The sequence below is a fragment of the Salmo salar genome, chromosome 09, assembly GCF_965601325.2.
Source record: "Salmo salar chromosome 09, fSalSal1, whole genome shotgun sequence".
Taxonomy (NCBI): Eukaryota; Metazoa; Chordata; class Actinopteri; order Salmoniformes; family Salmonidae; genus Salmo; species Salmo salar.
The window spans coordinates 117,888,678-117,960,766 of record NC_138299.1 but is presented as its reverse complement, the minus strand read 5'-3'; the positions used below and the strand labels follow the sequence as shown (position 1 = coordinate 117,960,766).

General features: G+C 42.8%; 2 protein-coding genes and 1 long non-coding RNA gene across 5 annotated transcripts; 1 reads left to right on the top strand and 2 right to left on the bottom strand.

Annotated features, from left to right (window-relative positions):
• Positions 1 to 3,509: 3,509 nt before the first annotated feature.
• LOC106612425 (hepatic and glial cell adhesion molecule) lies at positions 3,510 to 9,491 on the bottom strand. Its single transcript, XM_082956151.1, has 7 exons — positions 9,292 to 9,491; positions 7,384 to 7,731; positions 6,578 to 6,859; positions 5,660 to 5,753; positions 5,124 to 5,203; positions 4,806 to 4,885; positions 3,510 to 4,695 (listed from the first exon to the last, which is right to left on the bottom strand). Exons 1-7 carry the CDS (start codon positions 9,383 to 9,385, stop codon positions 4,360 to 4,362), a joined length of 1,314 nt encoding a protein of 437 aa, XP_082812277.1. The 5' UTR covers positions 9,386 to 9,491; the 3' UTR covers positions 3,510 to 4,359.
• Positions 9,492 to 16,205: 6,714 nt separating this feature from the next.
• Positions 16,206 to 41,313, bottom strand: LOC106612466 (uncharacterized). Of its 3 annotated transcripts, none has more exons than XM_014213615.3 (7): positions 41,207 to 41,313; positions 40,753 to 40,927; positions 40,576 to 40,646; positions 35,904 to 35,959; positions 32,962 to 34,621; positions 21,832 to 21,999; positions 16,206 to 19,137 (listed from the first exon to the last, which is right to left on the bottom strand). In XM_014213615.3, exons 2-7 carry the CDS (start codon positions 40,904 to 40,906, stop codon positions 19,114 to 19,116), a joined length of 2,133 nt encoding a protein of 710 aa, XP_014069090.3. In that variant the 5' UTR covers positions 40,907 to 40,927; positions 41,207 to 41,313; the 3' UTR covers positions 16,206 to 19,113. The 3 variants fall into 3 exon arrangements, with proteins under 3 accessions (XP_014069090.3, XP_014069088.3, XP_014069089.3); XM_014213613.3 differs by having other exon boundaries at positions 21,786 to 21,999; positions 41,207 to 41,312; XM_014213614.3 differs by having other exon boundaries at positions 21,786 to 21,999; positions 40,753 to 40,930; positions 41,207 to 41,293.
• A 1,573-nt stretch (positions 41,314 to 42,886) lies between these two features.
• Positions 42,887 to 48,249, top strand: LOC123744708 (uncharacterized). The gene is made up of 2 exons (XR_006771116.2): positions 42,887 to 43,480; positions 43,584 to 48,249. It is a non-coding gene; the product is annotated as an uncharacterized LOC123744708 (long non-coding RNA).
• Positions 48,250 to 72,089: the final 23,840 nt, after the last annotated feature.

The window sequence follows — 72,089 nt, the reverse complement described above, 5'->3', positions numbered from 1 at the left end:
AGTTGTAGAGGTATGGCAGACGCTCCACCCACTTCTCCCAGACCTCTCATATGGCCACCAGTTTGTCTCTCACACGTCTTGCAGGTTTTGACTCACGGTTATCAAATCATAGCATTCTTGAGAAAGTGTGAAAGATTTTCAGTGGCATCGTGGCATGGAAAATCGCCCTTCCTCTCTCTTCATCCCAGAGACTACATGTAGACTTGCCTCGGGACCTATACACACCTGCTAAGATTAGCAGCCCTATGTAGGCACGCAGGTCAATCTCATTCATCCTTTTCAAGTTGTCTCCATATAAACGAAAACCCTCCAAATTTGTCATCCCCAGGATTATTTTTTTGATGGCTGGTGTGATGAACATGTAGAATGTTGAGGCGATGTCCTGGACATTGACAACTGCATGTCTTGTGGGCCCTGGAGTCATCCTTATGACATTTTGTGCTTCCATCCTGCCCTGGTTGTCATATGGTGACAAGGACCATGTTATTTTGCTGTTTGACAAAAAAAATTCTCTCTTTCAGCTTGGGGGATTTCTTCTTCATCTGAAGATGATGTATCGTGCTCTGGGTTGTATTCTTCATCATCTTCTTCTTCAGATACCTCCTCCTCTTCTAAATCATTGTTCTCTTGTTCCTCCTAGACATCTGAAAAAATCAGATCTATGAACTGTTGGGCACTGAAACGTGCACTCATGGCTTCAGCAAAGAGAGAATTGGGGGGACTGTCATCTGCAGCACCTTACTAGCCTCTGACTGCATCCCCCATTAGTAAACAATGCTTTCAAGAAATGTTTATTTTGTCTGAAATTGTTTTTATTCTATGAACTTGAGTCATGTGTGGGGTCGTGGGGGGGAGATGCTGCGCATGCACAAGAACGTTTTAGTTTTGTCTGAGTTCAATCAGTAGCACACAATCTCAATTTCTCATGGTGTGTGTCTGTGTGTGTGTGTCTGTGTGTATGTCTTTGTGGTTTTTGTGGTGTGTAAATGATTTTATAACTGCAGGGTCAAAAATGACCCTAAGACAATCTTTGTACCCTGGTGGTGTACAGCTTTCATGGAAATATGAACAAAGGCGATGTTTCTCTTTTTCTAGGAAAAGTCATCAAATTTCAAGTTTAAAAAATATCATTTAGGGGGTTTTCTCTGCTGTTAAACAGAGTGGCGGGTCATTTTTTACCCTTAAGACAACACAAGGGTTAACTTTTAAGTCACAATTTTTCTCTGAATTGTTATTTGCCCAGAATCTTTGTCGCTAATCAGAGGCTAGCGTAAAGAGCATAATGGGGGCATAATCAGATGGAGGGCTTCTTTAATGGTCCTTGGGCTGGGGAGACTACTGGGCACCTTTGTTATAGGTGAACTGGCCGAGAGCCTTATACAAGGCTCTGGACTGGCCTACTGTATGTCCACCAACAGAGCAATATAAAAGCTTTGGTCTTCACACAAGAAGCCTCTATGGAAGTAGCAGACCAAAGATATTTCTGAGGTTGAAACACACCTCTATGATACTGCATTTGCCTTGTGGTCCAAACTAAATATGTAGTCCAAATGTCCTCAGGTGGGGGCATCCAAATGTCTTATACCGTTGTAATGGTCTGTTCCTGGGCTTTACGGAGCCATTGACCGTGCAATTGTGCCCTGTGAAGTTCTGAAGGTTAGTCAGGGCCTCCCCCTACCAAGCGGGCAAACATTTTTACCGACTGCCCTCTTTACAGTGGAGAAAACAAAATACGTTTTAAAGTACATTTGCTGGAATTTTACCAATTTTGCCATGGGGCAGAGAGAAAATGTTGTAATTTTATAAAAAAATGGCATGCAATTCTATTGATTTTGCCATAGGGTAGAGAGATTTTTTTGCAGTTTTGAAGCAAATCTTCCGCAGTTCTACACATTTTGCCATGGAGCAGTGAGATCATTTTGCAATTTTATTTGAAATTTCATGCAATTCTACAAATTTTGCCATGTGGCAGAGATATATATTTTAAGTTTTAAAGCAAATTTTCTGCAATTCTACAAATTTTGCCATGGGTTGGAGAGAAAGTTTTTCAGTTTTAAAGCTAATTTCCTATAAATCTACACATTTTGGTATGACTTAGGCCATGTTAATGATATAGTATCTGAGGGAGAGTGAATAATAAAATCAAAGGGGTCGCCCTGCATGCCCGGTTGGTATTCGGCCATGACTACCACAAGTTTAGATAACTGGCTAGACTAACTGAGGCTAATTGAGTGACTGTCAGTGACTGACAGAACAAGAGAAAGACTGCTCGTGCACAACCAAATTTCGAAGCTTACACCTTGTGTATTCTACTATTCTAACTCTCAACAGTAAGTTGAGACCCAGACTGAGTTCCTAAAATAATATCTTATGTCGCTTATGCCTGGATGCCGGCCCTGAGGTTAGCATGCTCCACCTGTAGGTCTTTTCATCTGGGGCCTCAACCTTCATCTCAACCTCTGAAAGCACTTTAGACCACTATTCAAGCTCAATCTACCAGTTAGTGTTCTGTAGCCTTTAGTGTTGGAGAGCAGGTCTCCATTTAAAACCCAGTGATTGACCCAGGGGTCTCCTCAGTTTGATTAGAAGTATCCACCCCATAACAGTCAAGAGTGCTGGTCTATGATTAGAGATATACCGGTAGGGTAGGCCCTCTGTATAATCACAGACCTCGTCATCCCGGTCATGAACAATTTTTACTCTGGCCCAAGGCTGTGCTACAGACTATGAAATCAGATGCAAATTTGAATGGGATAGTTGGCAAAAACAACATAGGTTACTACGGTAATCACTGTGTTCTGTGTATGAAATTCCCTACTGCTTAGAAATACTACAGCTAAATGCATTTGAGAGAGCATACAGAGCAAAGCTATCTCATCTATAGAAGGTATGTGGGTGGGTGGGGGGGGGGGGGTGTATCTTGTAATATGTTAAAGCATTAAGGATTTGTGACTGTGTTTGCGTGTATTGTGTTTTTTCTTAGATGTAGTAGTTTTTCAACATTTCGTTATATTTTTTTTAATTGGAAAAATAGCCCTTTGTGGGCTGAAAGAGATCCTAATAAAATAAAATCAATCAAACCTTCCGCTGTTGCACTTCTTAGGAAAAACACAGAAGACCTTGGGCATCACCTACTGGACACAAGAAGGACTTGCAGTCTGGCATGCAGCTCATGGCCACATACTGTATGCTACTATAAATCTGTGGGGTTGTAGGTCCTGCAGTTGAAGAAGCTGGCCCAATGTGCTTTCATCATTGTATTAGATGGCAAACTTAATTATGAGACTGCATAACTTATCATGTGAAATAAAATAAATAATAAGGGGAGAGTGGAATAGCAACATGCCCACACACCACATTATGGCAGCTCTGACTGAATCTTCTACCCAGAAGCCCTTACAGGAAGAGCCCATTAGAATACAGGTATTAACGCATGTGAAAATAAAACTATTGAAAATAAATAACAGTTTTTATGGTGTTGTACGGGTAAAAGTAAAACAATTTTATGGTATTTCCAACATAGCATTTATTGTTCGATTTTTGAGGTTATAAAATGGCATACTTCATTTTGAAGCATGGAATAGAAAGACGGTTTTAGGATTAAATGTTATTTGAAAAAATGTATTTGGAGGTAAAAGGTCCCCAAAACAATTCTAAGAACATTACATACACTATTGACATATGTACATAATGAGTCCAAGGCTTAGGATGGCAGTTTCTTTGCAACCCCCTTCCCCAGTAGGTCTACTGGATGCACCAAATCAAACAAATTGCACTCCTCGCATTATCATTACCCTAACTTTCAAGTAATAACATATCCAGATCCCAGTGTAAATTGACTGTGGCCACTTACATCCCCCTTGCCCCTTACCATGTGGCAACTGCCATACATGGCTTGCCCCGCAAAAATGATTGGTGGATACTGTACTAGAAATGTGTGTGGAGATGTTCCTGGAGTTCATCAGAATAGCCACGGGGGTTAGCCTGGTCCCAGATCTGTATGTGTTCTGACTGTCATTGTCACCACAGCAGAGAGGAGTTGGCTAAAGCACAAAGTGATCTAGAGTCAGGCTACATGGAGGCCATTGGTCCAAGTTGATTCACACCAGAAACAATCTCAAAGCGGTGTCGTGCAGTATGAACGATGTTTCATGTTTTTAAACCTTGGTGGGAAAAACTGAACAACGTATCCAGGGATATAGGAAAACCATGATCAGAGCAGTTGATCCTGGTGTAACAAATATCTTTACATCAAAACCCAACTAAACAGACAAGATAATACACACATGTCCATGGATAGATGTGGATGAATTCTACTGGTGAAGCAGTGATAAGTGAGTGGGGGTGGTCATTCAGACATTAATCCTGGTCGTCGGCCTCTGGGGTGGCTGGGGGCTCCTCTGTCTGTCGATTGGTGGGGATGCCCACAGGAGGGCGAAGTTTATGCCCAGAGCTCTGGACATGTGGAGGTGAACCAGGCGGTGGAGCTGAGGGCGTGACAGGTGGCTGGCCAGGGGGCCTGAGTGGGGTGGCAGGGGGCGAAGGCACAGGGGTATGGGGATATTTGCGGACAGGCCGGGTGGGTGCCTCGGGTGAGTGGGAGGACGGTGGGAGGGGGCTGGGGTAACCGGTTGGGGCGAGGACTGAGAGGCTGATGGAGTTGGCTGAATACTCGTCCTCATCTTTGAGACTGTCCTGGAACAACAACAATGAAGGAATAGATTTAAGCAGAAAATATGAAGGGAAAACTAGCAACATTCTCGAAAATAAACAAGTCTTTGTAAATTGAAAAATCTGTGACTTACATCTTCATTGACAACGTAAAGAGCCATTGGGCTCCTACGGCCAGGTGTTCCATGGACTATTGTTTTTGGCACCACATCAACTGCAAATGAAACAATGTGTGAAACAACTGCACAAACTAAGTGTAGGACTACTCTGCAAAAAATGTGTACTGACTATAACTTTGCCATGAAATCTATCCATCTAAAAAGGTTTGCATTCAAATATCTGAAATAGGAAGAATAAATAAATTAACTAAACATTTAGCGAATGGAACAAAGAATATCACACACTCAAAAAGCACCTAACTGCCAAAAGCTCACATCCCTCTCTCCCCTTACCCTCGTGACTGATGTCACTCCTCTCTACATATACTGGAGAGCTCTGCAACATGGCTGCCATGGCAGCCCGCCGCTTCTTTCTTAACCCCAATGAGAGACAAATAGGAGATGAGTGTTTCACATGTATACTCGTGTGGTGCCCATTTACATTCAGTTTCTGTTTCCTCGAGAACATGTAAGCCCAATTGTTTTTAAAATACTGCATACAGTGTAAATCTAGCCTGGTCCCAGATCTGTTTGTGCTGTATAGCCACAACATTAACAATGACTATAGGAGTAGGCTATACAGCACAAACAGTTCTGGCACCAGGCTAGTGAGACACCATTATCATTGCATTGTAAACAACAGTGATAGAATCCATCCCACACGATACTATCAGTGTCAGAACCTTAGTGTAACATTGGACACAGAGTAGTAGAGAGCTGGGCCAGGGCATTAAGATTCTAGCCGCCTGCTCCTTGCCTAGTGCTTAGTTCTGGTTCCCGAGACATATAAAAGAAAATAGGGAGATGGAGGCACAATGTGGAGCTCTTACTTTTTGGAGGGCTTCCAGCAGGCGCACACTGTCACCAGGGTGATGAGGAGGAAAATGCCCCCGGTGGAAAGGATGATATACAGGGAACTCCGTCCTAGCAAAGGAATGAAGCATTTGATTAACAGAGTAGTCCTTTCTCAAACACCGCAAACACTTCACCACTGTACAAGCAAAGAGTCCTCTCGGACTAGACAAAGATGTCACCTCTAGGCTCTGGAAAGTAGCTACACTCTCCTCTTTCTCTACTATAGGGCTCTCTTTACACCCTCCACTTTAGAACTTTTAGTGGAGGCCACAATAACATAAAATAAAATGGAAGCATTGCAGAATGAGTTAAAATGCGAGGTTCTCCTAGCCTGGTACTGGACTAGATAGCACAAACAGATCGGGAACCAAGCTAAGGTTTTCCAGAACTAGCTGTGCCAGCCAAGTCTGTGTGTGAAAGTGGCTGCTTTGAGGCTTTGTTCAGGGCTGTATGTACGGAGAGAATATAGGACCCTCACTGGGCTAGCTGATATTACGTCACATTTTGATTACGACCGAAATGGCACCATATTCCCTATATAGTGCACAACGTTTGACCAGAGTCATATGGATCATGATCAAAAGTAGTGCACTATAAATGGAATAGGGTGCCATTTGGTACACATCCCTTGTCCCAGTAAGGGAATAATGAAGGAAGGATTAGTGTGCTCCACTGGGGCAAAACCTCAGCTCCACCGGTTTCCTTTATCTCCTGGCCCTCATAAATAACTCAAGCTTTTTACTGGTCTGGTCCGGTCCGGTCCGGTCGGTCGGTCAATTAAGTTTCTTCAGAATTAACTTGTATCTCAACCTTTCCCTGACAGGTACATGCTGAAGCAATCAAGATACATATGCTTGCTAAGGAGCAAGTACTACAACTGTGGTTCTGCTTACTGTAGACGGTGAGTTTGACAGGCACACTCCTCATGCTGCTGATTGGGTTCTCCACTGTACAGCTGTAGATGTCATCGTCTGACATCAGCACCCGGGCGATGGTCAGATACTTCATGTCATGTGACAGGAGCAAGCGTGAGTCATTGGTCAGCACCTTTCCCCCTTTCAGCCAGCCATAGGTGGGCTTGGTGCCATCGCCGTGGGAACAGTGTAAGGTGAAGAGTTCACTCAACTCCAGCACAGAGGAGGCTATCATTTGGACGAAGGGTCTGGACACAGGTACTGTGGGGACAATACACAACAACATGTCAAATAGATTATCTACAGGAGACATAACCAGTACTCCACTGTTTATATAGTATGGCATTGGCTTATACCAGTAAATTATTTGTGAAGAAATAACAAGCTACCTACTCTTTAAAGTAGGCCTTAGAAAAAACTTATAAAGGTATAAGATATACTACGATATAAGATATACTTTGTTTAAAGTGTGGCCACACTTTTTAGCTTTACACCTCAGTCAGGAATAGCATAATGTGATGTAAATTCACTAAGGTCAATAGTTGGTCAGTTGTTGGACTGTTTATTTGATGTCAGCCAAAGCAGTATTGTAAATACAATCTCAATTATTGAAATAATAACTAAATATGCCATTTAGCAGAAACTTTTATCCAAAGCGACTTACAGTCACGCGTGCCTAAATCTTTTACATACTGTATGTATGGGTGGTCCTGGGAAGATTCCCACTATTCTGGCGTTGCACGCGCCATGCTCTACCAAATGAGCTACAGAGGAACCTTTCCTACCATCTACGGTGAGGTTGATGTTGCGCTCCGCAGTGAAGGGATCGTCCGTTATGGAGATCTCCACTTCATAGGCCCCTTCGTCAGACAGCTGCAGGTTGTGGAGGAGCAAGGTGCCGTTCCCAAACACCATGATGCGGTCCCTGTACTCGGGCCGCAGGTTCCCGATGATGCTGGTGCCTATGGACTGGACTATGGTGATGGGCTGCTGCTTGTTCCTCTTCAGCTGCCACTTGATGACCGGTTGGTCAGAGCTGGTGCTGGTGTAGCTGACGGAGAGGAGGGCCTCTCCACCCAACGTGCCTCGGACCAGATGAGCCTGACTGGTGATGTTGACGCCGGCCACTCTGACTGCATGGACACAGTCCAACACATGACGTTCAGTAGAACACTGTGGCAGACTATACAGTGCAGGATATAGTGATCACATGTAAGTGGTTGATTACTGTAACCACATTCACTACAAGCAGAGTGATCTGCTCGAGTATAAGGTCCTAATAACGAGTCTAGAACATTCTGATGTTTTGTATTTTGTCTTTATATGCCGTTCACAGATATACAGTATAAAATAAAGTCAGATATGGGTCTAAAGTTTCCACTCCATTCTAAATGAGTCCAGAAGTAGACTTTTCAAATCAAGACTACTCAAAATCCAGTTAAATCTACAAGTGAAAACAGCGCCCTCAGACTTCCTCATTATTACCACAATCAATCATTCAGTGAAAATTCAATAACGGGTAAGGACCTCTCCAAACAAGCCCAACGTATTTCATCTGTTTTGATTTGTGTACCATTAATAGATCCCCCTTGAGCATACAGGAGGATGGTTTATAACATAACCTGCATATCATCCTTTAGAGTCTAGTTCTACCCTGGAAACCACACACAGTAACGCCATTATACTCACAGTGGAGTTTCCTATAAGTCACCACATCCTTGACCACATGTAGCCATAGGCTAGAGCCACTGAGGGGCGCTGTACCTAATGGATGGGTTGTTGCATGTCATGCTGGGGCAATAGAGAGAGAGCGTCTGGTACCGACCCTCCTCGGCCACAGCTCTGCTCCCTGTAGCGTGTCTGCATGGCATCACTCGATCGCCGTGGCAACAATTTTCAGCCTGAAGGAGGTTGCCGGGAGAGGCAGACAAAGGCCAGGATTGTTGGCCTGATTTCCTCCCTCCCTCCCGTGGTATAAAAAGCCACTGGGAGAGACATGCTCTTTGTGATTGTAGAAGCAGGAGACACAAGGGTTCAGTGATTCTGCTAATAGTGGATGGTCACAATGACACAACAGACAGCCACACAGCAGAAGCAGGCTGAGCCAGGCTCCTAATGCAGAGACACCACCACCACTGCCTGGGCTCCAACTCCAAGTCCGCCAAAGCCTCTTCTCGTAATATAATAATTGTTAACCTATACTTCCAACAACAGCTCAACTCACCCAGGTTCCTTTTACTACAGCTGTATGGCTGAATAGACCTGTGCCTTGGAGTGAATCTACACAGAGGGTACACCAGGACAAAACAATTCTTACTGCCTGGGCCAATGAAATATGTTGTATAGCACTTAGCCTACTTTAACATAGTATTTCATTAATTGATCAAGTACATAACGGAATAATGGTTACAACCAAATTCTGTATTATAAAACAAATACATTTTCAAATTAATTTGCTAACCAAAAAAATGTGAAACAATTTGTGAATTGAAATAAAATCGCAAATATCTACACTTTATCGCCTTATTACATATTACCTGACTACTATGTGATAAACATATTTGCCAATATAGTCACATATCTATTCATTCAAACTACTCTTACTTTAAACTTATTTCCTGACTCAGCCACTAGTTCTTTTCCACATTGTGTATCCCAAAAAAGCAAGTCATAAAGTTTGAGTGTTCACTTACCTGCCTGGAAAAGAAGGAGGAGGCCGAAGAGTGAAAATAGTGAAGGAATAGCTGTGTCTTTTTTCAAGGAAGTCTTCCTCCTCTCCTCCTTCATCTTGGGTAATGCGCTGAGTCCCTCTCCCACCCAATGAGCATGATTTGTCCACTCCAGGCACGTCCCTGAGAATGCACAAGACTGCAAAAACTGGGCTCAGTTGCCTGCCTGCTCTGAACCACAGCACTCAGGATCCCAGCATGAACAAAAGCACTGTGTGTGTGTGTGTATCCTCAGCTTTGTTAGACATAGACAGGGATAAATAAGCACCGGTTTTTAAAATTTATTATGGTGGGTGGCCAAAGAACATAGTTACATTTAATTGTTTCTCTTTTCTGCACTGCAATTGTATGGCTGTCAAAGTTGCTGTTACCAATGACGAGTTCATATATTTCAAGCATATGTATATGGTTTCAATACATTTCAAAATATAGTGCAATTGAAAACAAGTGTATTCAGTGACAGTACCTTGATTGTCATTCCTACAGTGCTGCTCAGAATTGTTTAATAAACCAAAGGCTCTATAAAAGGACCCAAATCAGAGAAACAGAATAACTGCTCTTAAAAAACAAGTAACCCCTCTCCCCAACTACTGTTTCTGATCATCTTATCATTGTAACTATACCTGCAATTCAGCTTCTTGTTGCAGTATTGTACAATGCAGTTCAGACAAATAAAAAGTTCTCTCTCTGACACTATACAGTGTTGAGCAACAACCAATTTGACAGAGCTTGAAGAATTTTGAAAATAATGAGAGTGAAAATGTCGCACAATCCAGGTGTGGACAGCTCTAAGAGATGTACCCAGAAAGAATCACAGCTGTAATCGCTGGAAAAGTTGATTCTAACATGTATTGACTCAGTGGGGTTGAATACTTATCTAATCAAGATGTATCAGCGTTTTCTTTTTCATATATATATTTTTTAAATGTTAAAGTTTGTCTTCCACTTTGATAGTGCAGATTATTTTGTGGAGATCGTTGACAAACATGTACAATCGCATCCATTATTGTTGTAGGGGCTCCCGAGAGGCGCAGCGGTCTAAGGCACTGCATCTCTGTAAGGTTCTGTATTTATTTTCTTAGTCAACCTTGTGTTCTGTTTCATTGTGTTCTTGAACATAGCCCCGTTTCTTTGTGTTCCTGAACGTAGCCCTGTCTTTTATTTTTGTTCATTGATTTCACCTGTGTTAGTTACTCACCTGGTCTCATCAGCTCCTTATTTAGTTCAGTTCATTCTGTTTGTGCCTTTAAGCGGTATTGTTCGTTTTGACTCTACTAAGCCTTTCCCTAGCTCATTTGTGAGAACCAGTTATAGCCTTCAGTCCTAGTTTTGATTCACCTGCCTGTTTGCCTACCTGTGTATGACCATTGCCTGCCTGTGACCACGATTCCTGCCTTCTGCAAAGGCGAAATAAACACCAGCCGCAATCTGAGTGTGAATCTACACCTTTTTCTCCCTGAGTATTCATTACAATCTCAGTGCTGGAAGCGTCACTACAGACCCTGGTTCGATTCCAGGCTGAGTCACAGCCGGCCGTGATTGGGAGTCCCATAGGGCGGCGCACAATTGGCCCAGCGTCGTCTGCGTTAGGGTTTGGCTGGGGTAGGCCGTAATAGTTCAAAATAATTGGTTCTTAACTGACTTGCCTAGTTAAATAAAGGTGAAAATATATATATATTATAATCACACTTTGTAACACAACAAAATGGGGAAAAATTCAAGGTGTGTGAATACTTTCTCAAGGCACTGTACATGCAAACGACGGATATCAATTTCACGGATGAGCAAAACAGTAAGGTTAAACACCTTAACATAAAGACTATCACCATCATCATGACTGTTTTCCTCCTGCCACTCAATGCTCAGTCTCACAATTTATACACCTGCAATCAGCATGTCATGGTGGATTTTCTGATACCAGACTTATACTTGTCAGATCAGACAGAGATGTGCTAGTTAACATGATATAACCTCTCAGCTTTCTACTTGTTTATCAGACAATATTGACAAAACTTCAATATCAGTTTGGGTTGATGCAGAGACCGTCAGTGATGTACATTGCACCATAAGTCAACCTTAGCAAAGCCTTACGGTTACATTCTGCCTTACTGTTTCATTCAACAAAAGCAGTGTAAAAACCTAGAAGTAGAATGTCAGAGCTAGCTAACGCAGAAGCTGTTGTCAGAACTAGGGCCGGCTCCAGGCATAAGTGATATAAGCGGACACATAGGGCCTCCGGACGTTTATTTTATAAAACATTTTTTGGAACTCAGTTGGGGTCTCAACTTGCTGTTGAGAGTTAAAATAATAGAATACACAAGGTGTAAGTTTGAAATTTGGTTTTGCATCAGCAGTTTTTCTAGATTTTTTTCCAGTCACTAAGAGTCACTCAATTATCCATGTCAGCTAAAATGTTTTGGATTGTTAAGTTAGTCTAGCTAGTTATCTAAACTTGCAATCATGGCCGAATACCGACCGAATGCCCACGTCATGGCAGAATGTGTAGAATTGCAGGAAATTAGCTTTAAAACTGCAAAAAAAAGTATCTGCTCCATGGCGAAATGAATAGAATTGCATGAAATGTGTTATAAAATTGCAAAATGTTCTCTGCGCCCACTGTCAAAATAAGTAGAACTTCAGAAAACTTGCTGTAAATCTACAAAAATGTCTCCCTGCCCCATGGTAATATAAGTAGAATTGCAGAAAATGTATTTTAAAACTTGAATTTTTCTCTCCACAGTCAAGAGGGGGGCCACTACATTTTTTGCCCGCTTCGGGGGCGGGGAGGGGGTCTTAGGACCCCCAAAAAGCTAGAGCCAGCCCTGAGTGGAACTCTCCCATGGTCCCTGTATTTAAACTTCTCTGTAGTAAGCCATCAAAGCCTGGAGCCGTGAGACACACACTCAGACTCTGTCTGTCTTGCTCTGCCCTCTGTGCCCTGGGTAAAAACACCCCTCCCTCTCCCTCTCATCTTCTAACGGCTCCTAAATCAAGGGAAACACTTGCTGTAAATATAAAACAAAGAGTATAAGGGGCCGTCTTCTGCTCATGTATGAGACACACTGTCACAATATCAGAGAGAAGACACACAGCAAGTCTCTGTCGACCAGACTGTTACTAAGTCGGAGAGACTGAATGTGGCCTTGGAATCCTTTTCCTCAAACAGGTCAATTCTGATATGTTGTCCAATTATTGGCAAAGGAGCTGATCTGTTTGGTCAAAAGACCAGTTAGTGGAAAAAGATCAGAATTAGGCTGCCTGTGTACATGCAGCCTTATAGATGCAGTGTGTATGACTCTTGTGATGACAGCAAGGAATAACTTTAGCCCAATGGTATATGTAGGCAAGGCATAACTCTCTCCTCTCTCCTCTCTCCTCTGCTCTCATCCTTCTAGACCTATCTGCTGCCTTTGATACTGTGAACCATCAGATCCTCCTCTCCACCCTCTCCGAGTTGGGTATCTCCGGCACGGCTCACTCTTGGATTGCGTCCTACCTGACAGGTCGCTCCTACCAGGTGGCGTGGCGAGAATCTGTCTCCGCACCACGTGCTCTCACCACTGGTGTCCCCCAGGGCTCAGTTCTAGGCCCTCTCCTATTCTCACTATACACCAAGTCACTTGGCTCTGTCATATCCTCACATGGTCTCGCCTATCATTGCTACGCAGACGACACACAATTAATCTTCTCCTTTCCCCCTTCTGATAACCAGGTGGCGAATCGCATCTCTGCATGTCTGGCAGACATATCAGTGTGGATGACGGATCACCACCTCAAGCTGAACCTCAGCAAGACGGAGCTGCTCTTCCTCCCGGGGAAGGACTGCCCTTTCCATGATCTCGCCATCACGGTGGACAACTCCATTGTGTCCTCCTCCCAGAGTGCTAAGAGCCTCGGCGTGACCCTGGACAACACCCTGTCGTTCTCCGCTAACATCAAGGCGGTGACCCGATCCTGTAGGTTCATGCTATACAACTTTCGCAGAGTACGACCCTGCCTTACACAGGAAGCGGCGCAGGTCCTAATCCAGGCACTTGTCATCTCCCGTCTGGATTACTGCAACTCCCTGTTGGCGGGGCTCCCTGCCTGTGCCGTTAAACCCCTACAACTCATCCAGGACGCCGCAGCCCGTCTGGTGTTCAACCTTCCCAGGTTCTCTCACGTCACCCCGCTCCTCTGCACACTCCACTGGCTTCCAGTTGAAGCTCGCATCTGCTACAAGACCATGGTGCTTGCCTACGGAGCTGTGAGGGGAACGGCCCCTCTGATCAGGCCCTACACCCAAACAAGGGCACTGCGTTCATCCACCTCTGGCCTGCTGGCCCCCCTACCTCTGCGGAAGCACAGTTCCCGCTCAGCCCAGCTGCTCTGGCACCCCAATGGTGGAACAAGCTCCCTCACGACGCCAGGACAGCGGAGTCAATCACCACCTTCCGTAGACACCTGAAACCCCACCTCTTTAAGGAATATCTGGGATAGGATATAGTAATCCTTCTAACCCCCCCCCCCCCCCAAAAAAAAAGATATAGATGTACTATTGTAAAGTGGTTGTTCCACTGGATATCATAAGGTTGAATGCACCAATTTGTAAGTCGCTCTGGATAAGAGCGTCTGCTAAATGACGTAAATGTAAATGTAAATGTAAAGGCCTATTCCTAGCTCTGATATGGCTAGCCTCCATTAGATCTAATCTTCTCAAATCTACGAATGAATGTAGCTCTTCAGTATTCATGAGCTAGTGTGCATCATGCAGTATTGTCCCTTTTCAGTATGGGCTGAGTGATCCAGTTATCAGTGAAATTCATATTGTGTTCAATCGTACCCCCAATGACCCACAGTTTGGATAACCTAGAATCTGGAGCCGTATGCCCCAAGCATTTCAGAGTAGGAGTGCTGATCTAGGATCATAATGAATAAGATTATATGGGCAGGAGAGAACAGATCCTAGTTCAGCACTCTTACTCTGAGACACTTTATAAATACGAGCCCTGTCCTTAAAGAGTGAGGTCGTAGACATGATGATGATGATGACCGTGGTGACCAATAGAACATACAAGTGTCCTCTGCTGTTGAGTTTGACTCACTTCCACCACTAATTGCTGCCCAGGGGAATACAGTAATTGCACTGACAAGCTGTGTGAGGGAACTAAGAGAGCGAATCAATCCGGATGAACATTGAAAAAAAAAAAATCTGACTTTCAAACACACAGACTCATTGAAAACCCCCACAACATTCAACAGCCCTTAAAGGACTAAACACAACCACATATCTATTTACAAAAAATTGGTTTTACATTCAAAATGACATCAAATGAATTTACAAATGACTGACATTGCATTCTATTTCAGCTAAAGAATTGTATTTCTGGAACAGTATGTTTCTACATTGAAAAACATTCATTAACTAATTGTTGTATTTGGATGCTGTTAATCTTTCCATGGTGAAATACACAACATAACTAAGATAATGTTAACTGTTTTGGACTAAGCTATCCATCAAACTCTTAATTTACAGTTCCCTGCTGCTGAAGTGCTAAGTTTGGTTTCTGGATACCTGTGGGAACACAGAGAGAAGTGGTGTGGAGCTGTGTCAAGTTGAGAAACTAGTGCTGTCTTCTGTGGCTGTGTTGCCATGGAAAACCAGTAGAATGTCTCTTTAATACCTTATCAGTCAGCAGCTGGTGACAGGACACATTCAGAGGGGGAGAGAGATTCCTTCAGTGCCTCTGTGTGGCTGGGCTGAGCTCAGATGTGTGTGGGAGTGAGCGTGGGTGAGCTGTCAGTGAGTCTTATGCTTCCTCCTTCCATATCTCAACCCTGCACTTTTCTCATATGGAGAGAAAAGGCAACAGAAAGAGCACCTAAGCCAATGAAACAACACTGACTATGACTGTAATGTTTTCGACTAAAGGAGTATCCATACAGATTCACTGTAAAGGACATCGCTGAGATTGGACATCATTGACATTGTTATGAAGAGCACTATAAAAATCTCATAATTTATTATTATTAATTATTACTATTATTTGTAAAGTGATAAGATATTTGACATCAGTGATGCACCTGTTAAGATGTGAGAAACAATGAAAATGTTTTTCAGAGAAAAATCATATGTATTATATTCAAAGCTGCAACATGAATGGAAACTGGGGAAATATTAGATTCTGTTCAAACATCACTTATCAAACCAGTATGTGCAACCGAACAAAACAAATGAATCAAGTCTACTACTGGTCATGTGATGTGAGTTATTCCTGAAGTTCCCCTACAGAGGCAGCTTTTCACGGAAGATCAGTCACCATTTGTTTCAACTTCATAGTGGTGGGAAGACTTTTCAATTAACAGCTGTGCTTATGCTGCATTACAGTTGAGTGAAAAAAAACTGGTTGAGTGGAAAAAAACTGTTCTGTCTTGAGATTGCATTCCCTACATTACTTTTGGAATCCATTTCTCTCTTTAAGGGGAAATTCAGATTACAGTTTTTAGACTACTTTCAGGGTGAGGAATCATCTAACATCAAGTTGTAAAATCCTGAACTTTCCCTTTAAAAATAGGGTTGATGCATTCTATGAAACACCATTCAATATTTGGTGATAGATCATGTTCTGTAGTCAGTGTGATCATGTTTGTAATCATATTGATAGAGCTTGAAGACGCTGCTGTTATTATTGATTCATTCCATAATCCTAGTTCAATAACCTTGGATACAGTACTTTGCAGGTTAAGTGTTAATCACTGCTTCTACATATAAATTACTAATCTTTTTGAAACACTCATCACCATATCCATTATCCATGAGTGGGAAAGGGTCAGGTTCAAGACTATTACTCATGAATTACATATGGTGCTCTGAACAGCTGAAAATGATTTCCTACACAAACATTTTATATGGATTTATTGATTCACAACTGTAATTCCTTTACAATGATTTCATTAAATCTGTTCATGAAGCATGATGATAATCAGGGGTTGGAACTGGTTCAGGGAACAAAACCGAAAACTGGAAAATAACTACATTTTTTAGAGGAATAGAATCAGAAACGGAACGAATGTGATCTATACTGTTCTGGAACAGAACCGTAATTAAAAGCATGGGAACCCTTTAATAATGTTATTTTACGTTCCAGGCATTTTCATCAGTACCACAAGTAATGCAACAAGGTGCCTATGCCCTTACTCTGTCACTCAGAAACATATTCCATTGTCTGCCTGACAGCTGAAAATCTTTGCCAGTGTGTGCATGTGTAGGCAACCGGCCCCTCTCCCTATGAAGATTAGTCTACTGTAGCCTACTGACGTTACAAGCGTGATTCAGAAATTAGGGAGATTTTTAAGAGAAGAATGGATTCATTTTTTTAATGCTAGTTACAGATGCTATAGTTATCACGTTTCACATTGGATTTATTAACTACAAAAAGGGAAGACGTGTTTTTAATTCTGGTGCCACTCTGCACACACAAGCTTGATAGATAGCTAGCTAGCTTTGGTCCAACTTTAAGCCAACTCTCGGAAGTTCAAAGACATTCAACATTCCTCCATAGAAACCTATATTAACAGGTCAAAAAGCATTAAACATTTAATGGCAATTTAGCTAGCTAGCTTGCTGTTGCTAGCTAATTTGTCCTTGGATTTAAAGATTAGGTTGTTATTTTACCTGAAATGCACAAGGTCCTCTACTCCGACAATTAATCCACAGATGAAAGAGTAAACTGAGTTTGTTTCTAGAAATCTCTCTTCCTTCAGGCTTCTTCTTCTTTGGACTTTATATGGCGGTTGGCAACCAACTTTAAGCTGCATTACCACTACCAACTGGTCTGGAGTGTGGACCTCAGTTCATCTTTCAATCACCCACGTGGGTATATGCTCCTAAAAACCAATGAGGAGATGGGAAAGGCGGGACTTGCAGCGCGTCACAAATAGAACTAAGTTCTATTTTATCGCCTGGCCACGCAGACGCTCATTGACGCGCGCAAGCTGTGTGGGTGCAATGATTGAATAACATGTGTGTACATTTATTTTGCAATGCGAACGGTGTGGTCAGCATGTCATCCACCATCTCTCTCTCTCCCGACCAGCAAAATTTCAGTCTAATCTCATGCCATACACTTGCCCGTCTATCACGCATGTAAACAACTGTAGCCTAACATGCTGACCAGACCGGCGCGCACGCGCCATTGTGCGCATGTTGATTTTGTCCACCCACACCAGACGCGATCAGGACACGCAGGTAGAAATATCAAAACAAATGCTGAACCAACTCTATTAATTTGGGGACAGGTCGAAAAACATTTACATTTTTATGGCAATTTAGCTAGCTAGCTTGCTGTTGCTATCTAATTTGTCCTGGGATATAAACAATAGGTTGTTATTTTAACTGAAATGCACAAGGTCCTCTACTCTGACAATTAATCCACAGATAAAACAGTAAACCGAGTTTGTTTCTAGTAAACTCTCCTCCTTCAGGCTTCTTCTTTTTCTTTGGACTTTATATGGCGGTTGCAAACCAACTTTAAGGTACATTATCACTACCAACTGGGCTGGAGTGTGGACCTCAGTTCATCTTTCAATCACCCACGTGGGTATATGCTGCTAAAAACCAATGAGGAGATGGGAGAGGCGGGACTTGCAGCGCATCAAGTGTAACAAATAGAACCAAGTTCTATTTTAGCGACTGGCTACGCAGATGCTCGTTGACGCTCTTGAGCAGTGTGGGTGCAATGATTGAATAACATGTATGTGTACATTTATTTTGCAACGCTCGCGCACATGACATGAGTGGTGTGGTCAGCATGTAGGCAGCAGATAGCGCCCATGCACTAGGCTAAAACAACTATGGCTTGCCCGCTCCATTGCAAGCTGCTCTATCCGCACTGATTGGTGAAGTAATTTAATGTCAAGATAATGTAAAAAAAAAAAAACGGGTACTTTTTGGGGGTAAGAACCAGTTCAGAACAAATGATTGAAATATAATTTAGGTTCCAACCCGATGGTAATACCATACACCTGATTTAGGTCAGCATTTTATATGAAACACAAATTCTGTACCCATAAACATACTGTAGTAGCAGATGATATGACTCCATTTCTCTAAGGATAAAACTGTACATGATTACTACTATCTGCAAATAAACTATAGTACACTGCACTGCATGCTGTGTTGGAAGATCTGATTTGGAGAAAATGGTAATGCTGACCAATATGTGAAAGTGATTCCATTATTCATTATGGTGCACAACACTTAAAGACTGCAAATATAGATAACAATAAATGAATCATTAACTTAAATAATATACCTTACAATAACCAATAGGGTCTCTTCCTCCCTTTTAGCAATATTGTGTACGCCAAAAATAATGAAATAGTAATTATACAAGCACTTGAAACAACGCAGAAACAAGCATTCTAGCGGTTGAAGTGTATTCATAATGCATAATTGTACACAACCTTTATATTCAACTCAAATTAGCCCTGTTTAGCATGGGAAAACACTTATTATCAGCTTCTTCTAGACTAGCACACTACCAGAAGTTTCACAAGTACATGCAGTGAGAGATGCAAATTTGGGTCAAAGACGACCCACACAAATTGGGGCTGGAAGCAGGAAAGTGTTAAAGAGTTCACAAATGAAATGATGCATCCCAAAATCTGGATTATACACAGCTATTTTGTGTTACATAGAAAGTTGCTCCTCCAGGAAAAAAAGGTACAGCCACAGCCATGCTTCTTCTTCTTCTCTTCATCGAGGTCAGAGGCTTCACTGTTCCGGCACAGATGTGTCATCTCTCTCTACTCCGTCCGATCCTCCTGATTCTAAAAACAGATGAAGAAGCAGATTTTAGCACTGCAGATGGAATGATGAATTCATGTTCCCATTACACGCTCACACTCCATAGTGATGTTGACCCCCAACAGCACAATGACACTCGCAAGATTGAGATTTCTCACGAAAGGTTGTGATAAGCATGATAGTACTGAAAACATACAGTAATGACTTGATTGGTTTTATTAATCCTGGTGAAAGACTTCCTATGAATACCCTCCTTATGATGAATGCATTGTGAATATTTGGTGTAATAAATTCATTTATAATGCATTATAAAGACTGCATTCATTGGAAGTGTTGCCAATAACCCAAATGAAAAGCAGAGGCTACTCTAGGAGGGAGAGATTTAGCGGGCTGATGCCTCTACGACAAGGAACATTAATTATTGTGTGTCTCAGAGGTATAAGGCACCTGGTGTTAAAAATAACACCGCTATATAAAAATGCTTGGCAACCAAGAACTGGGTTGGGGGTTGGTGAGGTTCAGAGAAGGCTTAAATTGGAAAGTCGTTTCTTGGTATTTCTCAAGGATGGGGCAAACCCGATTCAAGTACTGTAGAGGTGAAACAACCTGACCTGGAACATATTCTAACAAGGGATGCACAATATATCGGTAAGCATATCGTAATCGGCTGATATTAGCTAAAAATGCCAACATCAGCATCGGCCCGATGTCTAGTTTAACGCTGATGTGCAAAACCGATGTCAAAGCTGACGTGCATACCAATATAACGTAGGTAGATGACGTAATGACGCCACAAAAAATACAGAGCTGCACGTGCAACACAGCAATCCTAACCTAGCTCACAATGTCTGCTGTGTGGATTGAGCAGTCAACAAGTCGAGCAGTCATTTGAAAGAGTAATAACATTTCTTAACGCCAAGATAATGGAATTAATTGCCCTTGACAATCAGCTGTTCTCTGTCGTGGATGATGTTGGCTTTTGCCGACTGGTCGAGCACTGGTACACACTACCAAGTTGGCGCTATTTTTCAGATGTTGCCCTACTGGAGTTACACAGTATTGTTGAAACTCACATCCATCACGACTGACATTTGGACCAGCGATGTCAGCCTCATGAGCATTATGAGTCTGACAGCATAGTGGGTCGACGAGGATTTCGTAATGAGGAAAGCTGTATTGCATGCTCAAGAATGTGCTGATTCTCATACCGCTGCTGCCATTTTAATGGCATTTGAGAACATGTTTGAAACTTGGAAACATGAACACTCCTACGTAAATGCCAACAAAATAACGTTTTGGTCAGTGTGTGTGTTTCAACTATTTAACTGTACTAGAATGCTTAAAAGACCGTAAAAATGTTAAATATTAGTTATCGGTATTGTTGTTTTTTTTTGGCAAGGAAAATATTGGATATCGGCCAAAAATGTTATATTGGTGTATCCCTAATTCTAACCCCTGTCCCATTTTTTCACACACTCAACACAAGAATGAACACCAACAAATATAACTGACAATAAACACTTTAAACTCCACACAATGTCCTGTCCCATTTTTTATTAAACAAAGGACGAACCAGTGAAGTGTTGGTGGTTGCCTGTTTGCATAATATGTGCTGTTGCTGTATGATAGCAAACAAGTCAAATGCATTGTTTTTCGGATGGGTAACACACTAATGTTGTATGCTCTGCCCCTGGAATCAGAACCTGTGAAATAAGCTGCAATGTACACTTTCTGATTCCTGGAAGTATTCTTGAGGCTTCAGTCACCCACCAAAAAAACTCACATTTCAGTAGCTGATATGTTTAAACACAAACTGACAAAAAATGTACTGGAGCTCAAATATGAAAATATTGTGACAAACCACTTTCAACATTTATTTGTGCAAACTGTACAGTTTTGCCCTAAATATATTTTCACCACAAAAGGTGTTGATTAGATCGTGTTCAAATATAAAGTGAATGACATATCTAGATGTTCTGAGATAGAAAGGTAAGATTTTCCATGGTTTTGGGCACCGACACCATCTCACACGTTTGAGTTGTGATCAACATTTCTCATTCGAATGCATCCATCTATTTGACAATATAACTAATGGAGTATTCATTAATAATCACTCCATAAAGACATTAATTGTAGGTTTCAATCAGGCACTGCAGCCTTTATAGAGTAATTAAAGAACTGGATGGAGTGTGTCACATTACTCACACTGAAATAACTTAATTAGGGGCCTTTAACAGACCTAGTTAATAATGCATGGCTTTTAAATTGCTTTCAAGCAGTGTTAAAATGGTGGTCCTTCATAAGACCCTTGCATTATGCATACAATGTATGCATTTGATGTTGAAAAACAGATCAATAAATGCAGTTAATATTGTTATGGACACAAAATAGGCATCCTGTTACTTAGTTAATAGTGTGCAAAGCTGAATGTACAAGATGTAGAGGATGTTAGGGACACAAGCATCAGATCCATAATTGGTTTGTCAGCCAATGTCCAAAGTGAAAGTTACTAGCTGAAAATAGACAGCAATAATTTGTGCAGAACTGTTACTGATGACATAGGTCTACACCAGATTAGTCCTGAGGGGATATCAAGGCTAATACCAGCCTAAACCAGTTTGGGTCTACGTGTGTGTCTGTTTGGGTGTCAGGGGACACTAGAGTCACTGACCTGTCCCCCCCTGGTTGCCGTTGAGGGCCTCACCACTGCTGCTCACCTCCTCATCCTCCTCCTCCCCCTCAGGCTTGTCAGCAGGCTTAATCTTCTTCCTGGTCATGTGACCACGGAAGCCAGCCTGGATCTTGGCAGCTGCCTTGTTGGCCTCTGGGTCGTCCAGAGGTATGTCCATGATGTCCTCCTCCTCCTGGGGTTGGCTGCATTCTTCCTATAGGAGGAAAGTATATCTGAGAAATGAGGAAATTAGGAGGGGGCTTGGTTGAGGTAATGTCGCATGAGGAGGAGCCCCAGATTAACCTCTGCCTAGGGACCCAAAATGACTAAATCCACCTGAGAACAACACCAGTGGATATCAGGCTGTCTGTGGTTGTCAATGATAGTGAAATATCCCCATCAATTGCATCCTCAGGGTCCTAAAGGGTCCAAGGGCTTAAGAGTCTACAACAGAAGCTCCATCTTCCGGAGTTTTTTCTCTCACACTTATTGCCTGAACTTCTGCCATTGCTAAGCTGGAACGGGGTAACTGCTATGTAAACAATGTTTCCAAACTGCTTGACCTGACACTCAACACCATGCACAGAAAATAAATATGTCTCTCTGTTCCTCTGTGATTCCCGATTTCAAAAGTTGACAGTCAGCCAGACTGTCCATCAAGAGTGAGAAGAACATAAAGGGAATTCAACTTTAGATCTCTCAGACTCTCTCTCTGACACTCTCATGACACAAAGACAGCACCATTGCATACCATGTAGCTTATTACTGGCAGAATACAAAAAGCTGGGTTGGTGAGTGGTGGATAGGTGGGTGAGGTAGAAATCTCCTTATTCACAAGTGGTTACAGAACAGTGACATAGTTGTCAGCAATCATCCAAACACGTCCGCTGCATCCCACCAGTTGCTCATCCCCTCTTAACAATTTGGTGCATAGGCGACACAAAGAAAACCCACTGCACTGTATGGAGTGTCCTCAGTGAAACCCCTTAGTGTGGGAGTGTGACCACCCACTATTACAGATAGCATTAAAGCTAGCATTCATTAGCTTAGCTTTAACGGCTGAGTAGGATTTTTATTTATTTATTTACTTAACCTTTATTTAACTAGGCAAGTCAGTTAAGAACAAATTCTTATTTTCAATGATGGCCTACCAAAAGGCCTCCTGCGGGGACGGGGGCCTGGGATTAAAAATAAATAAAAAATATAAATATAGGACAAAACACACATCACGACAAGAGACAACATAACACTACATAAAGAGAGACCTAAGACAACAACATAGCAAGGCAGCAACACATGACAACACAGCATGGTAGCAACACAACATGGTAGCAGCACAAAACATGTTACAAACATTATTGGGCACAGACAACAGCACAAAGGGCAAGAAGGTAGAGACAACAATACATCAAGCAAAGCAGCCACAACTGTCAGTAAGAGTGTCCATGATTGAGTCTTTGAATGAAGAGATCGAGGCAAAACTCAAAAGGATGCCAACATTCGCATATCTTACAGCAGCAGAAAGACAGGAGTGTTTTTCATTCCGGCGTGAGGTTTTTCTAACTCTTCAAGGGGTTAATCTACAGTAGGCTCTAAATGTGTCATCTCAATAAGCTCAAATGACTTGCAATCAATGAACAAAAATAAACATACTCATACTTTCAACAGCCTACTCATACTTTTAACAACCTATATTCATTATGGCTATCAATATCATTATACCATAGATATTCATTAATTATCAATTTAAAGCATTTCAACTAATCCATATGCAAATAATATAGGACCAATTTGGCAGAAAGTTGCTTTATGAAGAAGCTGAAGCAGGTGCAGTGGACACCTGGTAGATCAGACAGCTCGAGTTTCCAGGGCTGATAGTCGGAGTCTTAATGAAACAAGCAAGCCAAAAGACCATAACAAGGAAACAAATTATTTTCTGAGGGTTACTAAAATATAAAGCTCTGTCAACACATATATAAATGCCTTTTAATTCATCCATTACCCAATTAGAATGATATAACTCTGTAATTCTGTTAAAAAGCTGTAACAAAGGAATAGTTTCGTATAGTTACTTGTTAGATATTAGTTCAATATCTTACAAAATACATTATTAATTTCAAGCATGTACTCACAATGTGGCAGTCCATGATGAGCAATCTGAGAGATGACAGTCTTCGGATGAACTGACCTAAAATGCCTTTTGCCTGTACTCTGTGTTGACCGAGAAAGATTTCTCGTGTATCCACTAGAGATGTCTCGTTCCCGCTAACAGACACTTTATGCTCACTAGTATACGCATGCATTGAGTGCGTGAGAAAGAGGCTGGGAGAGAGAAAGAGAGAGTGAGATACGACCTCCTGCAAGCACACAAACCATGTGGTTTATCTTTCCAGTCTCATTAAGGTTGATAACCCACTGTGCTCCCACAGACCTACTGTACCCCTCACTTCAAAGACTTACCTGACCTCAAAGTACAGTATATGACAAAGTCATCAACTAAGGGTCTCAGACATTGAAAAAATCTTTTAAGTGATAATTGTAAGTTATGACACCCTAAAGTCCACTTTAATTAACACATTGTGTCTGGCCATTTGGCACATGCCACATACTGTACCATTTGGCACATGCACATACTGTACAATTTGGCACATGCCACATACCGTACCACATACAGTACCAGTCAAAAGATTAGACACACCTACTCATTCAAGGGTTTTTCTTTATTTTTACTATTTTGTAGAATAATAGTGAAGACATCAACACTATGAAATAGCACATAGAGAATGATGTAGTTACCAAAAAAAGTGTTAAACAAATAAAAATATATTTTACATTTTAGATTCTTCAAAGTAGCCACCTTTGCCTTGATGGCAGCGTTGCACACTCTTGGCTTTCTCTCAACCAGCTTCACATGGAATGCTTTTCCAACAGTCTTGAAGGAGTTCACACAATATGCTGAGCACTTGCTGGCTGCTTTTCCTTCATTCTGAGGTCCAACTCATCCCAAACCATCTCAATTGGCTTCAGGTTGGGTGATTGTGGAGGCCAGGTCTTCTGATGCAGCACTCCATCACTCTCCTTCTTGGACAAATAGCCCTTACACAGTCTGGAGGTGTGTTGGGTCATTGTCCTGTTGAAAAACAAATGATAGTCCCACTAAGCGCAAACCAGATGGGATGGTGTATCGCTGCAGAATGCTGTGGTAGCCATGCTGGCTAAGTGTGTCTTGAATTATAAATAAATCACTGACAGTGCCACCAGCAAAGCACCCCCACACCTCATCCTCCATGGTAGGAACTACACATGCGAAGAGCATCCGTTCACCTACTCTGCATCTCACAAAGACACAGCAGTTGGAACCAAAAATCTCAAATTTGGACTCAGACCAAAAGAGAGATTTCCACCGGTCTAATGTCCATCGCTCGTGTTCCTTGGCTCAAGCAAGTCTCTTCTTCTTATTGGTGTCTTTTAGCAGTGTTTTTTTTTGTGGCAGCAATTCGACCATGAGGGTCTGATTCACGCAGTCTCCTCTGAACAGTTGATGTTGTGATGTGTCTGTTACTTGAACTCTGTGAAGTGTTTATTTGGACTGCAATTTCTGAGGCTGGTACCTCTAATGAACTTATCCTCTGCAACAGATATATCTCTGGGTCTTCCCTTCCTGTGGCGGTCCTCATGAGAGCCAGTTTCATCACAGCGCTTGATGGTTTTTGCAACTGCACTTGAAGAAAGTTTCAAAGTTCTTGAAATGTTCTGGATTGACTGACCTTCATGTCTTAAAGTAATAATGGACTGTTGTTTCTCTTTGCTTATTTGAGCTGTTCTTGCCATAATATGGACTTGGTATTTTACCAAATAGGGCTATCTTCTGTATACCACCCCTACCTTGTCACAACACAACTGATTGGCTCAAACATATTAAGAAGGAAAGAAATTCCACCAATGAATTTTTATCAAGGCACACCTGTTAATTGAAATGCATTCGAAGTGACCTCATGAAGCTGGTTGAGAGAATGCCAAGAGAGTGCAAAGCTGTCATCAAGGCAAAGGGTGGCTACTTTGGAGATCCTCAAATATAAAATATATTTTGATTTGTTTAACACTTTTTTGGTTACTAAATGATTCCATATGCGTTATTTCATAGTTTTATGTCTTCACTATAATTATACAATGTAGAAAAAAACAAATAAAAAATAAATAAAAACCCTTGAATGAGTAGGTGTGTCCAAACTTTTGACTGGTACTGTACATACTTAATTAATGTAACCTTCAAGTAAAGTGTAACTGGAAAACCCAAGAGAAACCACGCACACAATGTACAGACATGATCATGTAGTACTGGTTTATAAATTATTGCTCAGTTGTACACAATTAGAGAGAGAACTAAAAACGTTTCTATCGTTCAGATCCCAGCTGCCACCAGCGCCCCCGCTCATTGCCTCAGACAGAAAGGAGAGGGAGAAACAGCAAACACATCCATTTGTCTGTGTCCCTGTCTGACATGACTGCCTCCCCTGTTTCATCCCATTATGTCAATATATTACCTTTCAAAAACCCACCTGGTAATGCTTCGTTTCAGCTTTGAGATAAGAAAATATCTTGTTCTTATCAACATATGTATGTTAGAAATGAATCCTTCATTGTCACCTTGTTCATCTATCAAAACCCACTTAAGAATGAGTACAGTACAAAGTGACTAAACTGCACATTGCCTACAGATAGAGATCAGTCATAATGTGCCTGGGAATAAAGAAGAGCACAAAGGTGGACAAAATCACTGGACAAGACATTTGGTATAGGTCAGAGTAGATGGCCTACATTTAAAGGTGAGAAAGAGAGATGGATATGCTGCAGATAAATTTGCATTGTCTAACAAACTATCTGCTTGTAGTTCATCATGTGCACCGCCATCTTCCAGACTTTCCCTGATAAGACCCAGAGGGGAAAGGGATGGTGCACGTTTCCATGGTAACATCCCTCTAAATCCTACTCTCCCTACCTCCCAGCTTAAGAAGACATCGGCCCAAATATATAAAATGGGTTATTGGTGACAACCCACTGGGCACACATTGGTTGAATCAACGTTGTTTCCATGTCATTTCAATGAAATTACGTTGAACCAAAGTGGAATAGACGTTGAATTGACGTCTGTGCCCAGTGGGAATAGTCCAAATCATGCAATTCTCATTAGCTCAGAAATCTTGTTTAGGGCTCATTGATTGTTTAGACTGGAATTACCAAGAGCAAACAGAACTTGGCACTGAAAATTCCGATCAAATATATTAGGCTATGCACAAACACACACACTAGGTTTGGACGATGTCAAACCACCATTGGGCTATAGTAAAGAAATCACATGCTACAACTGGAGGAATCATGACAAAATATAGGCCTAATGTTGTTGAAAGCCTGGGCAGAGGCTAAGTGCAGGCAAATCTTTTCTAATATTCTTTTCTGGTGTAGCTTCAGCATGGAACAGGTTTGCGTGTGTCTGTCTGTGTTTGTGTGGCGGGCACATGACGGAGCAAAGTGACAGCTGCAACTGATGGAGAACGGGCTGTCTTGTCTTGAGAATAGTCTATGCCTAGGCGTATAGACTTCAACTTTCATTATTGTTCTTTCTGAAAGTGGCAACTTTAGGACAATACCTTCTTAGGCTATTATAATATTTGGGAAATAAGCTGCTGTTCATAACTTTAACTAGTCTTAAAGGATCTTTCCACCCCCCACACAGATAATGTATCTCTTAATAAGCTTAAACTTGATTAAACTTTTCTATAGGCTATTGATATTATTTGTTCTCTCTCATTATTAGTCGCCTGGCTACCTTACATTTAAAGGCTATTCAAAGAAATGTATGAGATGGAACTCCATTATATTCATTCATTGCTTGATCGGAAGAAAGCCATGCATGCATAAAATGATGAAAGCGTAGCCTAGCCCAAAATCATATTCAGAACCTATCGAATGGAAAGAGAAGGGAATATAGGCTGTTTTTTAAAACAGGAAGACACGAGATAGTTAAGAGCGTCCGTTATCTAAGGCGTGTCCGGGATATACACCGAGTGTAAAAAAAACATTAGGAACACCTGCTAATTAGCAAATTTTCAACTACTTCCTACTTTTTAGCCACTTTGCAACTACTTAGCTAACCCTTCCCCTAACCTTAACTCTTTAACCTAACTCCTAAACTTAACCCTAAGCCCTAGCCGAGATAACTTTAGCCAGGTAGCTAACTAGTGGTTAGAGCGTTCGGCCAGTAACCGAAAGGTTGCTGGATCGAATCCCTGAGCTGACAAGGTAAAAATATGTCGTTCTGCCCCTGAGCAAGGCAGTTAACCCACTGTTCCCCGAGCGTCGAGGACGTGGATGTCGATTATGGCAGCCCCCGCACCACCCTGATTCAGAGGGGTTGGGTTAAATGCGGAAGACTTATTTCAGTTGAATGCATTCAGTTTCCCTTTAACGTTAGCCAACTAGCTAGAATTCAAAACATATGAAACGTTTTGCAAATTCGTAACATATCATGCGAATTCTAATTCGTAACATAACATACGAAATGGGTGATGGACATCCACAAATTAATACATACCATATCAACCTAAATGGAGTTTCTCGGATTTAAGTATAGAGTAAAACTAAATGCTAAGACCAGGTTGAAGACATAGACTGACCAGGTGAATCCAGGTGAAAGCTATGATCCCTTATACTCAGTGGGTTTTGTCCAACATGTCTCCGGACCTACTCACTGCCACAGTCATACTCTGGACCTAGTTTTGTCCGATGGAATAAATGTTGTGGATCTTAATGTTTTTCCTCATAATCCTGGACTATCGGACCACCATTTTATTACGTTTTTTAATCGCAACAAATAATCTGCTCAGGCCCCAACCAAGGAGCATCAAAAGTCGTGCTATAAATTCTCAGACAACCCAAAGATTCCTTGATGCCCTTCCAGACTCCCTCTGCCTACCCAAGGACGTCAGAGGACAAAAATCAGTTAACCACCTAACTGAGGAACTCAATTTAACCTTGCACAATACCCTAGATGCAGTTGCACCCCTAAAAAAAACATTTGTGATAAGAAACTAGCTCCCTGGTATACAGAAAATACCCGAGCTCTGAAGCAAGCTTCCAGAAAATTAACGGAAATGGAGCTACACCAAACTGGAAGTCTTCCAACTAGCTTGGAAAGACACTACCGTGCAGTATCGAAGAGCCCTCACTGCTGTTCGATCATCCTATTTTTCCAACTTAATTGAGGAAAATAAGAACAATCCGAAATTTATTTTTGATACTGTCGCAAAGCTAACTAAAAAGCAACATTCCCCAAGAGAGGATGGCTTTCACTTCAGCAGTAATAAATTCATGAACTTCTTTGAGGAAAAGAACATGATCATTAGAAAGCAAATTACGGACTCCTCTTAAATCTGAGTATTCCTCCAAAGTTCAGTTTTAGTACTATATCTCTTGACACAATGATGAAAATAATCATGGCCTCTAAACCTTCAAGCTGCATACTGGACCCTATTTCAACTAAACTACTGAAAGAGCTGCTTCCTGTGCTTGGCCCTCCTATGTTGAACATAATAAACGGCTCTCTATCCACCGGATGTGTACCATACTCACTAAAAGTGGCAGTAATAAAACCTCTCTTGAAAAAGCCAAACCTTGACCCAGAAAAAAAAAAATAATATCGGCCTATATCGAATCCCATTACTCTCAAAAATTATAGAAAAAGCTGTTGCAGCAACTCACTGCCTTCCTGAAGACAAACAATGTATACGAAATGCTTCAGTCTGGTTTTAGACCCCATCGTAGCACTGAGACTGCACTTGTGAAGGTGGTAAATTACCTTTTAATGGCGTCAGACCAAGGCTCTGCATCTGTCCTCGTGCTCCTAGACCTTAGTGCTGCTTTTGATACCATCGATCACCACATTCTTTTGGAGAGATTGGAAACCCAAATTGGTCTACATGGACAAGTTCTGGCCTGGTTTAGATCTTATCTGTCGGAAAGATATCAGTTTGTCTCTGTGAATGGTTTGTCCCCTGACAAATCAACTGTAAATTTCGGTGTTCCTCAATTCCGTTTTAGGACCACCATTGTTTTCACTATATATCTTACGTCTTGGGGATGTCATTCGAAAACATAATGTTAACTTTCACTGCTATGCGGATGACACACAGCTGTACATTTCAATGAAATATGGTGAAGCCCCAAAATTGCCCTCGCTGGAAGCCTGTGTTTCAGACATAAGGAAGTGGATGGCTGCAAACTTTCTACTTTTAAACTCGGACAAAACAGAGATGCTTGTTCTAGGTCCCAAGAAACAAAGAGATCTTCTGTTGAATCTGACAATTAATCTTGATGGTTGTACAGTCGTCTCAAATAAAACTGTGAAGGACCTCGGCGTTACTCTGGACCCTGATCTCTCTTTTGACGAACATATCAAGACTGTTTCAAGGACAGCTTTTTTCCATCTATGTAACATTGCAAAAATCAGAATCTTTCTGCCCAAAAATGATGCATAAAAATGTATCCATGCTTTTGTTACGTCTAGGTTAGACTACTGCAATGCTCTACTTTCCGGCTTCCCGGATAAAGCACTAAATAAACTTCAGTTAGTGCTAAATACGGCTGCTAGAATCCTGACTAGAACCAAAAGATTTGATCATATTACTCCAGTGCTAGCCTCCCTACACTGGCTTCCTGTTAAGGCAAGGGCTGATTTCAAGGTTTTACTGCTAACCTACAAAGCATTACATGGGCTTGCTCCTACCTATCTTTCCGATTTGGTCCTGCCGTACATACCTACACGTACGCTATGGTCACAAGACGCAGGCCTCGTAATTGTCCCTAGAATTTCTAAGCAAACAGCTGGAGGCAGGGCTTTCTCCTATAGAGCTCCATTTTTATGGAATGGTCTGCCTACCCATGTGAGAGACGCAGACTCGGTCTCAACCTTTAAGTCCTTATTGAAGACTCATCTCTTCAGTAGGTCCTATGATTGAGTGTAGTCTGGCCCAGGAGTGTGAAGTTGAACGGAAAGGCACTGGAGCAACGAACCGCCCTTGCTGTCTCTGCCTTGCCGGTTCCCCTCTCTCCACTGGGATTCTCTGCCTCTAACCCTATTACAGGGGCTGAGTCACTGGCTTACTGATGCTCTTCCATGCCGTCCCTAGGAGGGGTGCGTCACTTGATCGGGTTGAGTAACTGACGTGGTCTTTCTGTTTGGATTGGCACCCCCCCCCCCCCACCACCCCCTTGGGTTGTCCCGTGGCGGAGATCTTTGTGGGCTATACTCGGCCTTGTCTCAGGATGGTAAGTTGGTGGTTGAAGATATCCCTCTAGTGGTGTGCGGACTGTGCTTTGGTAAAGTGGGTGGGGTTATATTCTGCCTGGTTGGTCCAGTCCGGGGGTATCATCAGATGGGGCCACAGTGTCTCCTGACCCCTCCTGTCTCAGCCTCCAGTATTTATGCTGCAGTAGTTTATGTTTCGGGGGGCTAGGGTCAGTCTGTTATATCTGGAGTATTTTTCCTGTCTTATCCGGTGTCCTGTGTGAATTTAAGTATGCTCTCTCTAATTCTCTCTCTCTTTCTTTCTCTCTCTCGGAGGACCTGAGCCCTAGGACCATGCCTCTGGACTACCTGGCATGATGACTCCTTGTTGTCCCCAGTCCACCTGGCCGTGCTGCTGCTCCAGTCTCAACTGTTCTTCCTGCGGCTATGGAACCCTGACCTGTTCACTGTGATTACTATTATTTGACCATGCTGGTCATTTATGAACATTTGAACATCTTGGCCATGTTCTGTTATAATCTCCACCCGGCACAGCCAGAAGAGGACTGGCCAGCCCTCATAGCCTGGTTCCTCTCTAGGTTTCTTCCTAGGTTTTGGCCTTTCTAGGGAGTTTTTCCTAGCCACCGTGCTTCTACACCGGCATTGCTTGCTGTTTGGGGTTTTAGGCTGGATTTCTGTACACCACTTTGATATATCAGCTGATGTAAGGGCTATATAAATACATTTGATTTGAAATAAATTTGATTATAGATGTCACTGTTCAATCCACTTCAATCAGTGTAGATGAAGGGGAGCAGACAGGATAAAGAAGGATTTTTAAGCCTTGAGACAATTGAGACATGGATTGTTTATGTGTGCCATTCAAAGGGGTGAATGGGCAAGACAAAAGACTTAAGTGCCTTTCAACGGGGTATGGAAGTAGGTGCCAGACGCACCGGTTTGAGTGTGTCAATAACTACAACACTGCTGGGTTTTTCACAGTTTCCAATGTGTATCAAGAATGATCCACCACCCAAAGGACATCCAGCCAACTTGACACAACCGAGGGAAGCGTTGGAGTCAACATGGGCCAGCATCCCTGTGAAACGTTGTAGAGTCCATTCCCTGACAAATTGAGCCTGTTCTGAGGGCAAAAGGGGGTGCAACTCAATATTAGGAAAGTGTTCCTAATGTTTGTAGACTCAGTGTATATGTAATCATTGTTGATAGACAATACTGTCAGTATATCGCCCAACCATAATACGCACAGATTTGTGTCTGAAAAGATTGCTACTTGAAATATGTCGGCTTAAGACGGATGGTAGATAGTGTATCTCAGGATGACATTCCAAGTCCCTACACGTCATCATGAGGAAGCTGAACTATTTTGGGGACATTTTCAATCACCTCTCTCTGGAGACCCGGAGTGGAGAGGTACAGAGCGATGTTGTTGATCAGAGATGTCCTTGAAGGGTTTATTTTTAATACAGGGACAGTAATGGGAGCAAAGGACACATTTCTTTAGAGTTAATCTCTGAACCAGGTGAATAGTCTGCATAAGCTGCTACTACTAGCATACTGCCTATACTCTCTGTTAGGGAAGATGTTTACATAAAAAATGTGGTTAAACTGTATGCCAAACTTATACGTACACTGTATTACCAAAGTGCTATATTTTACAATAATTAAATTCCTGCTTGCTACATGGATTTGCCCAACAACAATCAGATGTAGTTGACACACAGCTTTTCTAGCCGTTATGACCTCTGCAAACTGACCTGTGTCACTATATAAAATCTGCAGTGGATAAATTAAATACTGCGTGATGGTTGGTAAATGACTGTACTGTACATAAATGTTTCTGAAAAAAATCATAAAAACATTTAACTTTACCTTGTCATAAGTCTTGTCCACACGGTCCTTTATTTCTCCCTCTGGCATGTGCTCTGGGTTGTCATCAGTTTGGTCTGTGTCCTGAGACGGGGTCATTGTGTCCTCTTTTCCAAGTCCTTTTAGTTCAGTTTCCCTGTACTCCACTGCGTCTATATCCTCCTGTTGCTCAGCTGTGTCCCCTGTCTTTTTCTCAGCGTCCTCTTGCTGCAGCTCTGCAAGTCTAACCTCGTTCGAAGGACCTTGTTGATATGCGTTTGAAATGTATTTTTCCCCCATTTCCGTGTCATCATCACTGATGTAAGGATTATCATTCTCTTGCGTATTTTCCATCTTAGTAGAATCCTCCGGAGAGATGTCTTCACCCATTTCCTTCTTATTTAGATCTTTGTTCTCATGATCAGTTTCATCCTCTTGTTTCTGCTCTATTTGAGAGGCCTGCTGGTTAGGAGTGCGGACATTCACCTTACTCAGTTTCTTCCCATCTTCGTCACTTGAATCACTGGAATCAGATTTGTAATCTTGTTCCACTTCTATATCAGCAGCCTCATGCTCCATTGCCTTTATCTGAGCTTCAGTCTCAGCAGTGACTGCCTCCGCTTCCCCTTCGATGTTAGTGTTCGGTTCAACAGAGTCTTGAGTATCATGTCCAACAAGGCCCGTTTCTTCCTCAGCATCCTCCGACACAGCATCTGGTCGTTCTGCCTCAGTTTGTGAAGCCTCAACCGAACCTTCCTCCTCTGGCTGCTGTTCATACATTTTGACCTTAAGGGTTTTAGGTACCTCCTCAGTGCTGATCTGAACAAGACTTTCCTCATTTTGTTCTTCATCATCACCTAAAAAACTTTCGTTATCTGACAAGATTCTGGAGGCATCATCAATGGAGGATGCAACTTCATGCGTTTGCCCAGTATATGTTGTGGAAACAATTAGATTTTCTATTCCTTCCTCTTCTGGAACACACACTGAATTGTCAGTTGTTTCCTGTAGAATAGGTTCAGGAGATTCAGTTTGGGGTGGTGATAATCGTCCACTAATTTCATACATGAGTGATATTGAACTCTCCTGAGCATCAGCAAGATCTTGATCTTTGAAGCCTTCACTGAGGCCATCCTGAGTGCCTTGTTCCTCTCTCTCTTTTGTCCCTCTTAGTTCTTCAGCACATACATCTATATTGAAAAGTCCAGTGAATGAGACTTCCTGAGTAAGTTCAAATTCACTACTGCGGTTCATTTCGTTTAAGCTTCCAAGAATGGCATCATCACCAGTGCTGATTTCCTGAGAAGTGTGTTCTTCTCCCTCTTCAGTCTTCCTCAGTTCTTCAGCACATACATCCACATTTGAAAGTCCACCGAGTGAGATGTCCTCACTGGGCTCAAATTCAGACAGGCATACCACTTTGTCAGCTCTTTCATTCATATCTTTGCCTGTCATGCTAACATCCATATCTGTGAGTCTATTGTCTGATACCTCTGAGGGATATATTTGCATTGAAATCACATCTTTATCTGTGATATTGACCATTTCATCCTTTCCTTGACTTTCAGTTCCCTGCACATCTTCACAGACATCAAGGTTTGAGTTTGTGGGAGATGGAATCCCAACTGGCTCAATATTACCAGTTTCCTCTTCTGTTTGAGATTCAGTCAGATCATCCTTTTTCCTGAGAATTAATAAATAATTATATAAATTATGGGTATTATAAAATAAGTATTAAAATGTACTGAATGTCAATGTTTTCTCTAATAATCTACCTTTCTGTCCTTATACATCCTGACTCCTTTGACAATGGTCTCCTCATCATCTTCTGACTCAAACTGGTGTCTTTCTGAGGTTGTGAACACTGTGGCTCCCTTACTCATTTCGTAGAATATCAGGGTGCTTGCCTGCTTCATAAAAACCCAGACCTTTTCCAGACTTTTCCCATAGCTGACGTATGTACCTCAACCTTTCTCATTTGTAGAAAATACTGTGGGGAGATGACTATTCTTGGGAGTGATGATTTAATGTCAGTATTTTCCTTTCAGGAATTGAGAGGGCTATTTTAAGCCTATGATATTGGGGTCGTTCCACCAATTTGGTGCCTTTTGGTCTTTTTTTTGTTGTTGATTTCACCAAAATGTAAAATTCTGTCATAAAGAGCAAATTTCCAAAACATGTAGAACCAGCTCACCTGTTTTTACACTATGATTATACTAATGTTTAATGTTTCTTTTGAGAAAAATATTTTAAAAGGAATGGTTTCACCATATTAAAACGAGAGTTCAGTTCACGTAACAGGGTTGACCTTAAAAGGACAGATGTAAATTAATCATTAATCACATTAAATAAATACTAATCTTCAGAAATGACTGTCAAAGCAACACAATAACTAGGGATTTACAATTATGGTGAAAACTTTGGGGTTAAGTCGGTTAAACATTTTGGGGTTAAGTGGGTAAAACTTCCTAGAAGTGACACAGGGTTGACAGAGTTTTCAAAATGCGGAATTTAGGCACTTTAGCAAGGCTTTAGTTATATACAAAATTGGATTTATTGAATTCTCCATGTTGTCTATATTAAAGGGAACTAAATTGAATACTGTATCACAGGCTTTTAAAATTAAATATTGGTGCACAATTTCTACTTAAAATATCACGGGATGCAAAAGGCGCGCTTTTCCTTCCCTTATCTATATTTTCCACAAGGTTTGCGTGTGTGTCTTTGTTAACCAAAAGCAACGTAGCAAATTCATCATGAAAAAAAAAAATTCACTATGGCAAATACCCTTATGTTAACTGGAATAATCATTCATAATGATAAATAAAACAACACTGCAATTGAGCCAAATGTATTTTCTCCCCAAAAACGTTTTTTGTTGGTCTCTCTTAAATATGTGGTGGAAAAAAGCTGTCTGATGCTGTCCCTCTCCTTGGGTGTAGATAATGTATTGAGATGAGACTCACTTAGAAATCTTCAGAGTTGCATCAGCTGGACTGGTGTTGACTTGATTCGGTGAGTTCTGTTTTGAGCAGAATATAGAACATTTAGCATGATATACTGATAAGGCCCGCCAGTATCATATTTAAGTGTACTTGCGAAGAAAAGCACAACTCTAGATTTCTTACATACTCATATTATTATTTGATGTATTTAGCCTGTTCAAGAGCTTAAACGACTGCCTCAAGTCAGGCTGCTTGAGAAAATATGTTTGATAGCATTTACACTTTTTGAACTATAACAATATTTAAATGAGCTCCTAAATTAATTTCAATGAAGAAAAAAAGGCCCATACACTAGAAGCTAGACCTATCTCCTCCTACACATTTAAGCTATCAACACCAAACCAACGTTGAGATGTTCAGACTGGCCCAACTTAAATTGCTGGTCAAAGGATATTTGATACTATAACCATTTAAAATTTGCATACATTTAACATGGGTTTGAATGAACTAGCATAAACTAGCACAAAATAACTCACAAACTCTTGAACCGTTTAAGCTAGAGACACCAAACCAACTTCCACATGTTCAGTCTTTCCTAACGTCCAAATCTTAAAAACTTTTATCAACTAAAACTATATACATTTGCATAAAATAACTCACCAACAGTAACTCTTGAACCGTTCAAGCTAGAGACACCAAACCAACTTTTACATGTTTAGGCTATCCTTACCTCCGATTCTTAAAAACATTTATCAACTCTAACTATATAAATGTGCATACATTAGCATAAATTAATTCACTAATAGTAACTCTTGAACTGTTCAAGCTAAAGACACCAATTTAACTTTCACATGTTCAAGGTTATCCTAACTTATAATTATTTAAAATCATTATCACTATAACTATAAACATTTGCATAATTAGCATGAAATAACTCAGAAACAGTAACTCTTGAACCGTTCAAGCTAAAGGCACCAAACCAACTTTTACATGTTCAGGCTATCCTATCCAATCAATCTATCAATTAAATCAAATTTGATTTGTCACATATGCCGAATACAACAGTTGTATACCGTGAAATAATTACTTACAAGCCAACAATGCAGTTCAAGAAATAGAGTTAAGAAAATATTTAAGTAAAAAATGGTTAAAAAAGTACCACAATAAAATAACAATACCGAGGCTATATACAGGGGGTACCGGTACCAAGTCAACATGCGGGGTACACGTTAGGGTTAGTCGAGGTAATTTGTACATGTAGGTAGGGGTAAAGTGACTATGAATAGATAATAAACAGCGGTAGCAGAGAGAACAGTCTATGACTTTGGTGACTGGAGTCTTTGACAATTTTTGAGGCCTTCCTCTGACACCGCCTAGTATAGAGGTCCTGTATGGCAGGAAGCTTGGCCCCAGTGATGTACTGGGCCATACGCACTACCTTCTGTAGCACCTTACGGTCAGATGCCGAGCAGTTGCCATACCAGTCGGTGATGCAACCGGTCAGGATGCTAGCGATGGTGCAGCTGTATAACTCCTGAGGGGGAAAAGGTGTTGCCGTGCCCTCTTCACGATTGTTTTGGTGTGTTTGGACCATGATAGTTTGTTGGTACCCTTACCACCCGGGGGCGGCCCGTCAGGAAGTCCAGGATCCAGTTGCGAAGGGAGGTATTTACAGTTGAAGTCGGAAGTTTACATACACCTCAGCCAAATACATTTAAACTCTTTTTCACCACTTTTTCACAATTCCTGACATTTAATCCTAGTAAAAATTCTCTGTCTTAGGTCAGTTAGGATCACCACTTTATTATAAGAATGTGAAATGTCAGAATAATAGTAGAGAGAATGATTTATTTCAGCTTTTATTTATTTCATCACATTCCCAGTGGGTCAGAACTTTACATACACTCAATTAGTATTTGGTAGCATTGCCTTTAAATTGTTAAACTTAGGTCAAACGTTTTGGGTAGCCTTCCACAGGCTTCCCACAACAAGTTGGGTGAATTTTGGCCCATTCCTCCTGAAAGAGTTGGTGAAATTGAGTCAGGTTAGTAGGCCTCCATGCTCGCACACGCTTTTTCAGGTCTGCCCACAAATATTCTATAAGAGTGAGGTCAGGGCTTTGTGATGGCCACTCCAATACCTTGACTTGTCCTTAAGCCACTCTGGCACAACTTTGGAAGTTTGCTTGTGGTCATTGTCCATTTGGAAGACCCATTTGCGTCCAAGCTTTAACGTCCTGACTGATGCTGCTTCAATATAGCCACATAATTTTCCTTCCTCAGTCCCTCCTGCAGCAATGCACCCCCACAACATGATGCTGCCACCCCCGTGCTTCACGGTTGAGATGGTGTCCTTCGGCTTGCAAGCCTCCACCTTTTTTCTCCAAACATAACGATGGTCATTATGGCCAAACAGTTCTATTTTTGTTTCATCAGACCAGAGGACATTTCTCAAAATAGTACGATCTTTGTCCCCATGTGCAGTTTCAAACCGTAGTCTGGCTTTTTTTTATGGTGATTCTGAAGCAGTGGCTTCTTCCTTGCTGAGCAACCTTTCAGGTTATGTCGATTTAGGACTCGTTTTACTGTGGATATAGATACTTTTGTACCTGTTTCCTACAGCATCTTCACAAGGTCTTTTGCTGTTGTTCTGGGATTGATTTGCACTTTTTGCACCAAAGTACGTTCATCTCTAGGAGACAGAACACGTCTCCTTCCTGAGCGGTATGACGGCTGCGTGTTTATACTTGCGTACTATTGTTTGTACAGATGAATGTGGTACATTCAGGCGCTTGGGAATTGCTCTCAAGGATGAACCAGACTTGTGGAGGTCTACAATTTGTTTCTGAGGTCTTGGCTGATTTCTTTTGATTTTCCCATGATGTCAAGCAAAGAGGCACTGCGTTTGAAGGTAGGCCTTGAAATACATCCACAGGTACACCTCCAATTGACTGAAATTATGTAAATTAGCCTATCAGAAGCTTCTAAAGCCATGACATAATTTTCTGGAATTTTCCAAGCTGTTTAATGGCACAGTCAACTTAGTGTATGTAAACTTCTGACCCACTGGAATTGTGATACAGTGAATAATAAGTGAAATAATCTGCCTGTAAACAATTGTTGGAAAAATGACTTGTGTCATGCACAAAGTAGATGTCCTAACCGACTTGCCAAAACTCTAGTTTGTTAACAAGAAATTTGTGGAGTGGTTGAAAAATAAGTTTTAATGACTCCAACCTAAGTGTATGTAAACCTCCGACTTCAACTGTAGTACCAGGGTCCTTAGCTTAGTGATGAGCTTTGTGGGCAATATGGTGTTGAACGCTGAGCTGCAGTCAATGAACAGCATTATTTTTGTCCAGGTGGGATAGGGTAGTGGGAAAGGGCAGTGTGGAATGCGATTGAGATTGCGTCATCTGTGGATCTGTTGGTGCGGTATGCGAATTGGAGTGGGTCTAGGGTTTCCAGGATGATGGTGTTGATGTGAGTCTTGACCAGTCTTTCAAAGTACTTCATGGTTACCGACGTTAGTGTTACGGGGCGGTAGTCATTTAGGCAGGTTACCTTCGCTTTCTTGGGCACAGGGGCTATGGTGGTCTGTTTGAAACATGTAGGTATTACAGACTCGGTCAGGGACAGGTTGAAAATTTCAGTCAAGACACTTGCCAGTTGACCCGCGCATGCTCTGAGTACACGTCCTGGTAATCCGTCTGGTCCCGCGGCCTTGTGAATGTTGACCTGTTTAAAGGTCTTGCTCACATCGGCTACGAAGAGCGTGATCACACAGTCGTCCAAAACAGCTGGTGCTCTCATGCATGCTTCAGTTTTGCTTGCCGCGAAAAAAGCATAAAAGGCATTTAGTCCATCTTGTAGGCTCGCGTCACTGGGCAGCTTGTGGCTGGGTTTCACTTTGTAGTCCGTAATAGTTTGCAAGCCCTGCCCCACCCGACGAGCTTCAGAGCCGGTGTAGTAGGATTCAGTCTTAGTCCTGTATTGACGCTTTGCCTGTTTGATGGTTCATCTGAGGGCATAGCGGGATTTCTTATAAGCTTCTGGATTAGTGTCCCGCTCCTTGAAAGCGGCAGCTCTAGCCTTTAGCTCGGTGCAGATGTTGCCTGTAATCCATGGCTTCTGGTTGGGATATGTACATACGGTCACTGTGGGGATGACATCGTCGATGCACTTATTGATGAAGCCAGTGACTGAGGTGGTATACTCCTCAATGCCATTGGATGAATTCCGGAACATATTCCAGTCTGTGCTAGCAAAACAGTCCTGTAGCATAGCATCCGCGTCATCTGAACACTTCTGTATTGAGCGAGTCACTGGTACTTCCTGCTTTAGTTTTTTCCTTGTAAGCGGGAATCAGGAGGATATAATTATGGTCAGATTTTCCAAATGGAGGGCGAGGGAGAGCTTTGTATGAGTCTCTGTGTGTGGAGTAATGGTGGTCTAGTGTTATTTTCCCCTCTGGTTGCTTGTAGAAATTAGCCTAATTAGCCAATCAATCAATACATTTTTACATCTACTTACTTTTTCAATTATAACCAGTCACTACCATTATTACTACTGTCACTACCACTACTATAACTTATTTCAAAACCACAAATACTTTAAAACAAGCACACCACATTTTCTTCAGGAAATGTACTTTTCTAGTTTGATATCACTATTTATGAAGAAAGAAAGTTGACCTTGAATGCATGATTGTTGTAGAATCTGTCCTCAAGCCTGGCACACCACTCTGCGGGGTCCAAGCCACTGTCTAAAGAGAAAATGACATAGAGTCCACTAAGTTAACATCAAAGTACAGTTTCATTCTGACTCCCCATTAATTATTGGTAGAATCTTTACAAAAAATATATAGCTACCTTCTCTCTCTTTGAGAAGAGCAGTGAAGTAAAGGGCAGCGAAGGTGGGGATGTCCTTGGGCTGGTCTCGCAGGACCTCTCGAGCCAACCCCTCCAAGACATTGCCAAACCCACGTGGAACCCGAAGGTGAGTGTTTGAAAAAGGCACAGACATCGTCCTTGGTCAAACACAGGTCTGCTAACGCGTTACAGTAATTTGGATAGATAGATATTAACTGCAATACTGGCTTTTATGTTACTTTTAAAATGTATTTATTTTGACAACTTTATCATGGTAAGTACTAACTAATGTTGTGAAATTAACGTTTGTTAGCTAACTAACGTCAGCTAGCTACGTTACCTAACTTTCTTAAATGTTTTAGTTGGGTAAACTTTCTGCAGTGCAACATCGGATGTAATGCTAGCAGGAGGCTGCTGCATGGAGTAATAAAGATAGCATTGAATATTACATTACCTTTAGCTAATGTTTTTTTCTTCCTCAAACAGCTTCGCAAAACGTTTGTTTTGCATCAGCAACAGTAACTGTTGACGCCGGAGTGTTGATACTTGTTGCTAGGCAACAAGGCTCAGTCTAACTACGGTAACGAAAGAGGTTCAAACTGAGTGAGTGCGATAACAAATTTCACATGAGTGCGATAACAAAAATTACACATGAAAACCACATGACACAAAAGTATGACTTTATTGGATGACAGTTCATTTCACTTTTTATACGGTTATAGATACAACTTGCTACAGTAAAAAAAAATGCTAACAAAGCCAGGGAATATTAACATGAGTACAGTGACAGTCATGTCTCACTTGCTCTCTCTTGTTCACTCTTTTATCCTTTCTCCATCCCCACTGGTTAAGAGTAGGTGATAACAGCATACTCAGAGTTTGTGCTCATCTTCCTTGAGACTTCTCGGGGCTGGACATGCAGTCTGTCAGCTGAGCGGGAGGCCTGCAGGTGGGATCTAGCTTCAGGGCCGGTGCTGGGGCCAGGGCCTGCCTCTTCCCTCCACCTCTGCAGGGGGGACATGAAACACACAGGATTCCATTTCAGGTGAGGTTTATATAAAGTCTAAACCTGTGACTGTGGTTGCATTAGCCAATAATAGCCATTATACAACCTCCGCTGACATATTATATTGAATATAGTGAATGTCAGTAGTATGGTCACATGTGGTGACATATGGTTGTGTTGATGTAAAATAATGTAGTGAGGTGTCGATGAATATATAATAATAATAGATCATATTTTATTTGTAGAGCACTTTCTATTTCACACAGAAATCACAAAGCGATTGTTTCCAATCCTCACCTCTCTATGGTCCCCCGGAGCCAGGTAGGAGATCTGTGTGAGCTCAGGTGTGCTGGCCCCTCGCATAGTAATCATGATGTCAGCATAAGGAACCTCATGATCACTCTGGCAATCTAGGTCAAAACAGGAAATGCAATGTTTTGTACAGTAGATGCTCTTATTACACACCCAGCTTAGCAACTGAAATAAATGGTACATTCCATTAGCTTACCAGCCGGAGTTATTCGCAGTGCCACCCTCTCACAATTGGTTGAGCATGCACCTATAAGATATGAGGTAACCTATTAGAATTACAATTCACAACATTGAGTGAACTGGTTGTGATAGCAATTTTGTACAATTAAACAAATATTTACCTGATCCTTCTCTTGATGTTGTGCTGATAAAAGACCAATAAACAAATTCCACATAAGGAGTCTGCATACTAATTGCCAATGAAAAGTGTGTTAAAATGCCTTAGCAAACATACCACATTGTATGAAAAAAACATACCCTGTGCAGATAACAGCAGGTTTTCCTAAAATACACAAGAAATCACATTAATGAAACATACTGTCGATTTTTGTTAATAACAACTTTGGAAAGTATTTTATAACATTTTTGATTCAGAAATTGGGCCTTCATAATTGTTTTTACAACATCTATAAGCACCTTTGCAATATCGATTGCGGCTCATACATAAGGAGACAGACACGGCTGCCAACACCGCAGCCACAATAACTGTCACTGTTGCCAACACCTTGACGCCTGTGAATTTCTCTGTATTGAAGACAGCACAGAGACAATATTATCATTGAAACTCAATTTGCAACTCATCAGTCAATGCCTCAAACAGGGGGTTACTTTTGTTGTTTGCAATACATTTAAACATGTTTCACCTTTTCTTTTTAAGGAGTGGAATAGCAGCATTTTGTCTCACCATGATCTATTATGGAGTCCTCATGGTTACCCAACGCTGTCACCGATTCATCTAAAACACAGAAAATGGTAGACATCAGGATCAAATAAGCTAGTGAAATATGCCGGGTTTATATTATTTTGTGCCTATGTCATTTAACAGCCTCAGAGCAATTTAAATTAGACTATTACGAAAAATGAGACTTAGGTTGAGTCTCAAATGGCACCCTTATTCCTTATATAGTGAACTTATTTTGACCAGAGCCTTATAAAGTCTCAGTAAAACATTCTCCAGGGCACTAGGTCGAGCTGGCAAAAGATATACAATATAATTGAATTACTGATGTATAAATATAGTCTCTTTTTGAACATAATTAATATAATACATTTCAACACAATTTGTTTTTAGAGGTAAAATTGATAGGGTAGGTCATTTCAACCTGTTTTTGCCGACCTTGTGCTTGCAGTGATACCAGACACTCTATCTTGCGTGGGAACTGTTCGCTTTCATGATCTTCAGAAAAGCAGGTATAGTTGTACTGAAAATCTTCCCTGGACAGATGTGGAAAATACAATGGTAGAGTGCAGAGGTCACCATTCTTTGTGACATTTTTTGTTTCCCTTGGCCTAGGACAACGAAGACAGTCTGGGAGTTTGAGCCAGTGTCCACGGACAAATCCAGAGGAGCAGTTGTAGGTGCAGTTCAACACTAAAGGTTCTCCAACTGCTGCATGGATGACTTCATGCTGTTTCTGCAGGTCGGTACAGGTTACTGAATCTAATGAGAAAGGCATAAATTAAGGCAACAATTCTTCAGTCAGTAGGCCTTGGATATAAATATATAGCTTGAGGACATTTGATTATCATCTTTTTGCCAGAAACCGAAAACACATCAAGTAAAAAAGTAGAGGAATTTATTTTACCTTGGCTTCCCAAAAGAAGCAGCAATGACAAGTGGGCTAAGATTAGCATCCTGTCCAAATGTGTCCAGATCCCCTATGTTTCAACTATATGAATAGGTTAGCTCTAGGTATTTGCTTGATTAAAAAAGACACTTGCACCACTGGTGTCACAGTGGGATGTGCCATCATATTGCAGTATGTACCAGGTAGAAGGTACAGGAAGTGGTGTTCAACAGGATGCCTGATAAAAGTGTTCTTAACTTTCCATTCAAAACACCTGCTTTTGTAGATTTAGGCAATGGAAAGAGCCATAGGAAACATAAAAACTAAACAGCATTTTAATATGCAATGACATTTGTATGGTTTTTACAGTATACCCATGTTATTTTCTTCATTTTAATGGTAATTCGTTGCTAGAATAAAGTACTTCATGTAATGCTAATGTACAAATTTCACATATCCAATTACAGTTTTGTTTGGGTACTGACTGTACTGTATGTAGCCGTCAACACAAATATTAAATGTACATTACGGTTAGATATACACAAGTCTTTTTGTGGGCTTCAATACCACCTAAAATAATATGATAAATTATACAATTGTTTTTATCATTACTGTAGGCCTATAGTACTGTGACTTACAATGTCTACTTTCTGATACTAACAAACAATAGTAGGCTTTGTGTTCACTCCAGGACTGCACAACTGCAGCCAGAGATATGCACAGCAATTCACCCACTGCTGGAGGGTGAGAGAAATAGGAAACATACTACGTTCATTTTACCACCAGAAAAAGAATGCTTCATGTAACAACATTTTGAATAATTATATTTTGTCAGTCTAACATTGTTTCTTCTGACTTAATGTTTGGTACTTTGCACATAATGTAAGTTATACAGTATATACCTATGAGTGGTATTTAGGGTAGTTCTGTTGTACACAAACTCAACTCAAAACACCAATCAAAGGTACACCGGCATTATATCAGAAAGCTAAAACCGATGCATACTGTATTTTAACAGTATTTTATTGAGTGTGTCGAGGACAAAATACAAAATCTCTAGACACACAACATTTGCTGCTGCATTAGGCTGATAGTAACACTCAAAAGTCTATTAAAATGTTCAGCCCACAACTAATTCAATCCTTTCATTTAAGTGTTGCTTGGTAGGTTGTCTTTTGGCTCTCTGTTTGTACTGTTGGAATGTAGGGATAGTGAAAACAAGGCCTTTCGAAGCACCAAAACAAATGAAACATTGTGCCCATGTCTCCCGGCTTGGTGCAGCAACTATTGATAAACCTATTGCAGTTTTGTCACCGCATTTGTTCCAAAGCTTGGTGAAGAAGAGGATGATGGCATGTCTGAGTCTGACCTGCGTTAATAAACAATAATTCGTTGCTCACTTTTTTACCTCACCTTTAGACTTAAGCTTTGGTTCATTTTAGGAACATCCTGAGTGTGAAGGTTACCGGGGTGTCACGGTTGATATTCCACATTGTGACAGGTGTTGCATACAGGAAAAGAAACTGTGCATACAGAACTTTTGATTGATTATTGGCATCAACTTTCTTAAAAGGGCTTTTTAGTTTTCATATTGTGTCATCATGAATCCTTGATTCCCTCCTCAAGAATTATCAGTCTAGATAGAAAAACAGACCTTGACTGGCATAGCTTTCTAGATGCATTGCATTCACTTTGAAAGTGCAAGGTAACAGGAGAGCACATTGAATACCAAAATATGACTGAACAGGAGACCTCTTGGAATCCGGTTGCATCATGATTCACATTTCACTTTCAGTGACTGAGGTCTCAGTTTCATCCTTTGGATCAAACGGCCTCATACCCTTTGACTGCACTTGGCAAACAGAGATACAGATAAACGGGTCAATGTGTAATTTATTTGACAATTTATTTAAGAATGTATGAGTGGTATAGTGTTGTTGGGTCTCAGTGTTATGGATCAATCCTCTACTGAAACAACCTCCCCTTGCTTCAGGTATATTTTCAAATTGTTTTATATACGGTAGTACTTTACATGTAATACTTCTGTTCACTAAAAAGCTCCCTCACTTGATATACAGGGTACTGTGCAATACATTTGTTATCACTTAAAAATAATAATACAATAACAGAACTTTGTAAAGAGACAAACTTATGATGAATTATGTTTGACCTCTTTTTTTGTCCCTGACATTCATTCATTCATATAGGTCTCGCGGAAGTGAATCTTGATTTGGGCCTCAGTGTTGAGTAACACTGTAGTCCATGTCCTGAGGGAACCTACTTTTCAGCAGAAGTCTGAGATGGTTGTCCTTCTGGAAGGTTCTCCCGTCTCCACAGAGCCACTCTGGAGCTCTGTCAGTGTCCATCGGGTTCTTGGTCACCTCCCTGACGAAGGACCTTCTCCCCGAATGCTCAGTTTGGCCAGGCGGCCAGCTCTAGGAAGAGTCTTGGTGGTTCCAAACTTCCTTTTAAGAATGATGGAGACCACTGTGTTCTTGGGGACCTTCAATGTTGCAGACATTTTTTGGTACCCTTCCCCAGATCTGTGCCTCGACACAATCCTGTATCAGAGCTCAACGGAAAATTTCTTTGACCTCATGGCTTGGTTTTTGCTCTGACATGCACTGTCAACTGTGGGACCTTATATAAACAGGTGTGTTCCTTTCCAAATCATGTACAATCAATAGAATTTACCACAGGTGAACTCCAATCAAGTTGGAGAAACAGCTCAAGTATGATCAATGGAAACAGGACGCACTTGAGCTCAATTTCGAGTCTCATAGCAAAGGGTCTGAATACTTATGGGAATAAGGTATTTCTGTTTTTTATTTGTAATACATTTTCACACACACACAAAAAAAACTGTTTTTGCTTTTTCATTATGTGGTATTGTGTGTAGAAAAATGTGGAAAAGTGGAAGAGGTCTGAATACTTTCTGAATATATATATATATATATATATATATACACACACTACAAAAGTAGTGTGTATATATATATATAAAAAAGTTTGGGGTCAGTTTGGGGTCAGTTAGAAATGTCCTTGTTTTTTAAAGAACTTTTTTAAATTTTATTTTTTAAATAACATCAATTTGATCAGAAATACAGTGTAGACATTGTTAATGTTGTAAATGACTATTGTAGCTGGAAACAGCAGATTTTTTATGGAATATCTACATAGGCATACGGAAGCCCATTATCAGCAACCATCACACCTGTGTTCCAATGGCAGGTTGTGTTAGCTAATCCAAGTTTATAATTTTAAAAGGCTAATTGATCATTAGAAAACCCTTTTGCAATTATGTTAACACAGCTGAAAACTGTTGTTCTGATTAAAGAAGCAATGAAACTGGCCTTCTTTAGACTAGTTGAGTATCTGGAGCAACAGCATTTGTGTGTTCGATTACAGGCTCAAAATGGCCAGAAACAAAGACTTTGTTTTGAAACACGTCAGTCTATTCTTGTTTTGAGAAATTAAGGCTATTCCATGCGAGAACTTGCCAAGAAACTGAAGATCTCCTACAACGCTGTGTACTACTCCCTTCACAGAAGCTGGCTCTAACCAGAATAGAAAGAGGAGTGGGAGGCCCCGGTGCACAACTGAGCAAGAGGACAAGTTCATTAGAGTGTCTAGTTTATGAAACAGACGCCTCACAAGTCCTCAACTGGCAGCTTCATTAAATAGTACCCGCAAAACAACAGTATCAACATCAACAGTGAAGAGACGACTCCAGGATGCTGGCCTTCTAGGCAGAGTTGCAAAGAAAAAGCCATATCTCAGTCTGGCCAATAAAAATAAAAGATTAAGATGGGCAAAAGAACACAGACACTGGACAGAAGAACGCTGCCTAGAAGGCCAGCATCCCGGAGTTGTCTCTTCACTGTTGACGTTGAGATTGGTGTTTTTCTTCTGTATACCACTGTATAACACTTTTTTGGTACTACATGATTCCATACATGTTATTTCATAGTTTTGATGTCTTCACTATTACTCTATAATATAGAAAATAGTAAAAATAGAGAAAAACCCTTTGTCACGACTTCTACCGAAGGTGGCTCCTCTCCCTGTTCGGGCGGCGCTCGGTGGTCGTCGTCGCCGGTCTATTAGCTCCCACCGATCCTTTTTTCATTTTTGTTTGGTTATGTCAGTTTTGATTGTTCACCTGTGGCTTGTTTAGGTTTATTATTTTGGGTATTTATTCTCGCCCTACCCACTCTGATTCGTGCGGGGTTGTTGGCGTTTCCCTGTTTGTTTTGGGTGACGTTAGTTTGTTCATTTTATTTTCATTCAGGTGTTTATCACTAGTGTTTTGTCCTAGTGGATTTAAGGACTTATTTTGATTCAATACCTGTAGGTTTTGGATGAACTTTATTAAATACGCTTTTCCACGTATTTACTCCTCTCCTGCGTCTGACTTCCACACCCACCACTCGTAGAGAGTATTGACACCCTTGAATTAGTTTGTATCCAAACTTTTGACTGGTTTTGTACTGAACAAAAATATAAACTCAACATGCAACAATGTCAAAGATTTTATTGAGTTACAGTTCATAGAAGGAAATCAGTCAATTGACATAAATAAATTAACCCCTAATATATGGATTTCACATGACTGGGCATGGGCGCAGCCATGACTGGGCCTGGGAGGGCATAGGCCCAGCCACTGGGGAGCCAGGCCCAACCAATGAGAAATAGTTTTTCCCCACAAAAGGGCTTTATTACAGACAGAAATACTCCTCAGTACCCCCCACCCCCCTAGCCTCAGACGATCCCGCAGGTGAAGAAGCCGGATGTGGAGGTCCTGGGCTGGCGTTGTTATACGTGGTCTGTGGTTGTGAAGCCAGGTGAATGTACTGCCAAATTCTCTAAAATGATGTTGAATGCGGCTTATGGTAGAGAAATGAACATTCAATTCTCTGGCAACAGCACTGGTGGACATTCCTGCAGACAGCATGCCAATTGCATGCTTCCTCAAAGTTTGAGACATCTGTGGCATTGTGTTGTGTGACAAAACTCCATATTTTAGAGTGGCCGTTTATTGTCCCTAGCACAAGGTGCACCTGTGTAATGATCATGCTGATCAATAAGCTTCTTGAAATGCCACACCTGTCAGGTGGATGGATGATCTTGGCCAAGGAGAAATGCACACTAACTAACATTTTAGAGATACTGCCCAGCAGGCTTCTTCTCCACTCTGTGCAGTGTCCAGTGTCATCCGTGTCCAGCAAGTCACCAAGACTGTCCGTTATGGAAAAATAATGAAGTTGTAAGTAGAAGCACATAGTTGCTCCTGGTCAGGTCAGGAAGAACTCCTGGTCAAAAGTGTATACTGGTACAATCCTCTGCCTTTCCCTCAATTAATTGGTTTCAATTGTAACGGCTGTCTTCTGTAAAAATGGACCAAGGCGCAGCAGGTATGTGAATACTCATCTTTAATTAAAATAAAGGAGTAGAGCATCCACTGAACAATTCAAACAATATATAAGACAGGAACAGTTTTGCAGGCACACAACATGCAGTGCAAAAACAACTACCCACAAAACCAAGTGACAAACATACTCCTACATATATGACTCCCAATCAGGAACAACGATCCCCAGCTGTTCCTGATCAGGAGTCACAAGACCAACACAGAACAATCACACACACAAGACTGCCACGTCCTGACCCCAAAACTACAACAACAGCTCCATCTGCTGGTCAGGACGTGACAGTACCCCCCCCTCAAGGTGCAGACCCCGGAATGCACCTAACAACGAAAAACACCAACAAACAAAATCCCCAACAAAACCCATAAACAATAACCCCTAAACAATAAGGGAGGGAAGGGAGGGTGGCTGCCGTCAACGACGGCACTGTGCTACACCCTCCCTCCCCAACCCACCTATCCTGGAGGTGGCTCCGGTGCAGGACGTGGACCCTGCTCTACCCTCGGCGTCGCCCACTTCGGTGGAGCCGATAGCTGCGCCAGGCAGACGGACCCGTCGAGCCGGGCCGGAGGACAGGAGGGCCCCTCGGGCCGGGCCGGGGGACAGGAGGGCCCCTCGGGCCGGGCCGGGGGACAGGAGGGCCCCTCGGGCCGGGCCGGGGGGCAGGAGGGCCCCTCGGGCCGGGCCGGGGGGCAGGAGGGCCCCTCGGGCCGGGCCGGGGGGCAGGAGGGCCCCTCGGGCCGGGCCGGGGGGCAGGAGGGCCCCTCGGGCCGGGCCGGAGAGCAGGAGGGCCCCTCGGGCCGGGCCGGAGAGCATGCGGGCCCCTCGGGCCGGGCCGGAAGGCATGCGGGCCACTCGGGCCGGGCCGGAAGGCATGCGGGCCACTCGGGCCGGGCCGGAAGGCATGCGGGCCACTCGGGCCGGGCCGGAAGGCATGCGGGCCACTCGGGCCGGGCCGGAAGGCATGCGGGCCACTCGGGCTGGGCCGGAAGGCATGCGGGCCACTCGGGCTGGGCCGGAAGGCATGCGGGCCACTCGGGCTGGGCCGGAGGGCATGCGGGCCACTCGGGCTGGACCGGAGGGCAGGAGGACCACTCGGGCTGGACCGGAGGGCAGGAGGACCACTCGGGCTGGACCGGAGGGCAGGAGGACCACTCGGGCTGGACCGGAGGGCAGGAGGACCACTCGGGCTGATCCTGACAGGCCGGGCACCCTGGCAGATCAGGGCAGGCGGGCACCTCTGGCAGAACCGGGCAGTCTGGCCACTCTGGCAGAACAGGGCAGTCCGGCCACTCTGGCAGTTCAGGGCAGTCCGGCCACTCCGGCAGTTCAGGGCAGTCCGGCCACTCCGGCAGTTCAGGGCAGTCCGGCCACTCCGGCAGTTCAGGGCAGTCCGGCCACTCCGGCAGTTCAGGGCAGTCCGGCCACTCCGGCAGTTCAGGGCAGTCCGGCCACTCCGGCAGTTCAGGGCAGTCCGGCCACTCCGGCAGTTCAGGGCAGTCCGGCCACTCCGGCAGTTCAGGGCAGTCCGGCCACTCCGGCAGTTCAGGGCAGTCCGGCCACTCCGGCAGTTCAGGGCAGTCCGGCCACTCCGGCAGTTCAGGGCAGTCCGGCCACTCCGGCAGTTCAGGGCAGTCCGGCCACTCCGGCAGTTCAGGGCAGTCCGGCCACTCCGGCAGTTCAGCGCAGTCCGGCCACTCCGGCAGTTCAGCGCAGTCCGGCCACTCCGGCAGTTCAGCGCAGTCCGGCCACTCCGGCAGTTCAGCGCAGTCCGGCCACTCCGGCGACTGTTGACTGGCGGGCAGCTCCGACGACTGTTGACTGGCGGGCAGCTCCGACGACTGTTGACTGGCGGGCAGCTCCGACGACTGTTGACTGGCGGGCAGCTCCGACGACTGTTGACTGGCGGGCAGCTCCGACGACTGTTGACTGGCGGGCAGCTCTGACGACTGTTGACTGGCGGGCAACTCTGGTAACTGTTGACTGGCGGGCAGCTCTGGTGACTGTTGACTGGCGGGCAGCTCTGATGACGACTGTTGACTCCTGATGCGTGGGGCAGGTATTGGACGTACCAGCCTGTAGACACGCACCTCCATGCTAGTGTGTCTAGCGGGAAACACCGGACCGAAAGGGCGCACTGGCGGTCTTGAGCGCAGGGTTGGCATCACCCCTTCCGGCTCGATGCTTACTTCGCCCTGGCACATGCGGGGCGCTGGTACCTTGCCTACCGGCCTGAAAATCCCAGGCCTCACCACAGCCCCAACCCCAAAGCACGGGACAAGGGTACGGGGAGCTGGCCTGGGGCTGTAATCTCGCCCCGCCAAATAGCCCTTGTGCCCCCCCCTAAAAAATTCTTGGGGCTGCCTCCAACATTCCTCCCTCACTTGCCTCTGTCCTCTTCTCCGCTGCTTGGTCCTTTGGTGGTGGGTAGTTCTGTAACGGCTGTCTTCTGTAAAAATGGACCAAGGCGCAGCAGGTATGTGAATACTCATCTTTAATTAAAATAAAGGAGTAGAGCATCCACTGAACAATTCAAACAATATATAAGACAGGAACAGTTTTGCAGGCACACAACACGCAGTGCAAAAACAACTACCCACAAAACCAAGTGACAAACATACTCCTACATATATGACTCCCAATCAGGAACAACGATCCCCAGCTGTTCCTGATCAGGAGTCACAAGACCAACACAGAACAATCACACACACAAGACTGCCACGTCCTGACCCCAAAACTACAACAACAGCTCCATCTGCTGGTCAGGACGTGACATCAATACAGACATCAGTTTATAGATCCAGTTATTACCTTCTGGGCTAATTTAAAAAATATATATATAATCCAGATGTGGTGTCACGACTCCCGCCGAAGTCGACCCCTCTCCTTGTTCGGGCGGCGTTCGGCGGTCGACGTCACCGGCTTACTAGTTGCCACCGATCGATGTTTCACTGTTCGTTTGGTTTTGTCTTTATTATGTACACCTGTTTTGATTTTCCCTAATTATGTTCATTATTTAAACCTCTGCATTTCCTGTTTGTCTTGTCGGTGATTGTTTGTCTGTTTTATGTAGTTGGAGGTGTTTCTCCAAACTATGTATTTTGATGAGAAGATTGATGGATAATTTTAGTAAACACGTTTTGTTTACCTTTATCCCAGTGTCCTGCGCCTGATTCCTCCACTTCTCTAAGAAAACCATTACATGTGGTCACTCCTTTCTAAATGAAGGGGGAACAAATTCAGATGGGGTGGAACAGGATTGAGACAACATAGGCTCACTTTGATCTGGTTTACATGTTTAGAAAAACCAGCCCAGATCTTTTAGTGGAAGGATTGTTCAATGCCGCATGGCAGATTTTAAACTAGATCAACTAAAAGTAATTTCTCCCCACTCTAGGGAGCTACTGCCCATGGAAAAGGACCTCCCAGCCTTTGACCTGTCTTGCCAAACACAGTGCAAGAGCTGCAATGGGACCTCTCTATGTGGAGGCACTGTGGTACCTCGCTGGAGTAGGACAGGGGCAGAGCTAACTCAGCGGTCAAGACAGCCTGTCCCCCCCTGCCCTCCTGGGACACACAGGGACAGTGAGGAGGGAGCAGCCTGCATCTTTTGTCCTTTAGGTGACGTCATTAGATTTTCATAAAATTCTGTAATAAAATACATTACAGTTAGGCTCCACTAATACTCTTTGATTTTAATATTTTGATTGACAGTGCACGGTCTAAATGGAAATCTATGAATTGTATTCTCACAGGTCATAACTGTGTTGGAGGTGTTGCTTTGCCGTGCCCAGCAGGAACCTACGGACCCAAAGAGGCTTACAGACCATCCTTAGGTCATCTGCACAGTGGGGATTCAGTAAAGTTACAATACCAACATCAATGTATAGTCGATTAATATACAAGTTGTACCAGAGGCTGACATAAAAAACAAAATACACATGTAAAACATACACTTGAAAAATGTACGTTTCCTGCTTCTTGTTTGTTCTGCAGCGTTTGTGGTTTATTTTATCTTATGTGATGTTATGCCAGTGGTATGTTTCGTGATGTTATGTGTGCTATGCTATGTTTTGTCATGTCATCTTATGTTATCTCTATTGTCTGGAAGGGATGAGTAATTGTGACAGTTATAATAATACTCTTCATCAGGGTTTAACTGTTTGGAAGACAGCTCACGGAGACCGGGCTCCCAATACATGTGCCCATAAGGGTATTACTGTGAGGAGGGCACAGAAACGCCCCACGGGTCACCTTGCCCCGCTGCCACTGCAGGAGAACAACTGGGCCAGACAAGTAGGACAGCCTGAGATGTTCAGAGGGACGATTGCGTCCTGCAGGTAAGGCACAGTACTAACACACTGCACTTAACTACTGGAATGGAACATTAAATATATTGCAGAAATATATCTGTATCTATTTATTACAAATATATTTGAGATGTTTAAAAAAATTATTAAATGTAGTGTATTGTACATATGTCTCTGAGTTAAAAAAAAAATTAAACAGTACATAAGACTATGTTGTTGGCTGTTCTTTGAATGGTTGTTACCATCCTTTTGTTTATGTGGGAGGTTCTGTGGGAGGTTCTGCGCAGCTGGCACACTGGAGGAAGTGATATGCCCGGGGGTACCTTCACTCCTCACCAAGGGGATTTACGTAAGGCATCACTTGCTTCATGTCTTTAACTATACTAAAATAAAATATAAACGTAACATGTAAAGTGTTGGTCCCATGTTTTATGAGCTGAAATAAAAGATCCCAGAAATGTTCCATTCGCACAAAAAGCTTATTTCTCTCAAATTTTGTGAACAAATTAGTTTAAATCCCTATTAGTGAGAATTTCTCCTATGCCAAGATAATCCATCCACCTGACAGGTGTGGCAGATTAATACGATGATTAAATGGCATGATCTTTACACAGGTGCACCTTGTGCTGGGGACTATAAAAGGCCACTCTAAAATGTGCAGTTTTGTAACGCAACACAATGCTACAGATGTCTCACATTTTGAGGGAGTGTGCAATTGGCATGCTGACTGCAGGAATGTCCACCAGAGCTGTTGCCAGACAACGGAATGTTAATTTCTCTACCATAAGCCGCCTCCAACGTCATGTTACAGAATTTGGTAGTACATCCAACCAGCCTCACAACCTGAGACCACATGTAACCACACCAGCCAAGGACCTCCACATCCGGCTTATTCACCTGCGGGATCGTCTGTGATCGTCCACCCGGACAGCTGATGAAACTGTGGGTTCGCACAACCAAAGAATTTCTGCACAAACTGTCAGTACCTGTCTCATTGAAGCTCATCTGCGTGCTCGTCGTCCTCACCAGGGTTTTGACCTGACTGCCGTTTGGCATCGTAACCGACTTCAGTGGGCAAATGCTCACCTTCGATGGCCACTGGCACGCTGGAGAAGTGTGCTCTTCATGGATGAATTGTGGTTTCAACTGTACCGGGCGGATGACAGACAGCATGTATGGCATTGTGTGGGTGAGCGGTTTGCTGATGTCAATCTTGTGAACAGAGTGCCCCATGGTTGCTGTGGAGTTATGGTATGGGCAGGCACACTCTATAGACAACGAACACAATTGCATCTTATTGATTATGAATTATGAATGCACAGAGATACTGTGACAAGATCATGAGGCCCATTGCTGTGCCATTCATCCTCCATCATCACCTCATGTTTTAGCATGATAATGCACGGTCCCATGTTGCAAGGATCTGTACACAATTCCTGGAAGCTGAAAATGTCACAGTTCTTCCATGGCCTGCATACTCACCAGACATGTCACCCGTTGAGCATTTTTGGGATGCTCTGGATTGACGTGTACAACAGCGTGTTCCAGTTCCCGACAATATCCAGCAACTTCGCACAGCCATTAAAGAGGAGTGGGACAACATTTCACAGGCCCCAATCAACTGCCTGCAAAGGAGATGTGTCATGCTGCATGAGGCAAATTGTGCTCACAGCAGATACTGACTAGTTTTCTGATCTTACCTTTTTTTTAAAGGTACCTGTGACCAATAGATGCATATCTGTATTCCCAGTAATGTGAAATCCATAGATTAGGGCCTAATTTATTTATTTCAATTGACTGATTTCCTTAACTGTAACTCAGTAAAATCTTAGAAATTGTTGCATGTTGCGTTTTATATTTCTGTTCAGTGTAACTTCAACACAATTAGTCTTCAACGTCTTTAGATGTGAAGGACTGTTTAAGATGCCCAGCTGTTTCTACTGCCGAGAGGGTACCGTGACCCCATGCCCTGTTAGCCAGGCGCATTCAACCCCCTGGAAGGGCAGGATGAGGCTACTGACTGCAGGGAGAGCTACCCGGGAAAGGCCTGCACACAATTAGCCCTGAAGGCTCCGGATGTAGACTGCATGCAAGGGTAACTCCTTCTGACAGACTCTTACTGGCTGAAAAGATCATGTTGTGTAACAGCTATCCTCCTGCAGATACTGTACATTTGTTCTTACTTAGGTTGTGTTTTCTTATCTTTTTGCCATCTTGGTAGATTTGTCTTGGAATTGTGAATCCCTTGAATTGTATAGAATATGAAGGATTTTCATCATATTCGCCCAACTTACTTTTTTGTCTCTTTTAGATTATCTCTGTCCTCCTGGTTCTTCGAGACCTAGTGCTCCGACAAATGCCTGCCCGCCTGGGACCCTTAGCAACCACACTGACCTAAATGATACCCCTCTGTGCTGTGCGCGATACGCCTGTCTTTGAGGTGCCACTCTATCTGCTAGTCAATTAGCTAGCTTGTTAGCTTGCTTATTTATTTGTTCCATCTTCAAATTGTATTTGTCACATGTACCGAATACACAGGTGTAGATCTTACCGTGAAATGCTTACTTACATGCCACTGCTTACTTACAAACAATGCTACAATGATTTAAAAAAAGAAAAGTAAGTAAGAAAATATTTGTAAAAAATTAAATAACAATAACAAGGATATATACAGGGGGTACTGGTACCAAGTAAATGTGCGGGGGTACAAGTTAGTCGAGGTATTTGGGCAGTGGAGGCTCCTCAGAGGACGAAGGGGAGGACCATCCTCCTCAGTGAAATAAAATAAAAAATAGTGAAACATTAAAAGATTATCCTTTTTAGATAAAATGTATTAAATATATTCATATGTTACCAAATAATTGATTAAATAACTTTTTTTGCAGTGAAGGTCTACAGTAACTTCAACAGCACTCTCTGGGGTAGCACCATGTTGCAGGATGTCAAAAACAATTACGAATGATTTGATCGCTTCCATCATATCATCCATTAAAAGATTAAAGAGAGTTTGACGCAGCGCATTTTTTTGCTTGCGCTCAAGTAGGTTTTCCACTTTGGTTTTTATTTAGCAAAGATGATAACACATAATCACTACGGACAGACACAAGCAAAACTCTTGACATGCTGTATGGGATGAAAACGAAACTATTTTTCAGTCTGATCAACTGTAGGCTACTAATAAGAGCAGATGCATACAGCCTACTATGTGCTGTCCATTTGGTCAGGGTAAACTAATTGGTAACGTTATGTATTTATAGTCCATTTGTGTGTCAGGAGAAAATGTGAATGTGATCAAATTTAGTTTATATTCAAAATTGGGTTGGCTAGGTTGCCTATACGTTTTTAACCCATTAAAAAAAGGGGGTTAATGCAAAAAGTCCGGGTAGCCGTTTGATTAACTGTTTAGCAGTCTTATGGCATGGGGTAGAACCTCTTAAAGGAGTCTTTTGGAGATAGATTTGGCTTTCCGGTACCGCTTGCCGTGCAGTAGCAGAGAGAACAGTCTATGACTTAGGTGGCTTAAGTCTTGAACAATTTTTAGGGTCTTCCTCTGACACCGCCTGCTATAGAGGTCCTGGATGGCAGGAAGCATGGCCCCAGTGATGTACTGGGCCGTACGCACAATTCTCTGTAGCACCTTGCGGTCGGATGCCGAACAGTTGCCATACCAAGCGGTGATGCAACCAGTCAGGAGGCTCTTGATGGTGCAGCTGTAGAATTTTTTTTAAGTATCTGAGGACCCATGCCAAATCTTTTCGGTCTCCAGAGGGGGAATAGGCGTTGCCGTTAGGGCTGTTGCGGTGACCGTATTACCGCCAGGTGGTCACGAGTCATGAAGGCATTCAAATTCCACGTGACCGTTTAGTCACAGTAATTTGTTTTTTCCAAGCTCTGATAGTTTGTTAGTGATGTTGGACACCAAAGAACTTGAAGCTCTCGACCCGCTCCACCACAGCCTCGTCGATGTGAATGGGGGCGTGCTCACATTGAGGGAGAGGTTGTTGTCCTGGCCCCACACTTCCAAGTCTCTGACCTCCACCTTATAGGCTGTCTCATCTTTGTCGGTGATCAGGCCTACCACCGTTGTGTCGTCAACAAACGTAATAATGGTGTTGGAGTCGTGCGTGGCCACGCAGTCGTGGGTGAACAGAGAGTATAAAAGGGGACTAAGCACACACCACCGAGGGGCCCCCGTGTTGAGGATCAGCGTGGCAGATGTGTTGTTCATAACCTGTACATATACATTATGCTAAATACAGTAAAATGCCTAGATTTAACATTAGAAAATGTGTCACCAGCTGCATACTTTTGTATTGTCCTACACAGGTACAGGTGGTTCTCAGAGGCTTCCCGGGCATTCTTTCCCGGGAATTACTGCCAACCTGGAACCATGTTCCCTATCCAGCATAAGTACCCAGTGGGCATGTGGAGTGAGTGCAGTGGGCTGGAGGAAGAGGGTGAGTGTCGCCAATGTCCACATGGCCGGTACTGCCTGGCTGGGGTGTGGGGGCTAATGAATACATGATGGTGAAGATGAATGATTTGAAGGACAAGAAGGAAGATAATGGGGATGATGCTACAAGTCATTTAATGCTTTTTCCAGTCTCTTCTAACTCTACATTTCACCGTCTGAAGGGAGGGCATTGCCTGGAGGATTGCTCTGGGTACCCAGCAGGCTATTTTTGTCCCCTGTGTGAATTCTATGAGCCAAGGTCACAAATGTGTGTTACCATAGAGTACCTGCTGCCACCCAGACTCAACCCTGAACATGCTAAATGTATACGTTTCCCCTTTTTTCTTGTCACTCTCTTTTCTTTCTTTTATTTAGGACGAGGGCTCGTGGAGTGCTTCCCCTGTCTTCAGGTCCACTACTGCAGTAACAAGACGACCAGCGAGGAGGCCATGCTGAGTGTCATGGTCTGCCCTCCAGGCTTCCTGTGTTCCCAGGGCCTAGCCAGAGACCCCGAGATCTGCCATCCTCTGCCCCCGAGGCTTCTACTGCCATGGGGGAGGCATCGTGAGTCAGTCTCTGTCAAGTTCAGATTCAGGTTTAGAAGATCTTTATTGGCCCAATTTGGTTATAACAGAATAAATACATCTAACATAATTAAAAACAGCAAAACAGGGAAAACATAACACAACAATACAGATGAGACTAAAAGTTCTTAAGGCAAGTCAAAAGTGTGAGTCAAGTTATGTTTTGTTACAGGTAGAATAGAGGGTCATGGTCATTCAACGGTTTGTTCAGATTTTGACCTTTGACCTCTGTGTTATTGACAGACCCAGTGCCCATTCCATGTCCGAACGGAACGTGACCTCACAGAGTGCGCTGAGTGTCCCGTGGGAAAATACTGCTACACTCAGAGCCTATTATTGAGCCAGTAAGTTATTGTTATGTCCAGAGACAATTCTTCACTTATTGGCCCTCTCTCTCACAATGCCCATCTCTTGTTGATGCTCATACCAGAGCACCAATAGGAAAAAGTATGTGCCATTCTTCACTTCTTCTGTTGGGGCTTTTAACCCCTTTATGTTTTTGTATTTTTCCTGGTCTTTTTTTGACACCCTTTCATTCAACATGGTTGTGTTTTAGACAGGGAGCTACCCTAATGGAAATTACTGCCCTCTGGGTACTGCGTATCCTTACACGTCCCAATGCCAGTCTGACTTCTACAGGAACATGGGGATGAGGGGGGATGTGTGTACCATGTCCAGCCAGGTACGACTGTGCCAGTCCAGGAACATCCACACCCACTGTCTGCCCACAGGTAGAATTGCCACTCACAATATTCATCCATTTAATCTAAACACTTTTCTCCAAATAGTTTTTCTGTTGACAGAACTGTCAACATTGACACTGACACATGTATGTGTCCCATGCGAAAATGTATACTTCATTGTACAGTATGTTCTATTTCTACATTTTATATGATAAGTTACATCTACAGCAGTGGCGGTCAGTGCCTTTTATGATTTTTTTTGTTCATGAGCATGGCCTTATTTCTTCAGCCCACCATAGTCCCTGTGCCCAAGAACACTAAGGTAACATGCCTATATGACTACCGACCCATAGCACTCACGTCTGTAGCCAGGAAGTGCTTTGAATGGCTGGTCATGGCTCACATCAACACCATTATCCCAGAAACCCTAGACCCATTCCAATTTGCATACCGCCCCAACAGATACACAGATGATGCAATCTCTATTGCACTCAACACTGCCCTTTCCCACCTGGACAAAAGGAACACCTATGTGGGAATGCTGTTAATTTACTACAGCTCAGCATTCAACACCATAGTGCCCTCAAAGCTAATCACTAAGCTAAGGACCCTGTGACTAAACACCTCCCTCTGCAACTGGATCCTGGACTTCCTGACGGGCTGCCCCCAGGTGGTGAGGGTAGGTAACAACACATCTGCAACGCTGATCCTCAACACAGGGGCCCCTCAGGGGTGCGTACTCCCTGTTCACTCATGACTGCATGGCCAGGCACGACTCCAACACCATCATCAAGTTTGCAGATGATACAATAGTGGTAGGCCTGGTCACCAGTGAGGATGAGACAGCCTATAGGGAGGCGGTCAGAGACTTGGCAGTGTGGTACCAGGACAACAACCTCTCAATGTGAACAAGACAAAGGAGCTGATCAAGGCCTTTAGGAAAAGGAGGGCCGAACAGGCCCCCATTCTCATCGACGGGACAGAAGTGGAGTGGGTCGAGAGTTTCAAGTTCCTTGGTGTCCACATCACCAACAAACTATCATGGTCCAAACACACAAAGACAGTTGTGAAGAGGGCACAACAACACCTTTTCCCCCTCAGGAGACTGAAAAATTTGGCATGGGTCCCCAGATCCTCAAAAAGTTCTACAGCTGCACCCGGTTGCATCACTGCCTGGTATGGCAACTGCTCGGCATCTGACCGTAAAGGCACTACAAAGGGTACTGCGTACAGCCCTGTACATCACTGGGGCCAAACTTCCTGACATCCAGGACCTATATACGGTGTCAGAGGAAGATCCAAAATATTGCCAAAGACTCCAGTCTTTGGAGTCTTTGGCTATCGCACGTCAAGTGGTACCGGAGCGCCAAGTCTAGGACCAAAAGGTTCCTTAACAGCTTCTACCCCCAAGCCATAAGACTGCTGAACAACTAATCAAATGGCCACTCGGACTATTTACATTGAGCCCCCCTCCCCTTTGTTTTTACACTGCTGCTACCAGCTGTTTATTACCTATGCATAGTCACTTTACAAATTACCTCAACTAACGCACATTGACTCAGTACCTGTACCCCTGTATATAGCCTTGTTATTGTTATGTACATTTCTTGTTACTTTTTGATTGATTAGATTTTTTTTTTTACTTAACTCTATTTCTTGAACTGCATTGTTGGTTAAGGGCTTGTACAAGTAAGCATTTCACAGTATTCACTGTATTTATGGGATTCGACGCATGTAATAAATACGATTTGATTTGTTTTAAAAATGTTTTCCGTCATTAACGTGGCTTTGCTGGACTTACATGTAACTTGTCCTACTGTAAAGACAAGTGTTTGATCTGGCTAGGATCTAAACATGAAGAAATCCTAATAAAAAAATTACATTCTGAAAATGTCCTTTACTAGAAATGATGCATTTTGAAGATGTAAGTTAAATTATCTTCTGTGTCTTGCTGTGTTTTCTGTCTTCCACAGACCCCAACTGATGGACCAATTGGAGGCTTGTGTCCAGCAGGAAGTTACTGCCCCTCTGGCTCTCCCTATGTCTCCCCCTGCCACGAAGGCAATTTTAGCAACAGCACTGGCCTCCGCACCTCCCAGCAGTGTGTTGACTGCCCAGCTGGGTAAGAACTCATATTTAGGGCCTGGAGTCCCAGTCAGATCACATGGTCAGAAAAACTAGCCCCATCTATTATCGAGATCTGATTCAGCTATACTTTTTTATGTTTTCAATTTATAGAAAAGCACCCACTGTCTGTATCATCATCAATGTGTTTCTTTGTTTTAGGTCCTATTGTTTAGGTTAAAATAATACCTCTCCAACTGGCCTGTGCTCTGCTGGTTTCTACTGTACGGGTGGCTCTGTATCGCCTGCTCAGAATGAGGCTGAGGAGGGTCAGTATACCCTGAGCCATGTCCCATTGGCACTTTCCAACCGGTACAGTACATGTAGTGCACGATGTAGGGGAGGGATCATCAACTAGCCAATATTTTCTTGAGCAGATGGTCGGGGGGCCGGAACAGGCAGGTAACCTAGCGGTTTAGAGTGTTGAGCCAGTAATTGAAAGGTCACTGGTTCAAATCCCAGAGTCAACTAGGTGAAAAATCTGTAGATGTACCATTGAGCAAGGCACTTAACCCTAATTGCTCATGTAAGTCGCTCTGGATAAGAGTGTTGACTAAATAACTAAAATGTAAAATATAAACATAATTACACATAATTTGTTGACTGCAAATTGACTGCACGAAGCCCAAACAGATATGTTTGACTGAAACATAATCATGTCCAAACTTGCTTACATTTGTATACGATGCGTGGGAGTACTTGAACAGATTTTTTTCTAATTAAAATCACTTGCTGCTGATTTCCTGATGTTTTTAGAGTCTATTATGTCCAACAATGAAAATTAAATAAATAAAAAGTTAATTAATATATACAGAACCACTCAAAAGTTTGGACACACCTACTCATTCCAGGGTTTTTCTTTATTTGTACTATTTTTTACATTGTAGAATAACAGTGAAGACATCAAAACTATGAAATACGTGGAATCATGTAGAAACCAAAAAAGTGTTAAAGAAATCAAAATCTATTTTATATTTGAAATTCTTCAAATTAGCCACCCTTTGCCTTGATCGCAGCATAGATACTGGAGGCTGAGACGGGGGTTCGGGAGACAGCGAGGCCCTGTCCGACGATACTCCCGGAAAGGGCCATCCAGGCAGGATAAAACCCCACCTACTTTGCCAAAGCACAGCCTCCACACCATTAGAGGGATGTCAACAGATCACCAACTTACTCAGACTGGTGGTCTGTTGACAAGGCTGAGTATAGCCCATGAAGATCTCCTCCACCTCATGAGCCTGAGGGGGCACAAGACCAGACAGGAAAATCACATCAGTGACTCAACCCACTCAAGTCGGGTATAGCAAAAGCCTGGCAGGCCGTGACGCACCCCTCCTAGGGACGGCATGGGAGAGCACTAGTAGTAAGCCAGTGACCCAGGCCCCATAATAGGGTCAGAGGCAGAGAATCCCACTGGAGAGAGGGGCAGCAAGGGCGGTTCGTCACTCCAGTGCCTTGCCGTTCACCTTCGCACCCCTGGGCCAGATAACACTTAATCATAGGACCTACTGAAGAGATGAGTCTTCAGTAAGAGTTAAAGGTTGAGAGAAGACAGTATCAAGTATGGGTCTCTCAAATGGATAGGCAGACCATTCCATCAAAATGGATCTCTATAGGAGAAAGCCCTGCCTCCAGCTATTTGCTTCAAAATTTTAGGTACAATAAGGAGGCCTGAGTCTTTTGACCATAGCGTACGTGTAGGTATTTATGGCAGGACCAAATCGGAGAGATAGGTAGGAGCAAGTCCATGTAATGTTTTGTAGGTTAGCAGTAAAACCTTGAAATCAGCCCTATCCTTAACAGGAAGGCAGTGTAGAGAGACTAGCGCTGGAGTAATATGATCACATGGCTTCTAGTCAAGATTCTAGCAGCCGTGTTTGGCACTAACTGAAGTTTATTTAGTGCTTTATCCAGGTAGCCGGAGAGTAGAGCATTGCAGTAATCTAATCTAGAAGTGACAAAAACATGGATTAGCTTTTCTGCATAATTTGTTGACCAAAAATGTCAGATTTTTGCAATGTTACGAAGATAGAAAAAAGCTGCCCTTGAAATATTTTTGATATGTTCATCAATAAAGAGATCAGGGTCCAGAGTAACACCAAGGTCCGTTGCAGTTTTATTTGAGACGACTGTACAACCATCAAGATGAATTGTCAGATCAAACAAAATATCAATTTTCTTCGCACCTAGAACTAGCATCTCAAATCAAATCAAATGTTATTGGTCACATACACATGGTTAGCAGATGTTATTGCGAGTGTAGCAAAATGCTTATGCTTCTAGATCCGACAGTGCAGCAATATCTACCATCTAATAAACTCAGCAAAAAAAGAAACGTCCTCTCACTGTCAACTGAGTTTATTTTCAGCAAACTTAACATGTGTAAATAAATATAATTATAATTTGCTTCTCCTCCTCTTGCCTGCCCCAGCTGCAGCCTCAGGTGGATCAGGACAAGATTCAGCCCCCGAACTTTCATAAGCGCTGCCGAGGCTGCTGTGCGGGGGAGGCGCTCCCTTCTGTGAATGTGTGGGGTTACAAGTGCCTTTCCCAGCTGCTCCAGGAACACCCTCTTCTTGTTCCGCTTATCAGGCATCCAGGTAGGGTAGATCTTGTTCCATATCACGAAAGCATTGTATGAGGACACATCAATGATGTTTTGGAAGATGACCAGAGGCCAGCGGGCAGTCATCCTCCTGCAGCTGTAAGTTCCAATCACCTTGTCCAGGTTGTCCACGATTCCTTTGTTGTGGTTGTAGTCCAGGATGATGGCTGGCTTCCTGTCCTCACGATCAGTGATCTCAGCCGTTTTGTGCAGTGTGCTCAGGAGGACCACATTCTTGTTCCTCTTTGGGAGGTAAGATACTAGAGTGGTGGTGGGGGTGAAGGCAAACTTTGATGAGAAGGCCTCTTTCCCCCTTGTTGCGAGGAGTGCAGGAGGAAGCTCAGGGTTGTTCTTTCTAACTGTGCTACCCATGGTGAACTTCCTCTTCAGGAGTTGCTGGCTGAGTTCAGTCAGTAGCACACATAATCTCAATTTCTCGTTGTGTGTGTGTGTTTGTGGTTTTTGTGGTGTGTAAATGATTTTAACTGCCGGGTCAAAAATGACCCTAAGACAATCTTTGTACCCTGGTGGTGTACAGCTTTCATGGAAATATGAACAAAGGCGATGTTTCACTTTTTCTAATGTTGGGGTCACTCTAGGAAAAGTCATCAAATTTCACATTGAAAAAATATCATTTAGGGGGTTTTCTCTGCTGTTAAACATAGTGGCGGGTCATTTTTGACCCTTAAGACAAAACAAGCGTTAACAGATCAAACCTGTCAATTTGACTTATATCTGCATCGTAGTTACTCTGTTCACTTTTCAGGATTTTTTTATTGTACTGTTGCACATTGATATGGTTCTTAAATCTCTTTTTAATGAGCTTTCTAACCACCAATGTAACATTGGGGTCAGATATGCTAGTTAGTGGAGTTAGTTATTCGATCAGGTATGTTAGTAAACACCAGATCAATTTGAGTCTGGGATGACTGTGCCACTCTTTGGACCTTGTGTTATCTGAGTCAGGTTGAAATAGTCTGATCTCTCAGTTTTTTCCTGCAAGTTTTGTTTTCCCAGTTTATATTGAAATCGCCCATGAAGATGATCTCCTTATGTTCACATTCTTTAAGCATGGCATTTAGATGGTCATAAAATTAGATATCAGATGTTGGTGGTCGATATAATCCAATAATAGTGAGAGACATGAGGAGAGAGGAAGACATTCAGCCCCATACACTCAAGGTCATTGGCATGTTTCCATATGATACGATTGCATTTTAAGTTTTCTTTTATGTACATAAGCAATCCACTCCAATTTAGCCTGATTAATGGTTTGAAAAAGTTTAATGGCACAATGTTTTCTAATACCTGGGTTAAGGGAACTGATTTTCTGTCTTGAAGGCTGGTTTTGTTTGAGACATTACAATTAAATTATCAACAGATTGCTCATTCTCTTGAAAAGCCATGTTAGCGACAGAGGTTATGCTCACATACACAGATGTCCTTCTCTGAACCAGATAATATAGGCTACTCAAATATACAGTGGTAAGAAAAGTATGTGAACCCTTTGGAATTACCTGGATTTCTGCATAAATTAGTCATACAATTTGATCTGATCTTCATCTTAGTCACAACAATAGACAAACACAGTGTGCTTAGACTAATAACACATAAATTATTGTATTTTTATTGTCTATATTGAATACATCATTTAAACATTTCACAGTGTATAGTAGGTTGTAAAAAGTATGTGAACCCCTAGGTTAATTACTTTTCCAAAAGCTAATTGGAGTCAGGAGTCGGCTAACCTGCCCTATAAAAAAATAACCTGCCCCTCAAAGAATGTGAGTTTGATATTCACAAGAAGCATTGCACGGTAAGACAAATTGTTTATAAATGGAGATAGTTCAGCACTGTTGCTACTCTCCCTAGGAGTGGCCGTCCTGCAAAGATGACTGCAAGAGCACAGCACAGTGCAGAGTGCTCAATGAGGTTAAGAAGAATCCTAGTGTCAGCTAAACACTTACAGAAATCTCTGGAACATGCTAACATCTCTGTTGACGAGTCTATGATACGTGAAACACTAAACAAGAATGTTGTTCATGGGAGGACACCACGGAATAAGCCACTGCTGTCCAAAAAAAACATTGCTGCACATCTGAAGTTGGCATAAGAGCACCTAGATGTTCCACAGCTTTCTGTGGAATCTCCTGACCCCCTCCAGCATTGGATTGTGTCAGCCAGTCCTGTCTACGCGCAGGACCTTGTCCATCATTTACAGACCGTGTCATAGGAATGCTGACTGCCGCTTCAACGTATACAAAACGATCTCCATTGGAGCAGATTGTAAGTTGACCCTTGTATCTTATCATGCGCCTCATCACTCTCCCCACCAACTTACATCCAGCTTCAGCCAGAAACTCAGTCACAACACTATCATCTGCTCATTCAGGTAGTTCTTTAATTGTAACTTGAATTGAGTTCTGGTCAGCCATGCGCGACTTCAAACTGAACTGATTATTCTCTTTGAACACAACATGTTTTCCTCTGACTGTTATTCCTCTGATCAGAAGCTTTGCCCTTGCATCGTTACTGACAGGATATATGAGCCAGAGTGCACGTACTCTCTGTACTGACCTCAAGTGGTTTGGATGAATTTCATGTACGAGACTGTGGTAGAGCGCCTCCTCTTTAATGGGGTTGGCTATGGCCTCCTCCTTTGTCAAGATTTCTCTCTCCATAATAAAAATAGGCAAAACAGTTTCCTTTGGGGCATTTCGACCCACAACCTTGCTCCAGTTCTCATTTTCCTTGACATCAGTTTTTGCATCGCTGGAAATAGACACAACTACAGCAGCCATTGTAATTGTGGTGTTAATGATTAAAGTCATTTGTTTAACATTGAAATATATCAACAAAACTATTCAGCATTATACAGTGAGGATAATTCTTGCTAAAAATAAAATTTCATGTCCCCAGGTCTAAACTTCAGGAACTCAGATGGGAACATCAGTACAGGAGTGGGGGGAGCCTGTCCAAAGGGTCGTTACTGTCAGGAGGGCACCAATCTACCTCTACCCTTGTCCTCTGGGAACCTTTTCTAACAGATTATTAATTGTTTATTTATGGTCTTTGGATAGGGACACATAAAGGCACATTGGCATATTGAGTTAACAATTACCAGATGTACCGTAATGTTAATTGTTTATGCTAATTTTCAACATGCCTAGATGTGATTGAACACTACATAAACCATTTGTATAATGATAATAAATATTCATGATTAGATCTATGTGACTAGGATTTAATCCAGCGTGTGTGTAATTGACTGAAATGAAATGAAATTGACCCCAACCCTGTAACATGGAGTCAGTTTGGCGCTTACACAGTTACTCCAGCTGTCTTCAATTGATAAGCATTGCTCAGTAGAGTTTCCATGTGACAGAGGTCTCCGGCTGCAGCCTGTGTCCTCCGGGACAGTTCTGTGGCTCTGAGGGGCTAACCCATCCATCTGGAGACTGCCAGGAGGGATTCTACTGCCCACTGGGGGACCGCTTAGCCACGGATACATTATAATCAGAGCACATTCATTGTCATAGGCCTTGCTATACACTAGCGTCCTGTCCAGGGGGTGTTCGTGTGCATCAAGCTGGCTCGCGCTACAGATTCAGGAGATCGGCCCATAGGGCAGGAGCCTTTCTGGCTCGGACAAGGCTTACTTACTTACATTCCATATAACAGTGAATCTAGTCTCTTCCCACAGTCTCTGTATCTAGACCCAAGAGTTTGTCAATGAGACTACAGTCAAGGATATAATCAAATCAGTTAGCGTTTTAGATTATAGTCAATCAATACAGCAGAATTGCACACTGATTTGATCAATATTAGCAGCACTAATCATTGTTTCTAATCAAAATCTCCTGTGTGGGGTTTGAGGGAAGAGGAAGAAGAGAGGGAGGAGGAAGATGGAGAGGTCTCTGCCCCCCAGCTCGTTACTGCTTCCCTGGCAGTGCCATCCCAGTGCCCTGCCCAGCTGTTCCAGGCACGCGGCATGCCACCCAGTTCCCCTGTCCCCGTGGCTACTACAACCCTGAGCCCATGACCCAGAGCCTGGATAGCTGTCTACCCTGTCTCCCTCGACACTACTGTGAGAAGGAGGGACTGACAACTGTCTCAGGAAAATGCAAAGCTGGTCGGCTGATAGGCCTCTATTATCTGAAAAACCCTCTCTAGGGCCAGGAGTGCTCCAATACCATGTGATCTGACCAGGAATAACTCACAGCTGTATTTGTAAATATAACTAGGGCAGTGGTGATTTAGCATGTACATCTTGGTGGGGCAAACAAACAAATAATGTTGGATGCATGCCAGCAAAGCCACTACACAACACAAAATAATACATGAATTGCACTATAACGGTGACAAACGGTGCCCACAAACTGTTACATACAGCTGTCCCAACAGCAGAGTCCAAACACCTTACCACTGCTACACCTGGCTTTCAGCGGAGCCTTATCTGGCGGTGAAACAGTTCATTCAGCCTCATTTACTGCCTTTAAAAAAACATAGCTGTAATGGCTGACTTGCGAATGTGGTTTCTACAGACAATTGAGATGTACAAACTATGGCATAAATGTCACGCCCTGATCTGTTTCACCTGTGTTTGTGATTGTCTCCACCCCCCTCCAAGTTTTGCCCATCTTCCCCATTATCAAATCAAATCAAATCAAATGTATTTATATAGCCCTTCTTACATCAGCTGATATCTCAAAGTGCTGTACAGAAACCCAGCCTAAAACCCCAAACAGCAAGCAATGCAGGTGTAGAAGCACAGTGGCTAGGAAAAACTCCCTAGAAAGGCCAAAACCTAGGAAGAAACCTAGAGAGGAACCAGGCTATGAGGGGTGGCCAGTCCTCTTCTGGCTGTGCCGGGTGGAGATTATAACAGCACATGGCCTAGATGTTCAAATGTTCATAAATGACCAGCATGGTCAAATAATAATAATCATAGTAGTTGTCGAGGGTGCAACAAGTCAGTAACACAAGAGTAAGTGTCAGTTGGCTTTTTCATAGCCGATCTTTGAGAGTATCTCTACCGCTCCTGCTGTCTCTAGAGAGTTGAAAACAGCAGGTCTGGGACAGGTAGCACATCCGGTGAATAGGTCAGGGTTCCAGCAGGTCTGGGACAACAGGTCTGGGACAGGTAGCACGTCCGGTGAACAGGTCAGGGTTCCATAGCTGCAGGCAGAACAGTTGGAACTGGAGCAGCAGCACGGCCAGGTGAACTGGGGACAGCAAGGAGTCATCAAGCCAGGTAGTCCTGAGGCATGGTCCTAGGGCTCAGGTCCTCCGAGAGAGAGAAAGAAAGAAAGAGAAAGAGAGAATTAGAGAGAGCATATTTCAATTCACACAGGACACCGGAAAAGACAAGAGAAATACTCCAGATGTGACAGACTGACCCTAGCCCCCGACACATAAACTACTGCAGCATAAATACTGGAGGCTGAGACAGGAGGGGTCAGGAGACACTGTGGCCCCATCCGATGATACCCCCGGACAGGGCCAAACAGGTAGGATACAACCCCACCCACTTTGCCAAAGCACAGCCTCCACACCACTGGAGGGATATCTCCAACCACCAACATACCATCCCGGGACAAGGCCGAGTATAGCACACAAAGATCTCCGCCATGGCACAGCCCAAGGGGGGGCACCAACCCAGACAGGAAGACCACGTCAGTGACTCAACCCACTCAAGTGACGCACCCCTCCCAGGGACAGCATGGAAGAACACCAGTAAGCCAGTGACTCAGCCCCCGTAATAGGGGTAGAGGCAGAGAATCCCAGTGGAAAGAGGGGAAACCGGCCAGGCAGAGACAGCAAGGGCGGTTCGTTGCTCCAGCCTTTCCGTTCACCTTCACACCCCTGGACCAGACTGCACTTAATCATAGGACCTACTGAAGAGATGTGTCTTCAGTAAAGACTTAAAGGTTGAGACTGAGTCTGCGTCTCTCACATGGGTAGGCAGACTATTCCATAAAAATTGAGCTCTATAGGAGAAAGCCCTGCCTCCAGCTGTTTGCTTAGAAGTTATCCCCTGTGTATTTATACCTGTGTTTTCTGTCTGTCTGTTGCCAGTCCTTCTTGTTTGTTCAAACCTACCAACGTTTTGTGTCTTAGCTCCTGCTTTTTCCAGTTTCTCTTTTCTCGTCCTGATTTTTGACCCTTGCCTGTCCTGACCCTGTACCCGCCTGCCTGACCACTCTGCCTGTCCCTGACCCTGACCCTGCCTGCCGTCCTGTACCTTGGCCTCTACTATCGACCCGCCTGCCTTGACCTGTCGTTTGCCTGCCCCTGTTGTTACAATAAACATTGTTACTTCACAATCTGCACTTGGGTCTTACCTTGGTACCTGATAGTAAGGGGACGACAAGCGGACAAGAGGCAATCCGTAATTTTGATTAAGATATTAATGAGTGAGCAACGATGGACGTAGTCAATATAACTATTTGTTCAGCACTTTTGAAATGTACAGCGACATAATTCAGAACATGGGCTGTAGGATAAGTAAAGGGGGCATATAAACAGACAATGAAAGCTCTTACAATATTCGATGATTACATTTCTCTAAAACAGGTTATAGCCTACATTTGCACCACCATGTTAGAACAGTAGGTGAAATTAAGTGGTGAAAATAGACCAAATTATTAGGCTGAGGCACATTGAACGCCGTTTGGGTCTTTGCATGTCAAAAAAGATACACGTCATATTAACACTATTTGACGCGTTAAATACGTTTTTAATTTGACATGTCAAATAACACAATTCTATTATAGAATGTTGTGTGTGCTTAATTTACACGTGCAAGCCAAGCGCCACCACTTCTATCAGTAGCACTGTCAAAGCTGTACGAAAAAAGTTGGCAAACAAGCACACACCGGGTCACGAACGATGTGTTTACAATACCGCGTTGGTGAAAATAAATCAAATTACTAGGGTGAGGCACATGGGCTACTAACAGCTTACTACACAACATACACTTAGTATTACTTTCTTAGCTACAGTATACATATCTCCCTTGCATATTACATAATTTATGCTGCAGCATACAAGACATTTTTGGACTCACCTTGTGAAGGTGATGCAGCGGTCCTTTGCGGGCAAATTTTGTCATCAAACTTTGTCATCAAAGTCTGGCATTCTCTGGATTTATGGTGGGAACTCAGAAAAAATCACAGCCACTCCATTGAATAGCAGGCTAACGTTAGTGGTTGCTTTGCAATGCTTGCAGTTAACCACTGATTCCTTCCAAAGGACTCATTGATGAATTTGCGATTTCCAGCTTGTTGTGTAATCTTTATGTCCAATGGCCGATGAGCACCGATACGTTTTATCGATCATTTCTCTTCATTATTTCTCTTCATATGACAAGGATTTAAAGGATTTGCCAGTAGATTGTTGACTTGATTCATGATGATGACTGCTAGCTAAGACTGAAAGTAAGATGTTGACATGATGAGTCCAATGAAAGCTACTGTACGTATAATGTGATTTGACGTCATTTTATCTGTGGCCAATGACTTTGAGCCTTTTTGGAAGGGCACTTGTAATGTAACTATGGCAGGACCTAAAGGGCTGACATTTTGGATGTCTACCCTTACTAAGGACTTAAACTTGGCGATGACGTACTGTCCCCATGAGTGACAGAACACTGAGCCAACCACGGCACAATGTTCCTATTTTCTGCTTACTTGCCCCACCACCTCAGAAAGCACTGAGCTAGGCTGAAACATCAGCATTTTGGAGTGCCTTACTCAAGAAAACAAAAAGAGCCCATGTGTGTATGCAGCTTTATTAACTGAATGATATATACACTGCTCAAAAAAATAAAGGGAACAATAAAATAACACATCCTAGATCTGAATGAATGAAATAATTTTATTAAGTACTTTTCTCTTTACATAGTTGAATGTGCTGACAACAAAATCACACAAAAATAATCAATGGAAATCCAATTTATCAACCCATGAAGGTCTGGATTTGGAGTCACACTCAAAAGTAAAGTGGAAAACCACACTACAGGCTGATCCAACTTTGATGTAAT

What these genes read in the sequence shown, in the direction of transcription:
- LOC106612466 (XM_014213613.3), bottom strand. Translation starts at nt 40,906, where the DNA reads ATGTCTGTGCCTTTTTCAAACACTCACCTTCGGGTTCCACGTGGGTTT. An exon ending in GCAACTCTGAAGATTTCTAA is followed by an intron (nt 34,622 to 35,903) that starts GTGAGTCTCATC and finishes ATTAATTCTCAG; the next exon opens with GAAAAAGGATGATCTGACTG. An exon ending in CGGCAACCAGGGGGGGACAG is followed by an intron (nt 19,138 to 21,785) that starts GTCAGTGACTCT and finishes ATCTGTTTTTAG; the next exon opens with AATCAGGAGGATCGGACGGA.
- LOC106612425 (XM_082956151.1), bottom strand. Translation starts at nt 9,385, where the DNA reads ATGAAGGAGGAGAGGAGGAAGACTTCCTTGAAAAAAGACACAGCTATT. An exon ending in CATCAACCTCACCGTAGATG is followed by an intron (nt 6,860 to 7,383) that starts GTAGGAAAGGTT and finishes TTGTCCCCACAG; the next exon opens with TACCTGTGTCCAGACCCTTC. An exon ending in TGCTGGAAGCCCTCCAAAAA is followed by an intron (nt 5,204 to 5,659) that starts GTAAGAGCTCCA and finishes ATTGGGGTTAAG; the next exon opens with AAAGAAGCGGCGGGCTGCCA.